The sequence below is a fragment of the Nicotiana attenuata genome, chromosome 3 (genome assembly GCF_001879085.1).
Source record: "Nicotiana attenuata strain UT chromosome 3, NIATTr2, whole genome shotgun sequence".
NCBI classification, from domain to species: domain Eukaryota; kingdom Viridiplantae; phylum Streptophyta; class Magnoliopsida; order Solanales; family Solanaceae; genus Nicotiana; species Nicotiana attenuata.
The window spans coordinates 59,678,232-59,731,029 of NC_031991.1; the positions used below are offsets into that span (position 1 = coordinate 59,678,232).

A 52,798-nucleotide genomic window follows, 5' to 3' on the forward strand; every position below is an offset into this window, starting at 1 on the left:
TGCTGGAGTTCAAGTATACTTATGCTGGAACTCCAGCATAATATACTGGCGTATTTTTCGGGTTTTGAACAGTGTTTTCGCTCAGATTTATCTTTACGTGAAAAGTGGCTAAATTTTGATTACTTTTGAAACTGGGCTATTTTTGAACGACCACTTGTAAATCTGACTATTTTTGAATTTCTCCCAACATAATAGAAATTGCCAATTTTTTAGCCTTATATTAGGTTTGGCAAAGATATCCCCAAAAAACAATCGGCATTATATAGCCAAATCTTAAAAAAAAACTACTCTCTATTATATTGTCTCCCAAAAAAACTACTCTCTATTATATTCTCTCCCAAAAAAAACTACACGCTTATTTTGGCTTCCCTCCCCCTTTCTCTCCTTGTAATTCTTCTTCTATCTCTTCTCTTTTGGTCTCATAGTTTAGAAAAAATTCTTGCAAATTATGCAAAAAAATCAGTGGGATGAAAAGTTAAGGTTGATCTCACATCAGAGAAAATCAGAAGCAAAAACTAAGAGAGAAAAAATATATTTAACTTTGTTTTTCCTCTCTCTTCTTCTTTTTTTGGCTGGATTGAATGAGTGGGTGCGATTAAAATTGGTTGAAAATACCTAAACGAGGCTATATACAAAATTTGAGCAAGATTAGCAAAAACTAAGAGAGAGAAAAAATATTTCAACTTTGTTTTCTTCTCTCTTCCTTTTTTGGTTGGATTGAATGAGTGGGTGTGATTGAAATTGGTTGAAAATACCTAAACGAGGCTATATACAATATTTGAGCAAGATTAGAAGTGATTTAGACTGGTTTCAGGTAAAAAATCAAATCTAAAAATCCAACTACGACATGTGTATATCACGTTGTATATTGTGTACATCAGTGTATATCACACACGAGTTTTTAAGGACGTCTGTGTATATCACTTTGTATATCGTGTATAGAACATAATTTTTTATGGGCGCCTGTGTATATCACATTGTATATCGTATATATAACACAAATTTTCATGAATATACACAGATACACATAATATACATGAGATATCACTAATGTACATAGAGATATACACGGGTTACAATAGGGGATACACACGTGGAGTCGTTTTCAACTTGAGTTTTCAATATGAAATGTGTTATACAAAGAAGGAAAATAAAATTTTAATAATTTTTTGATATACACATTATTATTATGTTATACACTGTGATATACAAATAATATAATTATTAATTATTGATCAAAAAAGGAAAATAAATTTTTGATATAGCATGTTTAACCAAGTTCTAAAATATAAAAATAATAAATATAATTGTGGGAGTAAATAATATTTTGGTATACAAAGAAAATTAATTTTTGATATACACAAAGAAGAAAAATAAACTTATGATAGCTATTTTGGTATACACATGTCCGTTGTGCTATACACTGTGATATACAAATTAAATAATATAATATTTTTATTGTGATATACATTGATATAAAGGCAGCAATAACTTTATATATAATTTTATATTATTGATATACAAAGAATAATATTATTTCTATACAAAGAATGAAAATAAAATTTTAATATACATGTTGATATAGACAAAGAAGAAAAAAAAGGTTGTGATATACATATTATTATTGTGATATACATTTATTGGCTATTTGATGTTAATATCTATATGCCAATTATATGGGTATGTTGTTATACCATGCTAAAATTTCAAATGCAAATCATGGTCACTTTCCATCTCTCTGTCCCGTTCTAGTTATTGAAGTTTCTATGCGATTTCATGCAGACCTTCCAAATTTGTCGCGAGGCAAAAGCGAAATTGTTGCACATAGGTAGGAGTGGCAAACGGACGGGTCGGATATGGTTCGGGTTGAAAACAGGTAATGAAAAATAGATAAATTATCCGACCAGACCCATATTTAATACAGATATAAAAGGTGAAAATCTCACTTTATACCCGTTAATTCTAAACTATTTACCCTTTAATGCCCAGGCCCAAACTATTTACTACTCCTACCTATGGGGCCCAAACTATTTACCCGGTTATTTTTACTGTAAGTGTTTTGTGTATGTATCCACCGATGGCCTTGAACCTGGTGTTGTGGGCGAATCCATATTATCCCTTTTCCCTTCCTTTTCTTTCACTGCACCTCTATCTTTTCCCTTATTCACAACTTTTTCCTTTTCCTCTTCCTCCCCAGATTCTTCCTCTTCCTCCTGTTTGTCTACTTCCACTCCCCATGCACCCTCTCTGTCTTCTCCTATTTCATCCTTATCATCATCGGTTTTTATTTCTTCACTATTCTGTTTAACCTTTTCTTCTTGCTCGTTTGTTTCTTTTTTTTGTTTATTCTCTTTTAGGGTTTCTTTCTCGGAAGCCATGATAGTGATATGTAGGTTTAGTCTGTGTGTTGAAGAGAAAAAAATCTTTTGAAGGAAAACTGTTGCAAATGAGTGAATTGGACCATATTTGTCAGATCCGGAATTGAATACTAGTAAAGATCGCGGGAATTTTCTTTTGGAAAGGGCAGGTATATTTGGTTAACTACATATTAACTACTATATTTCTCGTCAAGAAAGGGTAGAGATCCAATAGCTTCCTATAGTGAAAGAGGATCCCTACTAACATGGAAAACTATGTAATCATCCAACAATTGTTCCCATTTACATTGCTTATGTCCAACAATTTGCAACTGCTTATGTCAAAATTGTCTTTCCCTGTATGTTGAAATCTTCTACAAGTACAGCAGAGGCAAACACAACCTCCAGAACACCTCTTCTCCTCAGTGACCTACATGTCTGCTAATGCAAAATCAGGTTAATTTAAAAAAAAAAAATCTTATACTAAATAGAAGGAGAACATGTATTGAGATTTGTTTTGAAGCTCTCGAATTTAAAATTTTTATTTTGAAGATTCTTGTTTGATTCAAAGTGGGTGCTGTTAAATATTGCTTATAATACCTTCTTGAAGTTCATACTGAAATTTGATAGCATTTGGAGCTGATTTGAGGCGATTGAGATCGAAATTTTCAGCTGAAAATCGAAGAAGAACACAACTACCCAATACTATAGTGTTACGGTATACAATATGCTATAGGAGTATATAGCTATACTGCAACAATATACTGTTATAGTTTACAGTATACTGCAACGGTATATTGTAATAATCGAAGAAGAACCAGTTACCTAAGAGTATACCGCTACAGTATACAATATACTAAAGGAGTATATAGTTATACTGCAACAGTATACTGTTATAGTATACAATATATTGTTATAGTATACTGTAATAATATGCAATATACCGTAACAGTATGCTGTAATAGCTTTCCCTGAAACCAAGCAATCCTGAAGTCAATGGAAGAAGTCGTTACCATAGTATACCATATACCATAATAGTATACTTATTACCCGTAAATTCACTTGCCTTTTCCCTTTTAATTTGCTTTAAGCTTTTACCCAACGTGAGGGGCAAAGTGAAAAAATTCAAATCTTTTTTTCGCTTTGATTTGTTCTATGACTTGAATTCCAAGACTTCTGACTTCTGCAAAATATTATCATACCATTGGAGGACCTTGAAGCTTTGAAACACATAAATTGGGTTTGTTGAGTTTGTGGTTATTTTGAAACTCAATACAAGAATTTTTTTTAACTCTTAGCGTACAATTGTATACCCTATTGGTATAACTATATACTATGCTGATATCATATGTTAGTTAATATTTTTTGGTTGTATTAGCTACATTTAATTGATACACAATTTGATTTTTCTTTAGTAATAGCATAAAAAAAAGAATAATAAAAATAGTGAAAACAGTAAATGAAATTAGACTATAAAGAGAAAAAGAATATAAAAAGAAAAGTTAATAAAATTAGAAAAGGAAAAAGGAAAAATATAAGAAGAAACGGAGAAAAAAGAAAAGGAGAAAAGAAAAAAAAAAGAAGCATAGAAATAAAAAAAATTGGGGAATAAAGAAAAAACTCCCCACAAAAACTACTATGGGTAGGAAATGTAATTAGTTTATGGGTAGAAAAATAAATGGGTAGACAAGGGTAAATAGTTTTATTTTTGTGGGTAGCTGTGTCAAAACCCCATAAAAAAGAATAACCGGCGGATAATATGGGTAACCATATTATCCATGACTTCTTGCATATGATCACTTTTGGGAGAATTCTTAGTCTCCCTAACTTGAGGAACCCCTAATTTGAGGCTTTACAAATATAAAAATTAAACTCATTGGTTATCCATTGGTTACCCATTGGTTATCAATTTTCTAAATGGATAATATGGTTCTTATCCATATTTGACCCATTTTTAAAAAGTTCATTATCCAATCCATTTTAGTGGCTAATATGTAGTTAATTATTTTCTTTTAACCATTTTACCACCCCTACACATAGGTTTTGGGGTGACATTTTTGCTCATTATTTTTCTATACATAAGTGACAGACTCAAATATAGCTAGTTTTGCGACATTAGTACCTTATTAATAAATAAAACGAAAAGGGGCCAAATATATCCCTATAGTATCATAAAAGGTTTAAATGTATCCTTCGTTATATTTGAGTCCATATATACCCCTGTCGTTATACTATTGGTTTAAATATATCCCTTTTCCGTTAAGTTTGTCCAAAGTGAACATCCAATCCTACGTGGTACTGACATTTGATGAGGTGGATGCCACATGGCTTGCCACCTCAGCGACCCTAACCCATTTTACCCCTCCCTTCTATTTTTTTTCACCACTAAAATTTCCTTCCCCTCCACCATTATTGCCACCATTATTGCTACCATAAAAAATATTGCATTTTCAAATTTTAGTCTTTCGTGGCAGTGACATTTGATGAGTTGGATGCCACATGGCTTGCCACCTCAGCAACCCTAACCCATTTTATCCCTCCCTTCTATTTTTTTTCACCACTAAAATTTCCTTCCCCTCCGCCATTATTGCCACCATTATTGCTGCCATAAAAATATTGTATTTTGTTATGAAATATTTGATTATGGTGGATGTCCATAACTCCTAAGGGAGTAACACCCACTACTCTTCTCCATTAACCTCCCACCACTTCTTACCATTATGGATGTAACTCCCACACCTCCATGATCTTCCCCCATGTTCTTAATAGTTAATACCATGTTTATGGACTCCCTTTGTATTACCTATATCATCCTATAAATAGAGGGTTTGGGCATCACATTGTAGACACTTGAATACATGGAAGAAATAGATTCTCTTCTCTCTTTCTCTTTACATTGTTATCTATATTTTTGTTTTATATTATTACTTTGAGCTAAGTTTTGTAACACGTTATCAGCACGAATTGCTATATTCTTCTTATATTTTCTATAAGAGATGAAAGCCTTCCATGGGAGCTACAACCTTGAATCAATTTGGTTGAGACTTGAGCCTGTGAAAATCTGTGCATTTCGTATGCCATATCAATCAGTTTGCATCTATATTGTCCAGGGAGTATCATTTTTAATTATTCTATGAATTTTGAATTTGAATTATGTATCAATAATATAGAAACAACAAACTGATAATAGTAGTTACAATTGTATTCTGCCAGTATGAGCCACCACTACCAAGAACCAATGATGAATCCATTCCTTTCCATTGAGCAGACACTAAGAGTATCGAGCTTTAACACTCGAGTGCCATTGTTTTGTGTAATATATCGGAGTATTAAGAAAGTAAGGTACCTGTTTATATACTTACACTATTTATGCGTACACGAGCATTTTGGCATGCATGAGTTTATATTTGTTGAAGCTGATAGGTGGCACTGGTTTAGTAATTTACACCATGAACACAAGTTGGTTGATATAGAATTAGTAGTGTGAATAACATATATCAACGTCAATACTAGCTCCACCCTCATATATATATATATATATATATAATGATTATGCTCTTATTGTTATGGTTGCACTTGAAGTGTGAATGATTTTCAATTTCTGATTTTCCCCTTAACCAGAAAAAATGAGAATCTTAGAAGTTGCAAGTTTCTTAAGACGTTATAGATCTCATATTATTTGATTCATATGAATCACTTAATTGGAAATCGATAATTGCCGCGAGTTATTATCACATGCATATGAATTATTGAAACTTGGTTTACTTATGGATATAATCAGGGAGAGGTAATAGTTTTAAAGGCTTAAGGGTGAGCCCCAGTATGTTGGCCTATTTGCCATTGAATGAGGGTAAGACGATGGGTTCGAGTCCCAGCGCACTATGAGGATAAGACATCGAGTTTAAGGCCTGNTGACGAAATCCTGCAGATAGCACCTTGTTCAGTTATAGTAATTAAATTTTTCTTATCTAACTATTTTTTTTTCTTCATATAATATATATGAGTTAAGTTTCCTTCACTTCATTTTTAACGCATAACTAGTATATGCTAATGGTCCAAGAATATTTAGACCGATTTAGAACTGTTATCATTATTCAATTATAATATTTTTTGTTGCATTACAAATTAAAGATGATAGTTTGCAATAAAAGGTAATTGCTACGACGGTATTTAAGTAAGATTTCTTCCTCTAACGTCTTTAACTTATATATTTTCGTAATCCTACCACCTCTATATGCATGCACAACTTCGAATACAGATAATTGTTAGTTTATACAAACTAATATTTATATTTCATAGTTGTGGCAAAACTAATTTATGTATTATTATAATATTTTTGTTATGTTAAATTTGAAAAAATTTGAGTATGTGATACTTGATTTGTTTTTTACCATCCCAATGAGGCTTGAATGAAAATTTATAAAACAATATGTAATCACAAAGTGGTATATTTTTAAATGCTCGAGGGTGAATACCAATAAACTTTTAACTAAGGGTAAGACGGTGGGTTCAAGTCCCAACGCACCATAAGGGTAAGACATCTGGTTCAAGTCCTGATGCACTATGATGATAAGAGTTGGGTTTAAGTCCCAATTCATTATAAACTAACATGTTTTTATATGGGTAAGGCATTGGGTTTGAGTCCCGATGCACCATATTGATGATCTAATGATGACTAATGAAAAATAATGTATTTTTCATGAAAAAGCATGAAGCTTGTCCCACTTGATTTGCTCCATTCTTGAAGTGAATGTGATAGCGATGCATAATAAATCTAAATGAAGACAAGTGGTTGACTAATGAAAGTGGGCGTGCCAAAGACCAAAATAATAATAGTCATCATTATGATAATTATAAAAAGGAGAATAATAAGGGTTCTCAAAATAATCCTTCAAAGGTGAAGGAAATGTGTATCAATTTGGTGTGTAAATATAAGGCACGTTTAGACGATTATAATCCATTTTTTGAAAGAATGCGACTTGTGATAAGCATTGTAAATGCAGACTCATTCCTGAAGTGAGTGTGAAAATATATATGTGATACAAATTATGCACAAGAATGTATTTATGCATGGTTGAATAAATACTACAATTCACCTCTACGGGAGGTTTGAGAGAAAGAAAGATCATGAACATTACTATGTGGTTACACGAATATGTCATTGGTCGTGTACATGTGGTAACCCGAAAATATTTTGCCATGACTTATAAAAAATTATTAAAGGCAAAATTAAAGCAAGAAAAGATTTGCTTATGATGATTTTGACCATGACAATTATTATGATAAGATAATTTTCTCTTTGGAGGAAAAATTCACCACTTGGATGGTGTTATAAAAGATCTTGTAGTGCAAAATTATTGAGAGCTCCAGAAGAGCGAATTTGTTACTACCGAATAAATAAAATTATTCATGGCATTGGTGGTAGTAAGTCTCAAAAGATACTTTTTGAGTTTCAAATGTATTAGCCAAAGTGGTTGGCATATTGAGACTATAAATGAAAGGAAGATTGATTATCGGGTAAATATGAAGGTTACCCGATTTTTCTTCTATTTGTACTACAGATGTATAAGCATGATATGAATCACATGCCATAGTAAATTAAACATTTACTGAAATAAATATCAGTTGGCATGACCGGTTGGCCATCCCGGTTTATTGATGCAAAAATTAATTGGGAATTCACATTGGCATATATTGAAGAAATAGAAGATTCTTCAAGAATTCTCTTGTGCTGCTTATTCTCATGATATACCAGTTAAGGTTGGGACTGAATCCCTTGATTTCTGGAACGAATAGAAGGTGATATATATATGGGCCCGGTCACCTGCCATGTGGATCGTTTACTATTATATGATTTTAATAGATGCATCTATTGTATGGTCACATGTGCGTTTGTTATCAACTTGCACTTTGGTTTTGCAAGGTTGTTTGCTCAAATTATTAGAGCACAGTTCCAGAATATATATTATGATAATTTATCTTGATAATGCTGGTTTAAATCCAAGTTGGTTTAGCAGAAATTGTATGCCTCCAATTATAGCTAAACCATTGGTTATGAGAACAAAACTTCCAAATAGAAATTTGGTATGAGGTGTATTATTTAATATACAACAGCACTTGTACGCATCTAGCCAACAAGTTATGGTACATTCTCCCCATCACAACTGGTTCAGGGTCAGGAACCAAATATTTCCATCTAGAAATATAGATGTACTATATGATTTAATTGTGCCACCACAATGCACAAAGATTGGTCCCCAAAGAAGGTTGGGGATATGTGTTGGTGATCCCAACATTAGGGGGAGAAGAAAAAAGTAATACATGGAATGAATTATTATGAGTATACTTAGATCCTCGTACAAGAAAATATGAACTTAGAGTTCAAGTGATAATTCATTTGCAAAATATTTTCAGGCACATTGCTGACCCAAACTAAATGTCATATTTCAGATACTAATGCTCCAAATTGAATAAAGTCCATGATGGACATAGTCTATGGAACGCGCGTAATAGACTAATCGGTTCCAAAGATAAAACTCCTTGAAGAAGGAGAGGAGCAAATGTTCAAGATGGTCATAATAAGGAGGCAAGTGCTATATAAGAGCATCATGACATAACACTTCATAAGACCTCTTGGGAGAGGCTCAGGTACCTGAAAATAATGAGATCTCGATAAGTTATGTCTTTATTGGCTGATGATGGAACCGACGCTAAATGATCGTCAACAATGTTGTTGATATAATGTGGCGCTCAATATATTAATGTTGACGAGGATCTTGAGCTCAAATCTGTCATGGAATTTGGACAGATAAATGATTGGCCAAATAAAAAATATGCAATGAAAATTGACTTCATCTGAAAAATATGAAGTTGGACGAATAGTCCCAACAACTGAAAGTATAAAGGCTATATGGAGATATTGAAATATGATTAGTATTATATTGCAAAAGGAATCATTGATATAGATTTATTTATTCTAACAAATATTGTCAAGGTTTTGTTGTTTATGCAAATGCAGGCATTTATTGAAGTCCGTTCTTCAAACAATCTATTTGTATGTGAGGAATTGTCATATTATCATTTCACAAGACGTGTGACTTTTCTTTGAAGAGAAGATTCCAATAATAGTGAAGAGGCTGATGTTTGCTTATCTCAATTGAAAGAAGAATATATTGAAGGAGACAGAATAAATCATATATTTCATCAAAGTTCTTTGTCAGACACGACCTTCAACAGAATGATGGAATAGATGTTCAAGAAATTCGTTCAAGTGATTTGGCGGAATAATCACCAAGGCATTGCCGATCTCAATATTAGAGAAGTTGTTAGACAAGCTTGGAATTCGTCGTCTCCGAGAAATAAAGTGACATTTTCATCAGGGGGAGGCAAATATGTGCTGTACTCTTTTTTCCTTAGCTAAAGTTTTATCCCACTGGGTTTTTCTGGCAAGGTTTTTAATGAGGCAGCAAGTAATGCGTATTACAAGATGTGTGTACTCTTTTTCCTTCACTAGGATTTTTTCCCATAGAGTTTTTTCCTAGTAAGGTTTTAACGAGGCACATTATCTTTGGACATCCAAGGGGGAGTGTTATGAAATACTTGATTATGATGGATGTCCATAACTCCTAAGGGAGTAACACCCACTACTCTTCTCCATTAACCTCCCACTACTTCTTACCATTATGGATGTAACTCCCACACCTCCATGATCTTCCCCCATGTTCCCAATAGTTAATACCATGTTTATGGAGTCCCTTTGTATTACCTATATCATCCTATAAATAGAGGGTTTGGGCATCACATTGTAGACACTTGAATACATGGAAGAAATAGATTCTCTTCTCTCTTTCTCTCTACATTGTTGTCTATCTTTTTGTTTTATATTATTACTTTGAGCTAAGTTTTGTAACATATTTCAAATTTTAGTCTTTTATATATGGATTAAGGCCGTTGAGGTGGCATGCCATGCGGCGTCCACATCATCAACTATCAATGCCACGTAGGATTGGATGTCCACCTTGGACAAACTTACAGAAGAAGGGTATATTTGAACCAATAGTATTACGGCAAGGATATATTTGGACCCAAAGTATAACAAAGGGTATATTTAAACCTTTTCTTATAGTACACGAGTATATTTGGCCCTTTGCCGTAAATAAAATGGTTTGTTCCCGAGTTCTTTTATACCTTTTTAAGAAAGTGGTTTTAGCAGTAGGAACTAAATTGTACTAATTCCCTAATTCCCTTTTCATGTCATGTGTAATTTATAAACTTCAGCTCTGACACTATGGTGAGGTCAGTGTCTCACATACTCTTACAGCATTTTATTGTCTATCCCCATGTATGTTTTTATCCGCTATTAAAAGAACCTATATAACTTTTAACTAAGGGAGTATGTTTGAACTGTAATTATGATCTTAGAAATGCACGATTACAATTGCCAAATTTGAACGAGAAATTCAAGTGGCTCTATCATGAGGATATATCGCGTGATAACTCAAAGAATTAAATAATTATGAAAGTTCCTCTTAAACTCTAAAAAGAAGGAGCTGCCGATGTAATTTGTTGTGAGAAAGAGAGATGAATGGCTTTCATCTAGTAGAGATAATGGATTGAAATTTTTGAGTGAACATAAGCTTTTCATGTTTTTAACCCTCCAACCTACTAAAATTAAATTAGACCTGACCAAGCTTCTACCAGTAAATTTGTTTCAAATATTTCTTGATTTATGAAATATATTACACGATGGAGATATTTATACATATAGATCCATAAAACTAATCTAACATGATAAATTAAAAAAAAGTGTTAACTACCTTAAATGTGACTCTCTAATTTACCATCCACGAATACAATATTAAAGCCATTATATTTCACTCAAATCATAACCAAATACATATAACATAACAAATAGATGGCGAGTTGGATGACGAATTCAGGAACGCCTTTGAGAAATTCTTTTTTGTCGATTCTAGTGAAGAAAATAGTGTAACTGAATAGCGTATTTAGTGGCTTAGGGGTAGGAGGTAACCAAAATTAGATATTTTGCTATAAACATTAAAAGGCATCTATAGAATATAATTTTTTTTAAATGGTATTTATTTAAAATAAATAAGGTGTTTACCTTTGCTATAGGAGGTAAAAATTCCTTATTTTTTTGTTATGTCCTTTTTGTGGATTTCAGAAGAAAAAAAATTGCTTCAGCCACAGGCCATAGTAGAGCTGTTAATATGGGCGGGGCCGGGCTAGCCCAGCCCAGCCCACGTGGGCTTTAGCATGTAACGGGCTGGGTTGGGCTAGCCCACCATTTTGATGGGCCTTATAATAGTTAGCCCACCCCAGCCCTGTGTGGGCTGCGGGCCCCCACGAGCCGGCCCGTTATTTTTAAAATATAATTTTATATTTTTTCTTTAAGTTCTAACCTTAAAAAGATAAATATTAAAAAGTTAAAAAAATCTTATTTGAAAATTATCACAAAACTTAACAACTTTTTTATACTGTTTGAATATATGATAAACACTAAAAAAGTAAAAGACAAGACTAATATTTCATTCACTAAACATCAAAACTCAAAACAAACTATTCAAGAGAACGTTCATGATGCTTACGGGATATCTAACACATCATCTTCATCAAACACATTTGAATCCACTTGTGAGAAGGGTATCTAATTATTAATTTTTAAAACTAATTAATGTTTTAAGACTTTGATCTTTAAATATGATGAGCTTAATAAGCTTTAAGCTTGGATCCTCTTCTTAATATTTTTTGTGTCGTATAATTTTTATTTTTTATATATTTCAAATACGTATTTTTATTAGGCCTAGGGGCCGGCCCAGCCCATCCTCAGTCAATCCTCACGGGCCATGGGCTTACTCGAGCTAGGCTTAAAAGCCTTGTTTTTAAATGGGCTCTAAAAATACTAACCCAATCCTACTAAATCACGGGTTAGACTGGGCTGGTCCAACTGTCCAAGCCGATATTGGCGGCTCTAGCCCATAGGCCATAGGGCTAGTACACCACAAATGATGAAATGGAATCCCAAAATTAGACCGATTGAATTCCCCTATTAGGTTGAAAGTTTAAAGTTGCACCGACGCGCCGGTTATGGAGGCCATTAAATGCCAAAGTCAAAGTCACATGTGCCAACACGTTACTTGCTTCTAGCTTGCCTGTGTTTGAATTTGGAACCAAGTCAAGTCACATGCTTTTAAGATGGCATAATGATAATGTGCTACCTACAAAGCAACAGTTAGGCATTTATTTAGGTATGGGTAAAGACTAAAGATGCCATGCCGATATTCAATGGACGTCTATCCATTTTGCTTCTTCTTAACTATATTTTCTTTTAGACCATTAAGAGTATGGAATTGATCCATCCACTCCTTTGTATTATTAATAAGATCAATTTTAACAAGTCAAACACTTATAAATAGTTAATTTTATTCTTATGAGTTTTAAGTTTCGCATAAAAACTCTAGCAAACTGGAAAGACACTTCGTTTCCAGCCAACTTGTACGTATTATTGGTGAATTCAAATGTTGTTTTGGAGTCGAAACTCCTCGCTTGCTAGTTGAACGAAGAAAATAATTCTATTGCCAAACTCGTTTCCTAATTAAAATAAATGCTTTCAGAATTCAGATGCATCCTAAATTATTGCAAGAAAATATACCAGAATGATCTGGCGTCGCACGTGAAAGTGGCACTTGAATCGCCAAATATGGGGACAATACGTGGGGCCTTTCGGTGTTAATCCTTTGCTTAAGCCGCAATTCTTTCAAACTTCGCGGCCTAGAAAGCGCATTCGTGTGGGGAATTTCCACTACTTTGACCATTTTAATAGTCCTTGTGGGCGGCTCTCTTACGGATTGTTTGGTTTGAGAGACAAAAGGAATAATTAATTTTGTGATTAAATTTTAGATGAGTTTATATTTTATGCAATATTTGATTGGGATAAAATTGTAGTTATCGCTTGATTGTATTATTTTTTAATTCTTATGGGAGGTTGGGATAACTAATTCCAGAATAACTAATCCAGAGTTAAGCTCAATTTCGCGATTAAATTGGTTATTTTGATTTCTTTCCCACAACTTACTCGAATTAAATCAGCTTCACTTTTTCCTGTTTGAAGTGAATATTACGAATGTCTAATTCAATCTTAACGGTGACTCAACCAATTATCAATATATCACTATTAATATTATAAGAATCATTGAGTTCAATTTTATTGATTATAGTGCACCTTCTATTATTCATATTAATTATGTGAAAGAAAAAATAACTTTCCTTGAATTGCCTAGTTTTTATTGGCTTATTTGTTTATTTATTTACTTATTTCAAGCACATTGTGTTATGTGATAATCTACCCATCCGTCTAATCAAATTTGATTGCACCATACTACCTAGTTCCTTCATATTTTTTCTTTCTTAATTTTTTTCCAAAGGCTGATAGAAGTACGATATATTTTCCTTCAAAACTAAATCAACTAGGTAGCATTCCGGCGTGGATAAAGCTCCCCCACCCCACCCCACCACCCCACCACCCCCACCAAATGCAAAAAGTAGATGGAATCATATTCCCCACTTCCTACTTATCGTAGAAAAGTCAACTCTATTATTTTCGTCTATCTATAAATACAGATAACCAAGAAGTGGATAGAAGCAGAGAGTTGTCAACTCAGTTTTTTCAAAGCAGAAATAGAAAGCTGAAAGATGAGTAGCTCCTTGAAGCCTCGTTACTACACACCCAAAACCAAAGAAGACAAAATATCAGAAAGGCCCATGGATTTGATTAGAGAGAATAAGAGACCTAATTCAGTAGTACTGAAGAGGCCGTCGGAACCCAGCTCTATGAGTATGAGGAAGCCGCCGGCGTCGGAGAATAAGGCGGCGCCACTACCAAAGAAGCTGGAAAGCAAGCCATCAGAAGACATCAATGATAGCGCAGAGGCTTTCATAAGGAAGTTTAAGAACCAGCTGCTTCTCCAGAGGCTCGAGTCTATTGAAAACTATGAGCAAATGCTTAAGAGGGGAACATAGCTACTGTACTTCTGTTTCTTCTTTCTTTTTTTTTCAATTTTTCGCGTGTATGAATTGTTTCATTGTATTACTATGTGTCCATGTGGTCATTTATGTCATGCAGAAGTCATAATTATAAATAACTTGTAATATATGCTAATTAATTTTTTATTGGGTCCATTAAAATTTGCCTTCTTGCCTTGCATTACTGCGTGTTTGATTTATATTGCTTGTTAATGTTAATGCTGCATGAGAGCTGCATCTTATTGCTAAAAGAGGTTAGAATTTGTATGCACAGAGGATATATTTTTCTTAAATGATCCTTTACGCAAAAAGATGATCTCCTATTTAGGGAAAGAAGAAGCTGGGTAAGCATCTTTATTTTTGATTGTGGTGTTGGAAATCAATGAGTTAAAATTATTTTGTAACTGGGAAAAAGGTTGTATCAAAAGCTAGCTGAATTTGTGTTTGTTCAAGTAGTAATTTGTGTACTGTTATGTCTACAAGCTTTTTGGAAGGGTATAAAATTTGCCAGAAGAGGGATCTATAAGAAGGGTACTCAAACCATTTCCAATTAGTTGGCATACTTAAAGTATCCTTTAAACAGTTTTTGACTTTCTATCTAAGATAGAGATGAATGAGTGAAAGTTGTGTGTGTTGTATTATGATGATCTCCTTTTTATGCAGTTGATTGGGAATTGAATCCCAGATTTACAGGTAAGGTGAAAGAAAAAACATTACATTACAAAGATGCAATCCTAATCCTAACAGATTACAATCATAAAATAAAATCAGATCTTTGGAATAAAATCAAATCTGAAATCAAGCTACTGATATTGTTAGATATGATATTAAGCAGCAGCTGATATTGTTCCTTTATGGCCCCAAGTTAGGGGCAGTGTCAACGAATCCTAACTTGATGAGATTCCGTTGAAACGATGCAGTGGCTAGGGGCTTAGTGAGTATATCAGCGAGTTGATCAGCAGAGTGAACATGAACAATGTTGATGCGATTTTGTTGAACTTTGTTAGAAGAAGCTTTGAAGAAGAAGAAACTATTCTCATTAATGCTCAATTGAGCTGAAAGAGATACAAACGTGCTGATATATACACTCTATCTAATAGTTAGTTATCAACTAACTATAATTATACTAACATCCCTAACTTCTAGATGTATACACTTAGGTCCCTATTATATGTACATCTATACAATTAACTCCTCATTTCAATACTCCCCCTCAAGCTGAAGGGTGTAAAATATTTATCACACCAAGCTTGCTAAGTAGAAAGTGATGTTGTGGAGATGCTAATCCTTTAGTAAAGATGTCAGCTTGCTGAAGATGCGTGGATATATACTGAGTGCACAATATGCCTTCTTTGAGTTTCTCCCTGATAAAGTGACAGTCTATCTCAATGTGCTTTGTACGTTCATGAAAGATTGGATTAGATGCAATCTGAATTGCTGCCTTACTATCTGAGAACAACTTAGCTGGTTGTTGAATTGGAGTTCTAAGTTCTGCAAATAGACCTCTCAACCACACAATCTCAGCCACTGCAGATGCCATGCTTCTGTATTCTGCTTCAGCACTACTTCTAGATACTGTATGCTGCTTCTTGGATTTCCAAGAGATCAAAGAATCGCCAAACTTCACAAGATAGCCACTAACTGATCTTCGACTCATAGGACATGCTGCCCAATCTGAGTCACAAAATCCAACCAAGGCTGCTTCCTGATGTCTTCGCATGATCACCCCCATTCCTGGTGCTTGTTTAAGATATCTTACTACACGAGTAGCAGCATCCATGTGAGACCTCTTTGGGGCTTGCAGAAACTAACTTAGAACTTGTACTGCATAACTGATGTCTGGTCTAGTAACTGTAAGATATAGCAATTTCCCAATCAGTTTTTGATAGCTAGTAACATCTCTCAGTGCAAGATCAAGATCTTGACGTCCAACTCCTTTGTCATATTCAATAGAAGTCAGTTTGTGATTAAGTTCTAGAGGAGAGACAGCAGGTTTAGCACCACTCAGCCCCACTCTAGAGTGTATTTCCTTTGATTGAGGAGAATACCCTTCTGGGATCTTAATACTTCAATTCCTAGAAAGTATCTTAATTCTCCCAAGTCTTTCACCTTGAACTTCTTATGTAGCACTGCCCTTGCTTCATCAATAAGCTGCATACTGCTTCCTGTTAGCAATAAATCATCCACATATATCAAGATTATCACTATATCATTTCCAGCCCTTTTTGTGAACAAGGAATAGTCATATGAACTTTGGCTGAACCCTGCACTTATCAAGGCTTCTGTGAGTTTGAGATTCCACTGTCTCGATGCTTGTTTAAGTCCATAGAGAGACTTCAGCAGCCTACAAACCTTGTTCTCCCCCTGTCTTTGAAAGCCTTGTGGTAGGTCCATATACACTTCCTCTTCTAAGTCTCCTTTGTAAGAATGCATTGAAAACATCCATCTGAAATAGATGCCAATCCTTGGAAGCAGCTAATGCAATCACTGATCTAACTGTCACCATCTTAGCCACAGGTGAGAAAGTTTCATGATAGTCCAGCCTTTCTTGTTGATTGTATCCTTTGGCAACAAGTCGAGCTTTAAATCTTTCTACCTCTCCATTGGCTTTATACTTGATTTTATAGACCCATTTTGAGCCTATGGAAGATTTCCCTGGTGGCAGATCCACCACCCCCCAAGTTTTGTTGTCCTCGAATGCTTGAATCTCTTGTTTCATAGCTTGTATCCATCTGTTATCCTCCACCGCTTCCTTGAAATTGTGTGGCTCTGCAACTGTTGAAAAAGCCAATATGTAGTCCTTGTAGTGCTGTGTAACATTAGCATAGGATAGGAAGTTTGACATTGGATAAAGGCATTGTGAGTTCTTCTTTCCACCAATTAAATAATCTTGCATCCAAATAGGAGGAGCCTTGGTTCTTGTTGACTGTCTAGTAGGAGCAGAAGTTGTATGTGTAATTGAGGGATCAACTAGAGTAACGACATCTAATATCTAGCCTGCATCTGATACTGGAATCACTGCATCTCATATCGGGCTTGCATCACTCCCTGATAAGTCTTCATTATCAACTGTATCATGATCAGTTCCATTTAGTAAATCTGCATGTTCTTCTGATTCTTCATTGTTGTCACTTGCATCTTGAGTGATGTCTGCAACTGCATCTGTGTTGTTTGCTTCCTCCATTTGTGCTACCTCAAACACATCATCTAAGTGCCCAGGTAGATGATTGTTAGGCATGGGTTGCTGATGCTGTAGAGTAAGAAAAGGAAATACTGATTCTCTGAATATAACATCCCTGCTTACAAAAAAACTGTTAGTCCTTCGATCAAATAGTCTATATCTCTTTTGAGTAGTGGAATATCCAATCAAGACTGCTTCTCTGGCTCTAGGACCAAATTTGTCTTCCTTGACTACATTTGTGGCATAGCATAGACATCCAAAAACCCTTAGATGTGATAATGATGGTTGTCTTCCATACAATGATTCAAAAGGACTCTTACCATTTAATACCCTAGTGGGCAATCTGTTTATGATATAAACAGTTGTTTGAACACATTTTCCCCAGAATCTACTTGGTATGCCAGCTTGAAATTTCAAGGCCCTTGCTGTATCTAAAATATGTCTGTGTTTTCTCTCAGCCACTCCATTTTGCTGTGGAGTGTGCACACAGCTGCTATGGTGAATGACTCCATGTCTTGTCAAGTAATTATTCCACTGATGGTTAAAGAATTCCTTCCCATTATCTGTTCTAACAGTTTTAATACAAACACCAAACTGATTCTGCACCATACTAAAAAATTATTTGAGGAATATAATTGTTTCACTTTTCAATTGAATAAGAAAAATCCAGGTGGCTCTAGTAAAATCATCAACCACTGTAAGGAAATAGTGCTTATTATCATGAGTAGCTACCTTATAAGGTCCCCATACATCCATGTGCACCAGTTGAAAAGGTGCAGTACTTAAATGTTCACTATTTGGAAAAGCTAGCCTATGCTGCTTGGCTAATGGAAAAACAGAACACTTGTTGTGTATAGCATTGTCTATCTTATTATGCAGAAAAGAAATATGGTGCATTACTGGTAATGAAGGATGTCCTAATCGTTTGTGCCAGAGTTCTCCAGTATCTCTGTCTTTATTTCTCTCCACTGAATCGATATGAGCAACTATCTGTGTTGTTCTTCTTCCTCTTATCAGGTAAAGACCACCAGTCTCCTTACCAATCCCCTTCACCCTGCCAGTGTAAAGATGCTGAAATACACATATTTTGGGCAGGAATAAAGCACCACACTGTAAGTCCTTAGTCAACTTTGAGATTGACATTAAGTTGAACTTAAAATCTGGGACATACAACACATTGTCCAGTTTAGTTTCTTCAGAAATTTGTGTACTAAAACATGTGTAACATCAGTTCTATCCCTATTTGGTAGTCTCACCTATTCTCCTTTATGATTATCTATGTTCCTGACATCTTGAAGAAGATCTAATGATGATGCTATGTGATGTGTGGCCCCTGAATCCACTATCCAATTATCATTATACACTTTTGCAGTAAGAGATGCAATGTTACCTGCCATGTTTGCTTGTGTCTGTGTATCTGAAGCTGCAGCATCTCTATTAAGCAGGTGAAGTATCTGTTGGTACTGTGCCTCAGTAAAGAAATAGTCTCCTTTCTGCAATGTTGTTCCTTGTGAGTTTTAAGATCCTGATAGCTCCACATTGTTGGCTGCAACATAATGTCCCTTGGGCCTATACTCCTTAGATTGATAACTCTTCTTTCCTCTAAAATCCTCAGGATATCCAATTATTTTGAAGCAGTTCTCCTTAGTGTGGCCTTTCATATGACAATGCTCACACTGTAGGAACTGTTTCTTCCCTCGAAAACCTTGACCTCTCCCAACTTGCATTGCCATAGGATCTACCTTCTCTGCCATAGCACTGCCTCCCACAAACTGCTGGCTCTCATCCTATGTGATCATAGCATATGCCTGATTCAGTGTTGGTTCAGTCGTCTTCATCAAAATTTGCCTTTGAGCTTGTTCATAAGTGTCATTCAATCCATCTAAAAACTGCATCAATCTCTGCTGGTGCAATTGCTCAACATATTCCTTCGATTTCTTACAACCACAATTTGGAAAAGGTACAAGCACATCATATTCAGCCCATAGTTCCTTCAGTTTTGTGAAATATACAGCAACAGAGTCAGATCCCTGTGTCAACCTAGAGATTCCTCTGTGCAATTGGAAAATTCTCACTCGATTTACTTTGTCAAAGCGTTCCTGAAGATCCTCCCACACTGCATGTGCGTCAGAGGCATAGATAATACCACTCAGTAGATCCTTCGATACTGAATTCATAATCCATGAATGCACTATAGCATTGCATGTCTCCCATTCTTCATGCAATTCAGCTTCAAATGAAGCCTTGAGACATGTTCCAGTAATGAAACCTAATTTGCGCTTTGCCTTCAAAGCAAGGCGCATAGATCTACTCCATAAACCATAGTTTTCAGATCCTATGAGTTGAATTGGAATCAACACCAATCCAGGAGTATCAGATGGTTGTAGAAACAAGGGATGAGTGTAATCTATTTTCGTTTTTTCCGCCATTATCGTACAATTTCAAGCTCAAATATTTCAGAGAAGAAAAAAAACTAAAAATTCGATTAACCTTTTGATGAACTGAGAACAGAGTTACGAGATATTAGCTGCTTACTGCTCCATAGCTCTGATACTATGTTAGAAGAAGCTTTGGAGAAGAAGAAACTATTTTCATTAATGCTCAATTGAGCCGAAAGAGATACAAACGTGCTGATATATACACTCTATCTAATAGTTAGTTATCAACTAACTATAATTATACTAACACCCCTAACTTCTAGATGTATACACTTAGGTCCCTATTATATGTACATCTATACAATTAACTCCTCATTTCAATAAGTCACAACCAATAAATTATCTTTTTCAAAGCCAACAATCTTGCAAAGAAAGATGAATGAAACATACTCACATAAAGATAAATCCTTTCATGTCGACTCCTTGCAAGGATGTTGCTAACAGACTAGTATATATAACTTATAACTTATACGCAGAGGCGGAGCTAGGATTTAAAGGTTATAAGTTCGGGGTTATGACCATTTTAAGTTACCGAGTTCTAATTATTATCAATAAATTTCATAGGACAAATACAGAAATTGGACCAAAGCTACTTGGTTCGGCCAAACCCATAGCTGATGGGCTAGCTCCGCCTCTGATCGATTAGAACCCATATTGTTTTGAGGATCGTCTATCAAGTTACTCTGTCTATCAAGTTACTCTGCCACTCGCTTTGAGGATCGGGAGAAAAAGTATCAATTCTCAATGGCACTATTCCATTTCCATCCAATGTGGGATCCATGAAAGAACCATTCTCCATCTCTGATCGATTAGAATCCATATTGTTTACAGGCACAATTTCTTGCAACTGTGAGACCTCAGGCATAGTCATATCTGAAACAGGAGGCAAGTCTTGAGCTCCAACGAGGGAACTTATATCTGAAAATTGAATGTGGGCAATTTCAGAAGATTTACCTAGAGGAGATGACTGGATCTCAGATATGGCAGCCGATGAACTTGACCAGCAACAGCTGAAGTTGCACTTGCAAATGGCTGGGCAGAAGTGGGTGGAACTTCCTGAAGAGTGACTCCTTGGAACTTCCACTGTCTAATGCATTGGATTGGGGTGAACCATCACAAACAAGCACACTTTCCGGACTGTTGCTGAAGTTCACTGACCTAAGGGAAGAATTTTGTTTCATTATCTGCCTGAGCATTAATGCTTGCCCCCTCATTCATTACAGGTTGGTACTTCACAATCTGTCCACCAGCAGGGCTAACAGAAAGAATCTGTCCACAGTTTGTTGAATACTGCGTTTCTGTTGCCTTCCATTGCATGCCTATTTCTTTCATTTTGCTGCTGTACAAACTGTGCCAAGAATCCAGGGCTGTTAACAGCTTTTGCCAGGAATGACATCATCTGTTGCTGCAGCCGCTGTTCATTTTCTTCCCCTCAGAGTACAACTTCTAATTTTTTCACTTAATATTCCTTCCTGAATTCTGAGAATATAGTTTTGCTAGCACAGAAATGTTGGTTTATTCCATGCATATGAAAAGCACAACTGAAATATTTGAGGTGGAGCTAAGGGTGAGTAGAGAAAATTCGATGAATCATCGTACACAAGTATTTGAGGTGGCCAGGAATGATATACAAGGTACACAGAGACCGAGTGTCTAATGTAAGTTGATTCAACTAGTCACTTGTCTAGCTGAAGTCTTCGTTACTGTAATAGAGAAAAACTGAATTTGCTTATACCATCAGCATGCATTATTTGATACGCTTTCAGTGTTGTAACTTGTTTCTGATAAAGTAATACGATTTTATTAATGTTTGGGAAAAAATAATCGTGTGTATACAAAAGTATACTAAAAAGTAGAAAATCTACACAAAGATATGGTTTCGACAAACAGCACCCAATCTTCTATACCTATATATGTTACAGGGATCTCATGGGTGCACCAAAAGAAAATAAGGGATAAGAGGTTACTCTTCAACTGTATGAAATTAGCTCTAGCCCTTGTAAAGCTCTCCTATTTCTTTCTCGCTATGCAACCCACATAAGTGTTAGTGGAGCAACATCCAAAGCCCTGCACTTCTCCTCCGTCTGCCAATGTTCTGTGTTGTAACTTGTAACTATAACAGTTAACATAAAAGTAGTTGATCTAAGAAATTAGTAATGACAGAAGTTTAAAACATAGATAAGCAGCAGCTATAACTGATGGAGGTTATCAGTTTACCTAACATCAAGTGAGTTTCTCTTGCCAATTGTTAGTCCAGAAAGCGGAAAGAATAGCTTGCTAAAGTCATTAATTATTCACGGCTGTTTCAAGGCATTACACGCTTTGTCATGAGAGTACCTAATTGAGGCAACAATGATGAGAAGAGCTGACACAACAGCTGAGATGAAAGTAAAAGCAGATACAACTTCCATGTGTTCTCTACTTCCACATGGTACTTCCCACACAGGATGACTATCATTTGATTCAGCACTCTGTTTGTCTAGTGAAAACAAACAGCTCGTGGCATGTTGATTTCCTTTAGTGTTGCAGCGCAGAAACAAGTCAGGTGAAGCAAATTCGACTCTTGAGAATCCGTGTCCTAGTGGCTGCCAAGAAAAAGCGGATATGTTACAGTCAATAGTTGAGAAGGTTCTAAATAAATGTACATGTACCTCCCCAAACCAAAAGTGGCCAAAATTATGGTAACTTACATCTTTTCTTGTAAAAATATCAAATAACTTCAGGGGAATAAAATGACTACCTTTGAGCCTGAGACGTACTTCAGAGATTCCTACATAATTTTGAGAATCTTTTATGTGATGTACCTGATAACGTGCATGTAGAGGAAGTTCTGTGTGTATTTCCTGTTCATCCTTCTGTTCTGATATTAAATTGGAACCTGTTTCCAGATGAACCTCAACAAGTGACCGGTTTGACCGAAATGAGGGTAACTCTAAATTTGTATCTCCAAATACAGCAGCTTCCCTAAGAACTGCAACAAAATGTGGACACGAACATGCCTTAAAAATCAAGAGTTGCAGTGTTAGAAACCCATATAATCTAATAGTAATTTACCACCACGCTGCACAAGGTGTTGTAGCTCAAAAGGATCTGCAAAGACTCCAGAAGGCAGTCTTTCAACAATTATCACCTCACAAGATTTTGGAGGCCTGGAAACAGACTCCAATGACATCTTCAGTCTGAAAGATGATGATAGACGCCGGTGGGAGCCTTCACCAATCAGCTTTCGATGTAAAGCAGACAGCTTTGGTTCAAATTCGACATTGTCTTGCAGCGATACACAGGCGCCGGACAGAATGTCATGCGCAACGAAATCTTCAAACTTTGAGTCTATCAAATTGTCATGTTTGCTAAAGTATGATTTCGCAACATATTTATCAAGATAAGGTGCAGGGACCTGAAGAAGATTGGGGAAAAGTTACAAAGAACAAGTTACTAAGAACTATGGAAACAAATTAATGGTTGCAAGATTCAATTGAGTCTAAAAGTTTTGTTGGCAACACCATTTAGAGTTCTATGTAAATAGTATATTACTATCACTCGAATCACATGCATTGAGAAATAACTGCACATCTTCAGTTTGTTCAGCAGCTAGGTCACTTACTTCATTTGATACTGCAGTACCGAGACATGAGCTGATTGTAGAAATTTGTATCACTGCAACGATCATCACCAAACATCGTGCCAGAAGATCGTGAAGTTCCATCATAGACCTGAACAGCTTGAATGGCAATTAGGCATTGACTCATTAGACGCGTAGACACATAATATGTGTAATGCATTTACACTTCTGACAAACATACATAGGTGGTGGAATGTTAAACCAAATTACTATCCTGATTTTAAAAAAAAAAAAAAAAGAATCCTATAGTTTCTAGCACAACTCAATAGATATTATTACCACATTAGTGGATTTACTATTGAAAGAAGAACATCCGACATTCTTGCATAACTAATCAGAAAGTCAGATGACCTCCTTCACATGACATATGTAGATTGAGGCTTATGAGATGCAACTCAAAAAATCCATTGTAGCAGGATAAAGACATATATCCATTGTAGTATTGTTGAAAGTATGCTAAGCAGATCTTTCATGCTGTGAGTGGAGATTAGTTAGATAATTCAACTTAGTTACATAATCAAGATGATTAGTGAATTTACTGAAGATGTGGGTGCACATAATCAGCAAATAAATAAAGAAGCAGTGGAGGAAGGCGGCGATGGAAATCTGAGGAACTTCTTATCTACATTCTCTTCTTCTTCGTTCTTCTTCCTCTTTTTCTCTCTCCCCTTCCCTCTTTCTTCTTCTCTTCTCCTTCATTATATTCCTACTCTGAATGTCTGTATTTATAATTACTTCTTGAGAATGCCTTACATTTTATTCAATTAGAATAGCAGCAAAATACATTTCTCCTCCATTTTGGGTTCATAACAAGATCGAATCAGCTAGAATCTATTATATTTTCCTAGGAGTTGAATTCAAGCCCTATCTTGATATGAAACGACCCAACTCTTGGTTCAATCTAGGCTCCATTACTAGAAAAGTTTTGCCATGATTTCAAGTGAAAATTCCAAAATTCAAGCGAACATCAATAATATACCACCTGATAAATTTAATGGATAAAGAAATAAAGGCAACATCATCATGCTCTGCATGAAAATTTATTTCTTCTTCTTCGAAAAAAAAAAACCAGAAGTAGCATAGCATTGCAATAAGAAAAGATTCAACTTTTTTAGTGGATACAGTGCCTTAGACCCATCATAAGACTTCAACACCCAATGTTAACAAAAGCTTAATCGATCAAGTTGAAATGAGGCAATACTAGAAATAAATGAGACTAAAAAAGAGGTCATGATTTTTTTTTTTATTAAAACCCAACAAATTTGAAAGCTCAAAATGAAGAAAATTTAGCAGAAATAGCTTCTTACTTGCTAAAATCCAATTATCTGTGTTGTTTCAAGAGGAGAGAGCAAGGTGTAGGAGGAGATGTTGCAGGAAATCAGATCCTATTCCAAAGGGAAAGAGCAGCAGGTAGTGAACCGATATATTTTCCGGTCCAAAGTTGGACCGACCGCCGAACCTATTCCTGTTTGTATTTTTATAATTTTGTTTAAATTATATATGTACTTTAATATACTTTAAACATAATTACTCATATAAAGAATTCACAATCTATTAAGAGGAAATTATTTTCATTCCCACTTAAGATTCGAATAGAAAAAACATGTATTATTTTTACTAAACTATCCTCTACTTATCCGATCTCCTGTATAAAATAAATTATATAGCTAAAATTAAATCTCCATCAATTCACTCAATTTCAAATTAGTTGATCTAACTGTATGAATAGGAAGATAGTTAGCTGGAAAAGTGTCATTGATTGTGGATAAGACACTAAGAAGGAAAAAGATAATAGGAAGATAGTTAGCTGCAAGGTGACCGACAAAGGACAAGTTATTTTTGTTAGAACCGAATTAATTAGGCATTATGCGGAAGCTAGTAAGCAAATCATGAACTATTATAAACCAAACAAAAAAAGAGAAATATACCAAAAGAGACATATACATATAACGTGGTTTGGTCAATTGACCTACATCCACAGGGGAGATGAGCAATCTACTATATAAAAGAGAATACAAAATATCGAGAAAACAACCTCACGAAGAAGCAAACACAAGTGGCACACTAACATTTGTCCCGAAATATCCCCCCCTAAACAACACTCTCAAACCCCATATGGCTACATTGTGGATGCTATTGGATGAGAAGGAATGATCCTCAATTTATAAAAGTACAAAACATTTTCCTACAAGAAAAAGGACTAGCCAAATATGGGAGATTTATAATATCCTTCTACAAGAAGAAAAACTCAATTATGGTAAACGTGTTGCCCTTTCTTTCAAGAGATAGGAAAACCAAATATAGTAAGAAAATAAGGACAAACACCTACAATTTTTAGGCGAAAAATAGAAGTTATCACAAAATTACAACCCAGTAAAGAAAGAGTAGGGCAAGATCCACATACATGAGTAAACTTTTCAATAGTACCTACAATGACTCTCACTATAGGAATATTACTTTATAATATGTTTAGTCATCTTACTTACGTAAGCTTACAACTCGACACACCTGATCAGAGAAAGTGTCGGATAGACAACAATGTCTAATAATTGTTGTAGCTATGACACAAAGAGTCTTATTTAAAGAGGAGAAGTTGGTGGCGAATCTTAGTAGCTGAGTTGGTTGGTTACCTGAACTTTCATCTTGTTGGTGAGAGTTCGATTCCCCACCTTATAATCCTCTCCCCCATTTCCCCGTACCCCCTATGTAACAAAAAACAAATCAAAAAAAGTAGGTTTCTAATATAACTGAAATGTGATGTTTTATACTTTAATACCACACAAGAGGGGGGTGATTTGTGTGGTGCCTGATTTTTGCGTGCACTGAATTATTGAAGGACCTGGTTCTTCTGTGCGTTCCTTACAGTACATATGCGAAATAAATAATGCAGAAAGTAAAGAACACAAGAATTTTTACGTCGAAAACACCCGGCTCAAAAGGTGAAAAACTCACGATCTACTACCCATTAGGATTTTTCCCAAACACTTCACTGCAACTCCGACCCAACAACAAAGTTTACAAACTCTTGCAAACCTAAGGATTACCTCTAACCCTTGTAGCAGCCCACAAACTGTTGCGACTGCTTCAAGTTAACTCTAACTTGCACAATACAACTAGAGTTTACAACCTCTTGCAAACCTAAGGATTAACTCTAACCCTTATAGCAACACGCCACAAGCTGTTGCGACTACTTCAAGTTAACTCTAACTTGAAAGATACAACTCAGGTACCTAGTATAATTTGCTTCTTAGAAAGCTGAAAGGTACAACTCAAAACGCCCACTACACTTTGAAGAAATAAAGAAAGACACATAGAACTCTTTATGGAGCTGGTTCTTCAAGCTGGTTCGTGTAACTTGAGGATCGCACTCTTAAATCTCACAGGAATTGCTCACAAAATGCCTTGTTATTTTGCTCTCAATTTGTACTTAATTTCAGTATGTGTGCATCACCTGTAAAAAAGAGAACAAAATTGATATTCATAGAGTTAGTAGAATAAAGATTAACTAGAAGTCTAATGCTTTACTCTTCCTGGTGGAAGAGTTCTAGTTATCTTCAACTTGTAACTCTTTCCTTATCTTGGATAGAGGTCTCTTCAAGTAAGGAGTTCTGCTCCTTATCAAATATGCAACATTTTCGTTCAGGGATTATCATAAATAACCACCTGTACTTATCCATTTCAGTGCATGCCTTTTGCTTGGTTATGCCCATCACCCCTGTACACTGTCCATGGACCTGGTTCATACATGTGTTCCTTTCTCAATCATCAAAACCAAAACCGCTCAGGTCAATAAATTTCCCCTTTTTGATGATGAAAACTCCGTGCTTTTCATAAGCATGGAACTTGTTTCAACTCAGCTCAACATCAATAAAATATTAGAACACTTTTCATTTAAAGTCACAAATCATTAAGGACCAGGTTCATTAGGTTATAAACATCACAGTCCAAAGCAAAAGCACACCTTATCTTCCCCCTTTTGGCATCATCAAAAAGTTACACAATTAATGTAAGTAACCAGATTTTCACAGATATCACTCATGGCCACTGGGCTACTTCAAATGCAATCATGCATTCAATTTTCTCTTTCTCGATCTAAGGATATTAGCCATCTAAGAAATATCAACGAACAATTACAGCAAAAATAATGAATTTCATTGATTGATAAGATCCTACCACAATACATAAGAAGAAATAAAAACATAGAACCATGAGCAAAAAATATCCCACTTGGGTTACTGGTTACAAACTAGGCTTAGGAAGGGTTTAAAACTGGGAAAGACCTGGTTATTGGTTCTTGGCTTGAAGCAGTTTCAACATATCTTGAAGAATACTATCATTATTGTCTTTTTACTTTGCAAGCTCACACTTGAGAGAGTCTCTCTCAGCCTTTACTTCAGCCAATCGTTTCTTCATCCTTTCAATCTCAGCATCCTTAGTCATTTTCTTCCTTTATTTGAGCCTTCGTGCTCCTTTTGGCATACCTAGTTCTTTTAGACACAATTGAGCCCTCAGCCTATGTTTCTCGAGAATTATTTTGAGAAGTCTTTCTCTTTTTGTCACTAGGTGTGGGTACTTCCACATCCTCATATTCATCTTCAAGAACCAGGTTCATCTCCTCAATCTGGACTACTCCACTTCTTACCAGCCTTCTTTTTTTTCAAGCGACTTTCTTGGCATTCTCAGTTAAGGCCCTTTTTACATTGGCCTCACTCTGCTTCTTTTGACTCCTTGTAGTTCTTCCTCTTGTGGGAGAAGTTGCTACAGGGATAGAAGGAGCACTCTTTCTCTTAGTGCCACCCATGCCCTTTCCTGCAGTCTTTCCAACTTTTTTCTTCTTCTTTGGATTATAACTATCTGAATATTTTGCAGCAGATCGGAACTCTTGTCTATTTTAGAAAGAGAACGAACTGGTTCATGAAACCGTTTCCTTAACCTAACCAATCCATCTACCGCACTTCTATCACCAGAACCATCACCTATCTCCTGTGATTCTATCCCCATATTTTCATTCACAGTCTCCTCATTATCACTAATCTCTTCACTTAATACAATCATTGCTCCAGCTTCTTCAGTCAAACCAATAAGAGCGGGTGAAGGAGATCCAACCACTCTTTCTTCTCCCTTTGACCTCACATCTACTTTAACAACCTCACTATTTTTTATTTTTTTCATATTTACCACCAATTTTCCAGACCCACCAGTTTCTACACCAGCAATCGTACCAACTAACACAAACCTATTTTCAAGATTCTCAGCAATTCTAGAAGCAACATCAGAAATTTTTAACCCAGAAGTTATAACCTGCTCAATTTCAGATGAAACTGGTTCTTCCCCCTCAGTCGCAGACTTGAAGGACTTGTCAGATTTTTAGGGTTCTTCTGCTTGACTGGCTTGTAGCATCTCACTCAAGTTCTTAACTTATTCTCTACTAGCCAATGTGTTGCATGCAATCATTTTGATATGTTTTTTCTTGGGGGTTTGGTTGGTTGAAAGTTTGGGTGAAGGTTCTTTGGGTGGTGAGGAAGGGTTTTCAGAGTTCTTGGGATTCTCATGGGTGTTTTCCATTTAATCAGTTCAGAAACTTGAGAGAAATAAAGAGAGTTTTAAGGTTTTGGAGATTTTGATCTTTCGAAAAAAAATTGAGATAAGAGGGTAAGGTCATATCAATTTAAAAAGGGAAAGGTTGAATGTATAACGACACCTTTTTGAAGTCTAGAAGTCTAATCACATTGGAAGTTTCAGTTTGAAAAGACGTTCACTCTTCCCCAAATATTTCGGCAATTATGGCGCGTGGGACTCTTGATGAAATTGGTTCGTGTGTAACTAATCACTGGTGCCTTTTAGGTATCTCAAGATCCTCTTGACATCCTTCAAGTGAGACTCCTTTAGATTTGCCTGAAATCTAGCACAAAGGCCTACACTGAAAATAATGTCAAGTCTATTAGCAGTGAGATATACTCCCTCCATTTCAAATTAGATGAGGTACTTTCCTTTCTTGTCTGTTTCAAAATATATGACATATTTCTAAATTTGGAAATAATTCAACTTTAAACTCTTCATTTTACTCATTTTACCCTTAATGAGAATCATTTATAACCACACAAATGTCATGGCCCCATAAAGTTTTTACCCCTTAAGCTTTTAAGACCACAAGTTTTAAAAGTCTTCTTCTTTTTTCTTAAACTTCGTGCCTAGTCAAACTACCTCATCTAAATTGAAACGGAGGGAGTAACAAATAGTCAATCATTCCCCTATATATCTTCTGATCAACAGATGAACTAGGTTCATCCAAATCCAATTTCGTGGATGTTGCTATAGGAGTGTCAATTTCTTTAGATGTTCCTTCCTGGTTTTGTTACTGAGGAATAGGTTCATGGACATGTTCCCTCGAGGTTTGAGGATCAGTTCCTTTCTAGTCAGTTCCTCATGTGAGGTTTCCCTAGGTGGAAGGACCTGTTCCATCACATGTTCCTTCCTGTGATGGAGCTTCAGGCTGGACTGTGGCTTCATTATTTGAGTTTCTTGTCAGTCCATTATCTTCATCATCTTGTTCCTGCCTCTTAAAAGGAATGTTAGTTTCAAAACAACATGCATACTTCATTTACACACATAGTTCTTTTGTTATATATCTTATAAGCTTTACTATGTGAAAAATACCAAGAATACTCCCTCATCACTTATGGGATCAAACTTACCTAGGGAGTCTTTTCCATTATTGTGCACAAAGAACTTGCATTCAAATGCCCTAAGATGGGATATATTTTGTTTTCTCCCTTTAAGTAACTCATAGGGAGTCTTCTCAATAAGAGGTCTAGTCATGCACCTATTTATGAAGTAGCATGCAGTGTTCACAGCTTCTGCCCAGAAGCTATGAGGCAATTTACTTGCAAGTAGCATAGTCCTAGCCATTTCCTCCTATGTCCTATTCTTTCTTTCAACTACTCCATTTTGTTGTGGAGTCCTAGGAGCAGCAAAATTATAATCTATGCCATGCTCATCATAAAATTCAGCAAATCTAGCATTTTCAAACTCAGTACCATGATCAAACCTAATTGATGCAAGTTAATTACCTAGTTGTTTCTGAGTTTTTCCAACAAACGAAGTGAACATGTCAAATGTTTCATCTTTAGATGTTAAAAACAGTTTCCAAGTAAACCTAGAGTAATCATCAACAAGCACCATCACATATCACTTACCACTTCTGCACAATGTTTTCATTGGTACGCAAAGATCCATATGGACCAGTTCTATCGTCCTGGTAGTACTTATCATTTTCTTGCTTTTAAAAGAGGATCTTACATGCTTCCCCCTTGCACAAGCCTCACAAACTTTATCTTCCTTGAATTTAATGTTAGGCAGCCCTATCACCAAGTCATTGGAGACTAGTTTGTTGAGTTGGCTTAGACTGGCATGTCCAAGTCTCTTGTGCCAAAGGAGGGGGATCATTATCCAACACACTTAAGCAAGTGAGTTCATTATCTGAAAGTGTGGACAGATCCACAATATATATGTTGTTCACTCTTTTTCCCTACAAAACTATCTTGTCAGTGGTAAGATTAATCACAAAGCATTTTGTAGAGGTGAATGCTACCATGTTACCTCTATCACACAATTGTGATACACTTATTAGACTATACTTCAGTCCATCTATCAAGTAGACATTCTCAATAGAGTGAGAATCAGTCTTACCTACCTTTCCAACCCCAATGATCTCACATTTCTTTCCATTTTCAAAGGAGACATTACCTCATTTAAGATCCTCAAGTGAAAGGAATTGGTTCTTGCTTCATGTCATGTGCTTTGAGTAGCCACTATCTATGTACCATATTTGGCTACTCCCCGTCACTTGGACCTGCAAAAAGAAATCAGGATTAGTCTTAGGAACCCAAACTAGTTTGGGTCCCTTTCTATATGCAAAAGGATAAATCACATTCTTTTTAGCCCAACTTGACAGCCTATTTTTTCCTAGAACAAAATTTTTGTTCTTTTGACTTGCCTTCTCTTTTGTTGTGCATTCACTTTTATAGTGACCAGTGTGTGCTATCTTGTTCTCAAGGAGTGTGAGGTACTTGCTTTTGGGATCCCACTTAGATGTAGAGTTCCCAAAGACAAGTCCTCTTTTGTTGCTACTATGATGTTCTTGTAACCATGAAAGTGCATCAGAGGACCTGTTCCATTTACAAGTTCTGTCTAGCTCATGCTTGACCTTGTTCAGATCCTCCGTTAGGAATCTTACCTATTCATCCCTCTTATATAGATCATCTTTTACCTTTCTTAAATCCTTTTCTAGTGTGAGTTGTGTGACACTAGCTATTTGTTTACCTGTTCCTAACTTCAATTTCAGATTATCAGATCTATGTTCTAAGACAACTGTGTCAAGTGCATGAACCTGGTTCTTCAAAATAGTATTTTCTTTTTGAGTTTCACAAGCCCTAATTTCCAGGTTTTTGCACTTTGCTTTTAAAAGGTTACACTCTTTTGACAACTGTTCTTTTTCAGAACTTATATTCTTAGATTCATCAATTAAAGTTAGCTATAGTTCTGATAGTCTATCATTAGAAAGGAATTTAATTTTATCCTTTAGGTCCAGAAGACTTATCTCAGATTTTTCATCAGGTTCATCTTCAGATTCTTGAATTGCTATAAGAGCTCGTTCAGTATTATCAACATCATCACCAGTGTCCTCATCCGAACATTCTTCCCAGGCAGCAACCATTGCTTTGGATAGCCCTTTGTCGTATTTCTTCTTATCATGAACATGTTCCTTCTTTCTGTTTTTTCTTTTAGATCTCTCCTTAATCCACTCGACTTCCCACATAGGACAGTTCTTGATCATGTGGTTCTTTTTACCACATTTGAAGCATCCATTAGTCATTTGCAAGTGATCTCTTCTCCTCTCCTTCCATAAGCAATAGTAGTGATCATTGGATAGTGGTGGCCTAGTGGTGGATTGCTCTTTACAATTTCCAAGCAGTGCACTCATCTTGATCTATTCCTAAGGTGTTATCCTCTTCAAAGATAACCTGCTCTGATATCAATTGATATTTTATACTTCAATACCACACAAGGGGAGGTGACTTGTGTGGTGCCTAATTTTTCCGTGCACTGGATTATCGAAGGACCTGGTTCTTCTATGCGTTCCTTACACTACATGTGCGGAATAAATAATGTAGAAAGTAAAGAACACAGGATTTTTACGTGGAAAACACCTGGCTAAAAAGGTGAAAAAACCACGACCTACTACCCAGTAGGATTTTCCCCAAACACTTCACTACAAGCTAACAACAAAGTTTACAAACTCTTGCAAACCTAAGGATTACCTCTAAACCTTGTAGCAACCAGCCACAAGTTGTTGCGACTACTTCAAGTTAACTCTAACTTGAACAATACAACTAAAGTTTACAACCTCTTGCAAACCTAAGGATTAACTCTAACCCTTATAGCAACACGCCACAGGCTGTTGCGACTACTTCAAGTTAACTCTAACTTGAAAGATACAACTGAGGTACCTAGTATAATTTGCTTCTTAGAAAGCTAAAAGGTACAACTCAAAATGCCTACTACACTTTGAACTAGAAATAAAGAAAGACACATAAAACTATTTATGAAGCTGGTTCATCAATCTGGTTCGTGTAGCTTCAGGATCGCACACTTAAATCTCACAGGAATTGCTCACAAAATGCATTGCTATTTTGCTCTCAATTTGTGCGTAACTTCAGTATGTGTGTATCACTTGTAAAAGAAAACAAAACTGATATTTATAGAGTTAGTAGAATAAGGATTAACTAGAAGTTTGATGCTTTACTCTTCCTTGGTGGAAGAGTTTTAGTTATCTTCAACTTCTAACTATTTCCTTATCTTGGATAGAGTTCTCTTCAAGTAAAGAGTCCTGCTCCTTATCAAATATGCAATATTTTCGTTCAGAGATTATCAGAAATAACCACTTATACTTATCCCTTTCATGTGCATGCCTTTTGCTTGATTCTGGGCGTCACTTGTGTACACTGTCCATGGACCTGGTTCATGCATGTGTTCCTTTGTCAATCATCAAAACCAAAACCGCTCAGATCAACAAAATGTTATATTAGGTCTGAAACAGGAAAAAATCAACCAAATAGCAGAATGAGATAGGTCTATCCAGAAGACTTGAGAGTGAATGCTGATATTTGCAGCTAATCAAAGTCCACTTCTAAATGTCCCTAAACTTTTACAGCGAACAATATATTACAAATTTAACTGAAAATACATTGATATTGTACTGAAATCTCAAGATGCGAAACCACTATACTCTAGAAGTTCTCTTTATGAAAGTTGAAGCGAGTGGATGAAGTTAAGCTAAATTCTTGACACAGCTTTCTGAGTGGTTTGGTAAGTGTTGGACTTCCACAGTAGAACACACCTGCAACGTTACCATAATGTTCAAACAGCAGTAGACATAGCTACTAAGAATGTTATAAACAAAGCAGATTCATAGATGTCTTTAAACGCACCAATGCGAGATGATGGATGCGCTGCTGCCAATTGAGAGAACACCTTTTTCCAATTTGGCCTAGCGAAATGTGTTCTTATCTGTCGAAGATCAAGTGTTGAAACAATTTTAGTAAAAAGTTGAAACTATTATTTTTGAGTACTGGACGTTGGATCTAAAGAGAATACCCGGCTTTCTGAGACAACATCAACTCCATTTTTAGCATGTTGTAGTGACTGCACCATAGTGATTAGTGCTGATCTAGCGTCTCCTTCTTCATAAACACTAGTCAAGTAGTTGTGCATTTCTATCACTTCCTGGAGAATACCAAAATACCATGAACATGAAAAATGTATCAGGCCAACTTTGTACTAGTTGAGGAAACTTATTGAGAACTCAGGATTTAAAAAACCAACATTTTCGTCATGTTCAGCGATGTCATCCATTACACCCTTAAACCAGTCGAATGATCCTTGTTCTCGTGTCACCCAGTAGAAATATGCTCTTTGAGGACCTTTCTTGCTAGATAATTCATCTTCCTGCTGACTCTGCAGTTAGTAGATTAAGTTATAATAGCTTTTGTGTCTCTGGTTATTTTAATAAAATACTGCTATATGCACGAACTCGTACATGTCCAGATTCTTGGTTTAGTATGTCCTTTATAATGCTGATAAATGGCGTTGCTCCAATTCCTAAGCCAACTAGCAGAAGGATATCATATTTCTTGTAGTTCTGAGCTGGTGCACCGTAAGGCCCTTTGATAATGATCCTTGGAAATATGCCGCAAAAGATAAGATATAAGTTCTAATGCTAATATATGAAGAAGGAAAAGTGTTGGCAATAGAACATTTTAGCATACTCGGGTTGAGATTGTTCAGTGTCATGTGGATTATATGCTTTAGTTTCCATTCTAATAAGATTTTTCGTCCTTGATTGTGTCGGTTGACAAGCCTGCAAATACGAGGTTTATAATCCCAAAAGCAAAGGACAAGAAGAATAAAAAGTCTAAGTTCCTTATTTTACAATTGAGGGTCAAACCATCAATCATATGGCTAAATCTATGTTTTCCAAATTTGATATGGCATTTGTTCATATCTTTCTTTATTCAGTCAAGTCTTGTACGCCTCAGAAAATGAAGCATAAAAGCTATTTTAGGAAATGCGACGTAGTAACATAGTACAATACCTTTTGAAATCTGGTTCTAAGCTCTGTAGTCCAGTCTCCTAATGTACGTATATGGACACTTAAATATTTGTCGTCTGGTGCAGAAGTGATTGAGAATGGATGCCTGTAAGAGTTAAATAAATATTTCTTAGCACAAGGATATTGACAATATTGAATCTGTTTGATGATAATTTGTTCTTCAATTACCATTCGAACTTTGATATATCTGGACATTTAACAAACAGGTACATCCCGCTCTTGTACCTGAATCCTTGAGGTTTACTCATATACAGTGCTAGTACATCCCCTGTATACGTAACAGCCTGTATTTTTTTTTCGGGCATAGAAATGAATGCTGAATTTAGCATTTCTGCAATTACCAAGAGTTCAAAAATTGATGTAAATTTCTTGAAACTAAAACCTTTTCGATTTTCACTTCGTAGCGGTTCTCTTTGACAGTGAGAACTCTTTCTGTAGCATATAGAAGTACTGGGACTGCAAGATACATCCATGTCTGCATATCAGAGGTAATCTTGAATGTTCAATCACAAGTATCTCAATAGAAATTTCTTTAACTAACTTGAAAAAACAGTGTTTCTAGCTGTCAAGAGTAAAGAGGTTATATTCATGTTATATTATTTGGACACAATATGATACATGTGCATGTTTCATGGTTATCAAATAACACTACTACAAGTTCTTCTTTCAATACCAAGTTAACAAGTGTGATGAGGTTATGAAAATGCAAGTGGACATACCGTCTTTTTGTACCATTCTTTGGTGAGGAATATGAAGTAGCCATGTAGGATCAAGAGCACGTAAACGAGTACCAACAGATGATGTGCATACCAGAACGCGTTAAATCCTGCTAAATGACGAAATGACCCTGGCAGTTTGATCACATTCCTTCGGAAGGAATGTGTTGCCAATGTGAAGGAGAAAAGCATGAGAAGGGTCATCAGTATCCCCGTTACGCCTGGAATAGATGCTACCAAATCCATGTAAGTCGGTTGGTGGTAGTCAAAATTGCTTCCAAGAACCGTCATAAATTTGCTTTTCGGGCAGGATACTAATTTCACAAAGTTGCAACTCGTGTGAAACAAGACATGAATAAAAGTCCCTAGAGTAATTCCCAAGGAAATCATTTTATGGAAATTGATGTTATCATCAAAAGGTATAATAGAACCAAGGAAAGTTTCTCTAAGTTGAGTTAGAGTTCTTCTGCATACTGGTAAGAGAATGAGAGCCATATTAAACTTGAGAGTTTCACCTGCAGCTTTAGCTATACAAACACAATAACCCATAATCTTGAAAGCTGCTCTCCCCTTAAATTGTTGAACTTTCCATATGAATAATATCAAGTTAATAGACAACCACAACGTTACGACCCAAATTCTTTTCCAGTTATCGTGTATCTTCTCTAAGTTTTTCGTCAAGAATTTGCTCACTGGAGTTCTATATTGTCTAGGGATCATGGTTTTCGCTAGTGTTTGCGATCTCCTCAAGTTCTTTTTCCCATCTTCTGATCCTACCATTCCTCTTAGTAAAGATTCAAGTTGCCATATCTGTTTACAAAGTTGAAGATTTTAAAAGATAAAGAAGACTTGTATTAAAAGATGGCCATCTTTGAGTGGAATTTTACCTCAATATATCCTAAATGGTCAGGATCAAATTCTTCCATAATTAAAGCTGCATATGTTGCTGCATTTTGCTTGAAGTTTGTCAATTTGTTGGCTGCAGCACTCATCACTAGAACCTTTCAAACAAAAATATCAACTATATTGCCTCACAAAAAAAGAAACAACAATTCACAAGGTATGTTTTTCCTCACCTCTTTGACCTCTTCTTCTGATAGTTTCCCATCACCATTCTTGTCACACCTACAAGACAAATGGAGCTTTCGAACAATGAGTTCAACTGAACCAGTATTTTCAACACGGAACATAAGTTATACGTGAAAAAATCACTAATATTAAAGCCCAGTTCACTAAGCTCCCGCTATGCGCGGGGTCCGGGGAAGGGCCGGACCATAGGGTCTATTGTACGCAACCTTATCCTGCATTTCTGCAAGAGGCTGTTTCCACGGCTCGAACCCATGAATGTTAAATTCAGAACTCATAATTTGAAAAGTACGGCGAGTTCAGTCCTAAAATATTAAAGGCTGAACCCATCAAATTTAAATCTTGAATACGCCTGTGCTTCAAAATGGTCATGTTTAGTCTCTCCACACAAGAAAAATAAAGGAAAGCACAAATTCTTACATGTCAAAGAAAATATGAAGCCTTGTATCAGGGCATTTAGTTGAAATATCTTCCCAAAATTCTCTAAGTTCTTCAATGGTTATCCCATTTTCTGCATTGATCTTCTTTCTCCTTGCCAATGTATCAAACAACTCCTCAGCAAATTCCTTGCTTTCTCCCATTCCTTTCATGCAAAAATCAACATAAAATAAAATGTCACATTTACCAAAATATTTACCAACATTAATATCAATTGGTCAAAAAAATACCTATACATGCTCCAAATTTGTCTCTAAAAAGAATATCATTAACTGCATTTTCAGGAAATCTTTTCTCTACACTTTTCCAAGCATCTGCTTCTTTCCCTGTTTTAGTATCAAGAAAATGCAGGCTCTTGAACCCTCTTACTGCCCCTGATTCTATTCTCACCATTTTTTTCCTTCCAAATGCTGCATTTTCTAAAGGGTCTTCAGCCATTATACAATATAGAGATCAATATTTTTTTCAAGAATGTGTTACACTTTTATCCTATCTAGGTAATATTTATGATCTTATTAAGGAAGATCTGCAAATATTTTGTTGCAGAGTTTTATAATAATTGAATGAGAGGTTTGGAAGAAGATGACATGAATTTATACAGGTGGCACAAGAGGGTTGAAGAGGCAAAGTTCGTTAAATTAGTTGTCTTAATTAATTCTTAAATAACTTGTCCCTAATTAAAAATTGTGGTCTGTCTCCGGGTTTTTTATTTTTTAATTGAACAATGTTTAATGTATTTGATATGACGAAACTCATTACATTGTTTGCAAAATAATTCGGTGTTTGATTGATGAGTGAAAAGTATGTTTAGAAGATAAAAGGCAAAATGGTCTCTGGCCACTTAAACTTGCGCACCCAATTGTCAACTCGGTAAATAAACATACAATTTTCCCAATTGAATATTTTAACTTGACGGAATGAATACTAATAAACACATTCAATTGAGCGTGTCTATCAATTGCGCTTACATGTTAAACACGTCATATGCTAGACCATTTATTGCTTGACACGTGTTATTTGTGGACCCCACTTTTAAAATTAATTTATCAAAATTTTATTTTATTTTTACTTTCTTCTCTACTCAAACACTTCCCCCCTCCCCCCAAACCAGTAAAAGAAGACACTGCCGGAAAAGCTTTCGACCAAACCCCAAATCCAAAAATTAGTCAGTTTCCTTCATCCCTTTTCTACTTCTCTTCTTATTTCTGTTAAATTCAATTAGAAAAACTGAGCTACTTTAGTGTTATTTGTGAAATCAGATACTAATGCTTGCATACACTGAGCTGCCCTTTCTGCTTCTTCTTCTTCTTCTTCTTCTTCTTCTTCTTCTTCTTCTTCTTCTTCTTCTTCTTCTTTATCAGCCGGCGTTGAATCCTAAAAAGGGTTTCACAATGGTCGCTATTATTATTATTATTATTATTAATATTATTATTATTATTATTATTATTATTATTATTATTATTATTATTAGAGGCTGTGATGATTAAGATTGTCTAGAGTTCGTCGGGGCACATAGAGCGGCCCGTATCTTGGCGGGGCGACCCGGAAGGCACTATTTTGATGGTGCAACTGAGTTTTGCAGCCATGGCGGTTGCTCCGCCTCTTTTGCCCTTATCATATAGATCGAGGAAGAAGGGGGAAAGGGTGTACTGGTAAAGAAAGGGATGGGATGGGGGCCTTTTTTTTCTTTTTAATTTATTATTGTTTTCCTAATTGTAAAAAAAAATTTAATCCAAAATTATTGTACTCACCCGCGCTAATTATGTGTGCTTCACGCACGTTGTCCATGTCACCTGTGTTCTTGCTACATAAGCATAGTTAATGGTCAAAGGTGTTTACTAGTTCACATATGTACGAGTTGGGGTGTTCAAATGGAAAAATTGTAAGTTTATTTATCGGGTTGGCAATTGGGTGCAAGTTTAAGTGGCCAGGATACGATTTTGCAAAGAAAAAATTATATCCTAAAAACTGTGATAATATTAGCAACTAGAAAATGTGTTTTGATTGAATTTTTGCATACTAAAAATTAATAAATATTGTAAGTGTAGCTGGAACAAACAATATAACGTTAAACGTTAAAAAAATTGCAAAGGAAATGACTTCGTCAATTAGTTATAGAAGTCATTTTCTTCCTTTATGAAGAAAACTTTCTGTTAACCAAATGTAAAGGATGACTTATTAATGAAAAAAATATCTTCATTCATACAAGACATACAGTCAAATTTCTCTATAATAGCCTCGTTTGTTTCAAATATTTTTGAATGTTATACCGAAGTGTTGTTATAGAGAACATATATCATAACATAACATAAAAATTGGTTCCGAAAAAGCTTGATTTTTATAATGAAGTGTTGTTATATAGGTATGTTGTTATAGAGGTTTGACTGTACTCATTCTTCCTTTGTTCCTCCTCTCCTAAAAAATTATGGGAGGTCTCAAAATGAGAGTTAACCTATCTAATTTTCAAAAAACATTAAACATAGTTTCTAAATTTTTTTAATTAAATTTTACAAACTTAAAAACTATAGTACATAAAAATATTTGTAAAGAACATAAATAAATAAATGAATAAAGGTTTATGTGTTGTTTATTTAGTTTGAGGTCATTTTCAAATTGTACTTGAATTCATTTGCTGAATCCTGGAAAATATTACAGCTAATTTATTCCCCCATAATGTGAATACAACTGTAGTAACCTGATTTTAGGCACATTTTAAGTGGAACATCATATGATTAGATTCGTTCAATCTAAAGTGGCAAATTGTGTGCACGTTGCAGACAGGGCGGATCCAAGATTTAAATTATATGAATTTAAATACAAAATTACCATATCGCGTTTAATTTACAGGGTTCAATCTCTATTCTTACACTTAGCTGGATTTTTAACACATATACAAAACCTAAACCAACATTATTGGATTCAGATGAACCCGTAACGTCTTCATTGGCTCCGCCCAGATTGGAGACTCGATCTCTATCTCGTAGTAATAAACAAAGGAAGGACAGAGAAATACGTGCTGATTGATATTTGGAACAAAATTATTGAAATCAAGCAACTTTAATTAATTTATTGGTTGGCATGTTTTTTTGAAATATAACGTGGTTCTATATTCTCTTCTGAGCAAGTAGCTCTATAGTTGTGAGCTCGTTGTGCTTGTGCTCCACCTATTTTTTCCTTTGTTCTTTCCGTTGATTATTTCGTGTTTAAATTTTATATTCCAACTAATTTTTACACTATCAGATCATACCAAAAATAATTATATGTAATTGCTATTAAAGGCGGACCCATAATTTGAAGATCGGGAGTACACCTTTTGATTAATAAATTAAGAAATTGTTTATATTTAGGGTGTCCACTATTGGAAACAGCCTCTCTACCTGCATTACGTAGGGGTAAGGTCTGAGTATATATTATCCTCCCCAGACCCCACCTGTTGGGATCAAACTGGGTTTGTTGTTGTTGGTGGTGGTGTCCACTACTAATATAACACTATTTTCTAAAGACATAAATATGTATATATAAAAATTTTGCTGAACTTTACAGGTGGCGGTGACCCCTCTATGTATGGAGTAGGTTTGCCTCTAATTGTTACAATGATAAAACTAGTAATTTGAAAAATAAGAAACATATCAAATTATGTTGACAGTGTAAATATAATCCTTGTATATAAATTAAACTTTTTGTTATCATTTTACGCTTTATAATTTTAAAAATTCCTACAAATAGAAGATCTCTGGCGAAGTTCATTGTTAGAGGAACTTAGAGTTGAAACAATGGACAATCTCTAAATTATTGTTAAAAAGTTGTTAAACAACAATTGGTATATGAATAATAAATTTCACTCGCTTTACACGCTAATTATAAATTTCAAATCAGTCTCTTTCTATAATTCTAGGCATCAACATCACCAACATAAGAAATTCCCATGCCAATTGAACTTGCATTTGTTTTTCAATGAAAAAGAATGATTGGGCAGGGAGAGGATACGGAATATTTCCTTTCACGTCATCACTTGTTAAAACACCATCATCAATGACGTGGCACATTAGTTTAAAGAAAAAAAGTTCCCTTGGTATTCATTACGTAATTTGGGGCCCGACTAATTTGAATTAACTTCGTGTGAAGTTCCAATGGAATAATATGCTCTCTAGCAAAAACGAATTCCTTTCACGGCATCACTTGTTAAAACACCATCATTAATGACGTGGCACATTAGTTTAAAGAAAAAAAATTCCCTTGGTCTTCATTACATACTTTGGGGCCCGAGTAATTTAAATTAACTTCGTAAAGTCCCAGTAAAATAATACGTTCTCTAGCAAAAACAATTCGTTTGAGAGTTAAAACCCCTGGACCATTAAGGACGAAGGGATAGTTACTACTTAGCATCTAACCTTTGGTAGTATGTTGCACAATTTAATGTATTTGAAGACACGACTTCTGAAGAATCACTCCAATCATACACAATGAAAAAAATGGAAACTAGAAAAATGAAAAATGGTAGGATATATTTGTGCTTGTGGAGTGGATCTATCAACATAGGCAAGTGCACAGATAGTCATTCTCAGAAATGCTATTTAGAAATTAATCAATATTTATTTTGTCCTAAAATTTTAAACTAAAAATCTTAACTTCAAGACAATGAAGGAAAAAACCTGAAAAATTGAACTGAAAAACATAAATTCAGGACGCACTGGCTAATTCCTAAATAGCAGCCCTTTAAAGTGGTTATATGGTGTTACTTCTACCAAGTCTACTTAGTAATTGTGTGGCCCATTAACTATTTACATTCTTGTACCAGCCCAAATGAACAGTCGTGTGCTCCCTTACTCTCATTTTTCTTTGGGCAAAAAATACCGTATACCCACCTATAGTATCTGTTTTCGCTATATGCCTAAGTTTGGAATTTACATAGGAAATCCTTAATTAATTACTTTGTATATCCCAATTAGTGATGTATAGAATCTACACAGTACTCAATATATTCCAATTAGACAAATAACAGATTATGACCGTAAACATTTGTAAAAAAAAACTATTCATGGGAAATACCTGCAATACCAACATTGATAAATTCGACAGTTGTAATACCATTACTGTGTTGACCAGACACATCCTTGACATCCCCATCATATAGGTTTTCCGTTATCCCAATAGATTCACCTCCTTTCTCTATGTAAATGATAGAATAATAGCATACCCACGAATTCACAAATTGATTCTATAATATTCAAAATTAAAACTGCAATATTCCAATAATTTTAAAAAGTATTCACTCAATACTACCATTAATCAATTAATATTGTAATGTATAAGAATACAATATTCATCTCTAAATAAAACTCACAATATTCCAATTTAGATGGTAATATTGAAAACCAACATACCACAATATTCTTATTATTTGGAATATACAACTTAACGCTAATAACATAAATAATGTTCTAATTTGAAATACGGTATTCTAATATGGAATGCAATAATATTCGAATTTAGAATACACTATTCAACTAAAACAGACACAATATTCCAATGTGGAATACAATACTTAAACCATTCTTTNAAATGTAAAGGATGACTTATTAATGAAAAAAATATCTTCATTCATACAAGACATACAGTCAAATTTCTCTATAATAGCCTCGTTTGTTTCAAATATTTTTGAATGTTATACCGAAGTGTTGTTATAGAGAACATATATCATAACATAACATAAAAATTGGTTCCGAAAAAGCTTGATTTTTATAATGAAGTGTTGTTATATAGGTATGTTGTTATAGAGGTTTGACTGTACTCATTCTTCCTTTGTTCCTCCTCTCCTAAAAAATTATGGGAGGTCTCAAAATGAGAGTTAACCTATCTAATTTTCAAAAAACATTAAACATAGTTTCTAAATTTTTTTAAGTAAATTTTACAAACTTAAAAACTATTACATAAAAATATTTGTAAAGAACATAAATAAATAAATGAATAAAGGTTTATGTGTTGTTTATTTAGTTTGAGGTCATTTTCAAATTGTACTTGAATTCATTTGCTGAATCCTGGAAAATATTACAGCTAATTTATTCCCCCATAATGTGAATACAACTGTAGTAACCTGATTTTAGGCACATTTTAAGTGGAACATCATATGATTAGATTCGTTCAATCTAAAGTGGCAAATTGTGTGCACGTTGCAGACAGGGCGGATCCAAGATTTAAATTATATGAATTTAAATACAAAATTACCATATCGCGTTTAATTTACAGGGTTCAATCTCTATTCTTACACTTAGCTGGATTTTTAACACATATACAAAACCTAAACCAACATTATTGGATTCAGATGAACCCGTAACGTCTTCATTGGCTCCGCCCAGATTGGAGACTCGATCTCTATCTCGTAGTAATAAACAAAGGAAGGACAGAGAAATACGTGCTGATTGATATTTGGAACAAAATTATTGAAATCAAGCAACTTTAATTAATTTATTGGTTGGCATGTTTTTTTGAAATATAACGTGGTTCTATATTCTCTTCTGAGCAAGTAGCTCTATAGTTGTGAGCTCGTTGTGCTTGTGCTCCACCTATTTTTTCCTTTGTTCTTTCCGTTGATTATTTCGTGTTTAAATTTTATATTCCAACTAATTTTTACACTATCAGATCATACCAAAAATAATTATATGTAATTGCTATTAAAGGCGGACCCATAATTTGAAGATCGGGAGTACACCTTTTGATTAATAAATTAAGAAATTGTTTATATTTAGGGTGTCCACTATTGGAAACAGCCTCTCTACCTGCATTACGTAGGGGTAAGGTCTGAGTATATATTATCCTCCCCAGACCCCACCTGTTGGGATCAAACTGGGTTTGTTGTTGTTGGTGGTGGTGTCCACTACTAATATAACACTATTTTCTAAAGACATAAATATGTATATATAAAAATTTTGCTGAACTTTACAGGTGGCGGTGACCCCTCTATGTATGGAGTAGGTTTGCCTCTAATTGTTACAATGATAAAACTAGTAATTTGAAAAATAAGAAACATATCAAATTATGTTGACAGTGTAAATATAATCCTTGTATATAAATTAAACTTTTTGTTATCATTTTACGCTTTATAATTTTAAAAATTCCTACAAATAGAAGATCTCTGGCGAAGTTCATTGTTAGAGGAACTTAGAGTTGAAACAATGGACAATCTCTAAATTATTGTTAAAAAGTTGTTAAACAACAATTGGTATATGAATAATAAATTTCACTCGCTTTACACGCTAATTATAAATTTCAAATCAGTCTCTTTCTATAATTCTAGGCATCAACATCACCAACATAAGAAATTCCCATGCCAATTGAACTTGCATTTGTTTTTCAATGAAAAAGAATGATTGGGCAGGGAGAGGATACGGAATATTTCCTTTCACGTCATCACTTGTTAAAACACCATCATCAATGACGTGGCACATTAGTTTAAAGAAAAAAAGTTCCCTTGGTATTCATTACGTAATTTGGGGCCCGACTAATTTGAATTAACTTCGTGTGAAGTTCCAATGGAATAATATGCTCTCTAGCAAAAACGAATTCCTTTCACGGCATCACTTGTTAAAACACCATCATTAATGACGTGGCACATTAGTTTAAAGAAAAAAAATTCCCTTGGTCTTCATTACATACTTTGGGGCCCGAGTAATTTAAATTAACTTCGTAAAGTCCCAGTAAAATAATACGTTCTCTAGCAAAAACAATTCGTTTGAGAGTTAAAACCCCTGGACCATTAAGGACGAAGGGATAGTTACTACTTAGCATCTAACCTTTGGTAGTATGTTGCACAATTTAATGTATTTGAAGACACGACTTCTGAAGAATCACTCCAATCATACACAATGAAAAAAATGGAAACTAGAAAAATGAAAAATGGTAGGATATATTTGTGCTTGTGGAGTGGATCTATCAACATAGGCAAGTGCACAGATAGTCATTCTCAGAAATGCTATTTAGAAATTAATCAATATTTATTTTGTCCTAAAATTTTAAACTAAAAATCTTAACTTCAAGACAATGAAGGAAAAAACCTGAAAAATTGAACTGAAAAACATAAATTCAGGACGCACTGGCTAATTCCTAAATAGCAGCCCTTTAAAGTGGTTATATGGTGTTACTTCTACCAAGTCTACTTAGTAATTGTGTGGCCCATTAACTATTTACATTCTTGTACCAGCCCAAATGAACAGTCGTGTGCTCCCTTACTCTCATTTTTCTTTGGGCAAAAAATACCGCATACCCACCTATAGTATCTGTTTTCGCTATATGCCTAAGTTTGGAATTTACATAGAAAATCCTTAATTAATTACTTTGTATATCCCAATTAGTGATGTATAGAATCTACACAGTACTCAATATATTCCAATTAGACAAATAACAGATTATGACCGTAAACATTTGTAAAAAAAAAACTATTCATGGGAAATACCTGCAATACCAACATTGATAAATTCGACAGTTGTAATACCATTACTGTGTTGACCAGACACATCCTTGACATCCCCATCATATAGGTTTTCCGTTATCCCAATAGATTCACCTCCTTTCTCTATGTAAATGATAGAATAATAGCATACCCACGAATTCACAAATTGATTCTATAATATTCAAAATTAAAACTGCAATATTCCAATAATTTCAAAAAGTATTCACTCAATACTACCATTAATCAATTAATATTGTAATGTATAAGAATACAATATTCATCTCTAAATAAAACTCACAATATTCCAATTTAGATGGCAATATTGAAAACCAACATACCGTAATATTCTTATTTGGAATATACAACTTAACGCTAATTAAATAAATAATGTTCTAATTTGAAATACAGTATTCTAATTTGGAATACAGTAATATTCGAATTTAGAATACACTATTCAACTAAAACAGACACAATATTCCAATGTGGAATACAATACTTAAACCATTCTTTCTTAAAAAAATTTCAATTTAGGATACAGTAGTTAACTCAAATATAAATGATAATATTCCAATATGAAATACAATATTCAAACCAAACATACCATCACACTTTTTGTCGGACAATTGAATTCCATCGATTCTAATTTGGTGGTCAGTCATCAAGTCGAATGCAGTTCCACCATCGTTATTATTAGCGTTCTCCATAATATTATGCTGAAAATTAGACAACAAATAGTATTTGCATAAACATTTGAAATCTACAAATAGAACAAATTAGTAAAAAAAAATTAATACAAAATAAAAATATATGACCTATATGGGTGTGTTGACCTCTTTGTTCATCCTCAATGATTCAATTGCTTTAAATACGTCAATGAACGTAGAAACGAGATAGTCCTTCAACGATGTTAACTCCTTCTTTGATTCATCTTGTCCGAGCTTAACCTGTTTCTTTACTTTCGCTAGTCCAACCCTAACTTCTTTCTTTGGTTCAGCTTGTTCGTTGAATAACCTTTTAATCTCAACACCCCAGTCAACCTTATTGGTTTGTTTGTGAATGCTGTTTTTGGATTGTATTTTAGTGGACTTAAGGGGAGGAGTTGGAAAGTCGTCATCATCGTCGAGGCTATGTGTTAACTCATTATGATGTACCTCCTCAAACAAACCAGTCAAATCAAGCATCTCCTTCTACAATGTTGTTGGATTGATGTTGCGTAAATTTAACTGCAAAATAATCATCACGTACAATATTAGTGATGATATAAAGTATTACATTAAATACTTTTATTCATGTAGTTGGATTTTTTTGAAATTCAGTAAAATTACCTGTGTATTATGCAGACTCAATATAGTTTTTTTCAAACGACTTAAGTTAGGTTGTTCTATTATATTCCATTTTAGTATCCTGGGGCATTTGTCCTCCACCTTAGAAATAATTAAACTATCAACATATGGGCAACATTTGTAGAACCAACACTGGAAAGCAAGGGGGAAACCCGCAGGTCTGTACGATTGAGGCTTCGCGCGCAACTTATCTGTCAACCCATTAATGGTTGCTTGGAACAGAACTTTACCCCAAGGGTAAGAGCTAACCTCCCCTCTATCCACAATTTCAAGGTAATCATTGTCAACATATTTCTGTGGGAGCATTGAAAATAAAAATGTATTCAAAAAATACAAAATGGAAATCTTCACAACGTCGTCATCAGTCATCGACCTATTCTCCTTGAAACAAACGATAATAGACGTCTTATTCACCAATGGTTTTCCACTAAAGTATGTATCTATTAAGTTGTTCTTATATTCAGCATTGTAAGGTTTCTTTTCATCGCCAGTACATTTCAAACCTGAAATCAAGGCAAACTCCTGCAAGCCAGACCTCAACTTGACACCGTTCACCACAATCCAAATCTCACCCTGATTTGGTTGATACACTTTTCCCTCAAGAGGAGGGCATGTATAAGTTGATTCCGCACAAGCATTTTGGGCAAACCAAGAAAACGCCCAAAACAAGTTTTCTGAAACATGTCAAGCTGTCTTGGAGTGAGGTTCTCTTTCAATTCATCTACAGTGTTAACGTTTGTATTGTGGGTTGGCTTTGTTTTGTAAGCTTCACTGGCCGGCAAGTAAAAATTCCAATACTACAAAATAAAAATGTTACTGTTAAATGGTTCAAAAAATATTCATAAGTATGGTATTCCGTCTGAATATTGCAGTATTCCTTTAAATGGTCGAGTATTCCAAATTAATTGAATTGCACAGTAATAGTATTTAAAAAAAGACATATAATAAAAAAATATTAGACAGTATTTTAATCAATTTGTAGCAGTAGTCTATTATTCAAACAAAAGTTTAAACTTATCAGTATTCCAATTAGATGAGAAAGGTATACTAATGTCAGAAATTTATAAAATACCTCCAAATCACCATCTGAAAGCTTTTTTCCGCCATTGTTGTCACCAACCTTTCGTCTTTTCGGACCCGGAATAGTAGTTTTTACTAGTTCATATTTTTTCCTACTAAGATTATTGCAATCATCCTTTTTGGATGCTCGAACTTTAGAATTTTGAGATCGTATTTCCGCAAATCCAACATTATCATCCCTTTTGGAAGCCGATTCATGGATTGCATGTCGAGTTTTTTCCAATAATTTGACTTCAACCGATTGAATTTCAATGGGAAAAGAAACTTTATCGCCTTTTCCAAGTATTTTTTCAGCGCTATGGACAACCAATTTTCTCTTCATCCTTTCCTCCACTTTTTGATTGCTAATTGCTTGAGAGAGAAATCTTGAACTCCGTAAGAAGGAATACGGTTCATGAGATGAAAAGCTTGAAAGAAGAGACACTATGGGTATATGTCGTTTTACCCTTTTATTGGGTATACTATGGTTTACCGTATATTGAGAAAGATACAGTATTTTATCCCAATTAAATGCTGATTGAAGATATCGTAAAAGAATCTGGGGAGACTATCTAATCCCTTAAAAGGTGGGATATGTTTAATGGCATATAATGATATTAAAGATTTAAGAAATAAATAAAGTTTTATAAAATAAGTATAGAATGCAAAATAACTATTTTAAAAGTATATGGAGTTAAGTGATGTTTTTAATGGGTAGACCACGTAGATTCTCCAAGAACGAATACAGTGGCCCAAATTTTAGTCCTACCCAACTCCGCCCTAGCCAGCCCAATTAAAATCTGCCCGGTCCGTCTCCCCATTACCCAAAACGACACCGTTTAACCCCTCCCCCTCTAATCCCAGATCTAACGGCTCGCAAGTGACCATTACCTAACCATTTTAGTGTCCGAACCCTCCCCCCTTCCTAATAGAGAACGGCGCATTTCTCTGGCTTTGAACAAAAAAAAAAGAACTGAACACCCTCTCCATCTTCTTCACACACTCACTCTCTCAAACTTACTGTTACGCGGCGCCTTCCTGAGATTCCTTGGAAGGGCGACGTAAGGCTAGGCAACTGATGTCAGTGCAGTTGCTGCCCGCCAACTGAGGTCCCCTCCGTACGCTAGACGAGATTGTCAGTGCCGTACGGGAAAACCAATATCAAGAGCAATTGAGAGAACAGAAATGAGAATTCAGAATGAAAGAAAGCTTGATTGCATTAATGAAAGCAATTACAGAAAAGCAACGCGGTGTCGAGGGGGAGAGACACCAGTACCGAGAATTGCTTGCTTGCTAGAAAGTTTTGATTGCTTGATCCCCCCTAATAGTACTTAAAAAAAATAATCCAAAGTTACAGGACTAGACTTGATTAAGCTAGAGAAACATAATGGAAGTACATGAAATAAAACTACTCTATATTTACAATGAAAATGACTTAGTTTTCTATAAGGCAGCAGTAGGTCCGTTGTCAGCAGCAGTGTCTTTGGCATCACGGTCTGTGCGCGCGGCGCTGTTGGCTTCTGCCTGCGGCTTGGCGCTCGCGAGGGATATCGGTGGGGCGATAGAGGCACCTGCGCGCTTGTCACTTGGTGCGGCCAAGACCACGGGGCCGTCCGTGGCGCTAGGCATTGGGAGGTTCGCTAGGACGCCACGGGGCGCGGCCAAGGGGTCATGGGGCATGGCTGGAAAGCCGCCCATGACATTCTCCCGCACCTGAGTTGGCGACGTCCTCGGCGCCTTACTTGCAAAATAATCTTCAATGAGGCTCTTGTAGGCTTTGAGGTTTGTTCCCCTCTCCCAAGTATTCTCTTCTGCATCACAGCCCTGCCATTTCACCAAAAACTCTTGGTGATCTTTCCTTGAGGCATGAATCACTCTGTCATCAAGGATAGCTTCAACACGCCTTTTCCCGGTTGAATTGGGACCTCGAATACTGGGTATTGTGAGCTGGCTCCTTGAAGGATCCTCCGTGTCTTCCCGAAAAGGTTTCAGGAGACTGACATGGAAGACAGGATGAATTTTCCACCAAGCTGGGGTATCCACCCGGTATGCAACCTTCCCAATACGCTTTTCAATGGACAAGGGTCCAATGTATTTTTGCAATAGGCGAGGGTCATGGACCCCTGCAAATAAGTACCGCTTTGGAATTTTGACCATCACTTTGTCTCCTACTTGATATTCAACAAAGCGACGATTCTGATCAGCATGCCTCTTCATCCGCTTTTGGGCTTTGACAAGGTAGCTCCGCACTATCTCCAAATTCCGCCTCCACTCTTTTGAGAAGCTGGCAGCTCGAGGAGATTTAGCCATGTTTGGTGCATTCACAGTGTGTGGGAGTAGCGGTTGCTGTCCGGTAACAATTTCAAAAGCGCTTTTGTTGGTACTAGAGCTCTTTTGTGAATTGAAACACAGTTGAGCAGCATCCAGAAGCTTCACCCAATTCTTCTGCGATCCGGTTACAAAGTGGCGGAGATATTCCTCCAACATACCATTGAACCGCTCCGTCTGGCCATCAGATTGCGGATGAAAACTTGAGCTGTGACTCAATTTTGACCCAAGGCACTTGAAGAGTTGGGTCCAAAAGTTGCTAGTGAAGCGTGAGTCGCGGTCACTAACAATGTCTTTGGGCAGGCCCCAATATTTGACGACATGAGAGAAGAAGAGTCGAGCTGTATCTTCTGCTGATATATATTGTGGGGCTGCAATAAAGGTGGCATACTTGGAAAACCGGTCCACCACAACCAAGATGGTTGTGAGATCTCCGACCTTGGGCAATCCGGTGATGAAATCCAGGGAAACGCTTTCCCAAGGTCTCTTTGGGACAGCGAGTGGTTCCAAGAGTCCCGCTTGTGTCAAGCGGTCCGACTTGTCCTTCTGGCATACTAGACAAGTCTTCACATACTGAGCGACATCATCGGCCATTTGAGGCCAATAATAGGCACGACGAAGTAACGCCATGGTGCGTTCTTCACCGGGATGGCCGGCCCACAGAGTATCATGACATTCCGCTAGAAGAGTCCTCCGCAAATCTCCTCCTTTAGGAACATAAAGTCGGTTCCCTTTTACTTTCAGAAAACCATCTTCCATGTAGAACTGGCGAGTCTTGCCCTGTCCTACCAAATCAACCAAATACTGAGCAGCAGGATCCTTGATGAGTAGATCCCGTATTTGGTCCTTGATGGATGTGGCTACTTCGCTCCCCCTTAGGGTGGCGAGTAGGCACACCGATGCTAGATCAGCTCTCCGACTGAGCGCATCAGCAACATGATTGGTCTTTCCACTGCGATACTCCAAGTTGAAGTGGAATTCAGCTAGGAGTTCCTGCCACCTGGCCTGTCGACCGTTCAGCTTCGGCTGGGTCATGAAATGGCTAACAGCTGTGTTGTCTGTCTTGACCACGAACGGGGTTCCCAGCAGATAGTGCCTCCAGAGGCGCAAGCAGTGGACGACAGCCAATAATTCTTTCTCATGGGCGGCATAGCGCCGCTCTGCATCCTTCAGCTTCCGACTCTCGTACGCTACAGGGTGCCCTTCTTGTAGCAGGACTCCGCCAGTGCATAGTCAGAAGCATCTGTTTGTACCTCGAACGGCTTGGCCAAATCAGGAAGGGCCAAGACGGGACTACTAGACATAGCCGCTTTTAATGCGTTGAAGGCCTCTGCTCTCCTTGGTCCCCAATCCCAAGGTGTGACCTTTTTGAGGAGTTCTGTCAATGGCACTGCGATAAGCGAGTAGTTCTTCACAAACCGCCGGTAGAAGTTGCATAGGCCAAAGAACACCCTTAAGGCGTGGACATCCTTAGGTGTCGGCCAATCTGTGATGGCCTGGATTTTCTGTTGGTCCATCTTGATGCGTCCTTCCTCGATGACATGTCCGAGGAAATCAATTTGCTTCTGAGCAAAGGAGCACTTGGATAACTTTACATATAGTTCATGTTCTCGCAACCGAGCTAGGACCTTCCGCAAGTGTACCAGGTGTTCTTCCAATGTCTGGCTATATACCACAATGTCATCTAAGTAGACCACCACAGATTCGTCGATGTACTCTCGGAAGACTTGGTTCATGAGAGTGCAAAATGTTGCAGGGGCGTTGGTCAAGCCGAAGGGCATGACCAGGAAGTCGTACGACCCATATCTTGTCACACAAGTCGTCTTGTGTTCATCACCCTCTGCAATCCGAACTTGCCAATAACCTGTCTTCAGATCTATCTTGGTGAACACCGTAGCAGCACCCAGTCTATCAAACAAGTCCGCCATTAGGGGAATGGGGTACTTTTTCTTCACGGTGATTTTGTTTAGAGCTCGATAATCCACACAGAGTCGCAGGCTGCCATCATGTTTCTTTTGGAATAGATCAGGGGACCCATATGGGGACTTGGAGGGTACAATGATCCCTGTAT

At 35.9% G+C, this 52,798-nt stretch overlaps 4 protein-coding genes across 8 annotated transcripts; 1 reads left to right on the top strand and 3 right to left on the bottom strand.

Moving 5' to 3' along the window:
- On the top strand, positions 14,000-14,578 carry LOC109223861. Its single transcript, XM_019388316.1, has one exon. The coding sequence runs from the start codon at positions 14,070-14,072 to the stop codon at positions 14,394-14,396; it is 327 nt and encodes a 108-aa protein (XP_019243861.1). The 5' UTR covers positions 14,000-14,069; the 3' UTR covers positions 14,397-14,578.
- LOC109224410 (heat shock factor protein HSF8-like) lies at positions 20,692-21,414 on the bottom strand. The gene is made up of 3 exons (XM_019388991.1): positions 21,310-21,414; positions 21,207-21,257; positions 20,692-21,105 (listed from the first exon to the last, which is right to left on the bottom strand). Exons 1-3 carry the CDS (start codon positions 21,412-21,414, stop codon positions 20,692-20,694), a joined length of 570 nt encoding a protein of 189 aa, XP_019244536.1.
- On the bottom strand, positions 21,797-25,079 carry LOC109223862 (phosphatidylinositol-glycan biosynthesis class X protein). Of its 4 annotated transcripts, none has more exons than XM_019388321.1 (6): positions 24,948-25,079; positions 23,623-23,731; positions 23,073-23,415; positions 22,823-22,989; positions 22,236-22,603; positions 21,797-22,113 (listed from the first exon to the last, which is right to left on the bottom strand). In XM_019388321.1, exons 2-5 carry the CDS (start codon positions 23,725-23,727, stop codon positions 22,313-22,315), a joined length of 906 nt encoding a protein of 301 aa, XP_019243866.1. In that variant the 5' UTR covers positions 23,728-23,731; positions 24,948-25,079; the 3' UTR covers positions 21,797-22,113; positions 22,236-22,312. The 4 variants fall into 4 exon arrangements, with proteins under 4 accessions (XP_019243866.1, XP_019243863.1, XP_019243864.1 ...); XM_019388318.1 differs by having other exon boundaries at positions 21,797-22,131; XM_019388319.1 differs by having other exon boundaries at positions 21,797-22,131; positions 23,623-23,739.
- LOC109223863 (putative respiratory burst oxidase homolog protein H) lies at positions 33,747-38,122 on the bottom strand. Of its 2 annotated transcripts, XM_019388322.1 has the most exons (14): positions 37,782-38,122; positions 37,534-37,696; positions 37,104-37,152; positions 36,915-37,028; positions 36,031-36,837; positions 35,694-35,786; positions 35,480-35,595; positions 35,294-35,396; positions 34,968-35,059; positions 34,739-34,877; positions 34,525-34,656; positions 34,297-34,425; positions 34,131-34,209; positions 33,747-34,039 (listed from the first exon to the last, which is right to left on the bottom strand). In XM_019388322.1, exons 1-14 carry the CDS (start codon positions 37,987-37,989, stop codon positions 33,930-33,932), a joined length of 2,334 nt encoding a protein of 777 aa, XP_019243867.1. In that variant the 5' UTR covers positions 37,990-38,122; the 3' UTR covers positions 33,747-33,929. The 2 variants fall into 2 exon arrangements, with proteins under 2 accessions (XP_019243867.1, XP_019243868.1); XM_019388323.1 differs by lacking the exon at positions 37,782-38,122 and having other exon boundaries at positions 36,915-37,021; positions 37,534-37,569.

Coding starts and splice junctions, on each gene's coding strand:
- LOC109224410 (XM_019388991.1), bottom strand. CDS start 21,414: ATGTCATTCCTGGCAAAAGCTGTTAACAGCCCTGGATTCTTGGCACAG. Junction 21,258..21,309: donor TGGAAGGCAACAGAAACGCA/GTATTCAACAAA, acceptor GCTGGTGGACAG/ATTGTGAAGTACCAACCTGT. Junction 21,106..21,206: donor GGGCAAGCATTAATGCTCAG/GCAGATAATGAA, acceptor CCAATGCATTAG/ACAGTGGAAGTTCCAAGGAG.
- LOC109223863 (XM_019388322.1), bottom strand. CDS start 37,989: ATGGCTGAAGACCCTTTAGAAAATGCAGCATTTGGAAGGAAAAAAATG. Junction 37,153..37,533: donor CTTCATATTTTCTTTGACAT/GTAAGAATTTGT, acceptor TTTGTCTTGTAG/GTGTGACAAGAATGGTGATG. Junction 34,657..34,738: donor TAAACCAAGAATCTGGACAT/GTACGAGTTCGT, acceptor TACTAACTGCAG/AGTCAGCAGGAAGATGAATT.
- LOC109223861 (XM_019388316.1), top strand. CDS start 14,070: ATGAGTAGCTCCTTGAAGCCTCGTTACTACACACCCAAAACCAAAGAA.
- LOC109223862 (XM_019388321.1), bottom strand. CDS start 23,727: ATGATGGAACTTCACGATCTTCTGGCACGATGTTTGGTGATGATCGTT. Junction 22,990..23,072: donor ACACCTTGTGCAGCGTGGTG/GTAAATTACTAT, acceptor ATTTTGTTGCAG/TTCTTAGGGAAGCTGCTGTA. Junction 22,604..22,822: donor CTCTACATGCACGTTATCAG/GTACATCACATA, acceptor TTTTCTTGGCAG/CCACTAGGACACGGATTCTC.